Raw genomic sequence first — 72,089 nt, forward strand, 5'->3', positions numbered from 1 at the left:
TTACTCTCAGCAAAATTCTTTGTGTAGCTGTAATTAAGTCATCGCGTCGAGATATAAAGCGAATATTAATACGAAATAAACGCTAGTTACTTTCTTGCTTATATGACAGGAAAGAGAGCGGCATTATAAAAATGATACAAGCAATAAACGGTATAAAAAGGCGAAAAATACTTGTCTCGGCATTGACGTCGCCATCTTGATAAACAATGTGAGGCACTCGATAATTGATGAAGGGATCACAGTAAGAACACAAAAACGTCTTCTTTATTCATTCTCGGATTATGGTGTGTATCACTTGAGAATTAACTGTATGATGTAAATTACTTTATTTGATTTCTTATAACAATTAGGTATTCGTTCATTAGTGTCGAAAATTCACATTTCAATGATATACAGCATCATGTATATGTCCCTGCTTAAGTGGCACAAATTGGCACACATTTAACAGTGCAAACTTTGAATATTTAAGACAAATAAATTGGCACAGTTTTTTTGATGCGAATTAAACAGTTTTGAAACAGTATTCAAAATACTAATAATTGTGCAATGTGGTCAATCTACAACTTTGGAATATAGTTTTGTTAAACAAATTCAAACTTAATCAAATTATGTACAATTTTGTGCAAACATTTCCTTAAAAATCGAATATTAAATTGTTTTGTACATATAATTACACGACATTATAAATAGAGTCGTGTTCTGAAACTGGGAATAATGCATGTGCGTAAAGTGTCGTCCCAGATTAGCCTGTGCAGTCCGCACAGGCCAGTCAGGGACGGCACTTTTCGCTTTTATGTTATTTTTCGTTTAAATGAAGACTGCACAGGCTAATCTGGGACGACACTTTACGCACATGCATTATGCCCAGTTTTCTAAGAACAAGGCTCATATAAAGTGTAATTAAACACGAAGCATACACTAGACATATTTACAGTGCAGACATACTCCCATATGCTAAGCCTAAGAAAACAAAGCGGGATGTGTGAAAAGATATATTAATACATTATATATATATATAACACTTTATCGAAACAACATTTTATTGTATAATACAAATTTGGCAGACCTTCTTTTAAAATGGGCGGGCTGTAACGCTTTATTTGTTATCGTCGAATCGGGTATTCTTAAGCATACTACAATTTACCCCGGGGAGGAAAAATATGCTTTATGGAAAGCAGCCACAGTCTGGGGTTCTTTTAAGTTTAAATTCCGTACCTCTGGTACTAGGTTGTATAGTATATGAGAGTTCCCGATACACACTTAAGTATAACCTCAGCCGAAAATGACCAATCGCAGCGGCAATTATACATTAACGCCTATATGTTTCACGTATTAACGACTAGATGTTGTTACCATGACGTCTGCTTAATGTAGAAGAGGAAGAAGACTTGGACGGCCAGCATGATGATAATATGCAGGATCAGCGACAACACGGGGGCCACACTCGTCAACTTCACTAGTGGGGCCACTTTGTGCAGCTTGCCGTAGGCGAGTGTTCGTCCGACTGTCCACAGACAGACGGTCATAACAACGTATACATTAACCCCATTATGCCGAGTGGACTCTTCCATCCTTCTAAATTGGGTCAATTTATTTCCAAAATTAGGGATTTCTAGTATATTTATTTCTATATTTAGAATATTTCTTACAGAAATTTCTTTAAGCAAACAGCGCAGACTCTGATGAGACGCCGCATCATGCGGCGTCTCATCTGGGTCTACGCTGTTTGCCAAGGCATTTTTTTCTAGACGCTAGGCATAAATGGGTTAAAGACTTGTAAAATAATTTAAAAATAATATGTTATTTCAACAGTTTAAACAAACTTAAAAGAACCCCAGACTGTGGCTGCTTTCCATAAAGCATATTTTTCCTCCCCGGGGTAAATTGTAGTATGCTTAAGAATACCCGATTCGACGATAACAAATAAAGCGTTACAGCCCGCCCATTTTAAAAGAAGGTCTGCCAAATTTGTATTATACAATAAAATGTTGTTTCGATAAAGTGTTATATATATATACAATGTATTAATATATCTTTTCACACATCCCGCTTTGTTTTCTTAGGCTTAGCATATGGGAGTATGTCTGCACTGTAAATATGTCTAGTGTATGCTTCGTGTTTTATTACACTTTATATGAGCCTTGTTCTGAGAAAACTGGGCATAATGCATGTGCGTAAAGTGTCGTCCCAGATTAGCCTGTGCAGTCTTCATTTAAACGAAAAATAACATAAAAGCGAAAAGTGCCGTCCATGATTAGCCTGTGCGGACTGCACAGGCTAATCTGGGGCGACACTTTACGCACATGCATTATGCCCAGTTTCAGAACACGACTCTATTTATAATGTCGTGTAATTATATGTACCAAACAATTTAGTATTCGATTTTTAAGGAAATGTTTGCACACAATTGTACATAATTTGATTAAGTTTGCATTTGTTTAACAAAACTATATTCCAAAGTTGTAGATTGACCACATTGCACAGTTATTAGCATTTTGAATACTGTTTCAAAAATGTTTAATTCGCATCAAACAAACTGTGCCAATTTATTTGTCTTAAATATTCAAAGTTTGCACTGTAAAATGTGTGCCAATTTGTGCCACTTAAGCAGGGACATATACATGATGCTGTATATACAGACACATTTAACATAAACGTCGATAATAAGTTAACATAAATAGTAATCTTTACAGACAAGAATTGGTTCGCAGACAAAAAGACGATGACAGATGATTATTGGTTTACAGGCCCGGTGGCCTTAACAGACCTCAACAGACTGGAATTTGGTTTACATACAAAGTGACCTTTACAGACGATTATTGGTTCAAATACATAGTGACCATTACATACGACTATTGGTTTACAGATATAGTGACATTCGCAGACGATTATTGGTTTAAAGACACAATGACCTTTACCGACGAGTATTGGTTTACTCACACATTGACCATAACAGACCATTTTAGTTTCCGGACACAGGCGAATAGTGTTTACAGACGAGTATTGGTTTCCGATCGCAGTGACATTAACACCTGAGAATGGGCTTACAAACACATTGACAATAACTGATGATTGTTGGTTTTTAGACAAGTTGACATTAACTTAACGGAAAATAAAGAGATCATTATTATTATTATTATTATTATTATTATTATTATTATTATTATTATTATTATTATTATTATTATTATTATTATTATTATTATTATAACAGATAAGAAATTTAATTCCAGACATATTGAAAATTCCTGACGATTTATTGCTGACACACACACATTGTCCCTAACAGAAGAATATTGGTAAAGAAACACTGTGAATTTAGCTATCAATATTTTACAGAGAAAATGATCTAAACAGATTAGAATTTGTTTACAGACAAGTAAACAATTACAGACGAGCATTGGTTTACAGGCAGGTAAACAATTACAGACGATGATTGGTTTACAGACAGGTAAACAATTACAGACGATGATTGGCTTACAGACTGGTAAAAAATTACAGACGATGATTGGTTTACAGACTTGTTAACAAGTACAGACGATCATTGGTACCAGAGAGGTAAACAGTTAAAGACGATTATTGGTTTACAGACAAGTAAACAATTACAGACGAGCATTGGTTACAGAATGGTAAACAATTACATACGATGGTTGGTTTACAGACAGGTTAACAAGTACAGACGATCATTGGTTTACAAACACAGTAAAGAATTACAGACGATCATTGGTTACAGACAGGTTAACAATTACAGACGATCATTGGTTTACAGACATGTTTATAATTACAGACGATCATTGGTGTACATACATGTAAACAATTACAGACGATCATTGGTGTACATACAGGTAAGCAATTACAGACGACCATTGACTTACAGACAGGTAAACAATTAAAGACGATCATTTGTTTACAGACAGGTTAACCCTTACAGACGATCATTGGTCTACAGACGCAGTGACCTTTACAGATTATAATTGGCCTAAAGATTTGCGGATAATTTGAATACATACATATGTACCCAAACAAAAGGAAATTGGGCTACAGAAGAATGACCTGAACATGCAAGAATTGGATTAGAAACATAACGACCATAACAGACAATACTTTGGTTATAGACTGAAAGGTAACAAGCCACATCCGGCGATGAAAAATATTTTTTACGATAAGATAAAGCTCTGATAAACAACGACAAATATTTACAAATATTTTTTTGTTATCGAACCAAAAACCGATATACCCTGTATGAATGTATGCTATATTTTGCTTTGGATTAAATATGTGATGGGGATGGATTATGACAAAGTTATGAATACTTATAACACAAAATATTTCCGTTCTATGACTACGTTGTATTCTGTAGGTTTGTGCCCTTTGTAATCGACCCAGAGGACGAATATAATTACATTAGCTACGAGAACGTGGCCATCTACGTTAGTTCAACCTACCAGTACATCATCCTCGCCATAATCTTCTCCAAGGGCAAACCCTACCGAAAATCCATGTTCACCAACTGTAAGTCGCACACAGAATGAGTAACAGGTAAGCTTGGCGCATTCATAGAAGAACACTAGTTACAACTTTCGCCGGACAAATGAAATATACATGCACTCATTCGAGGAATACAGATTAGGCAGAGTAGGGAACTGTCCATGGGCTCACGAGTTTAAGGGCCCCATAAGACCATATCGAAAGAATCTTTACATGAAATCAGATGTTCAAATAGTACAGGGAACACATTTTATTGGCGCTATGCCCGTTCTATGGAATCACGCGTGCTTGTAGGACGCCATATACTGGGAATTAATTTTAGCTCACCTCACAGGTTGTTAGCGTGTGGCTATGATGTTTTTTCATAACGTGTCATTCATCGAGCCATGTTGATGGCATGAGTATAAAGTGTTGTCGGATTTTTATTACATTGCTCAAGCAAATGAATTGAAACGTAATATATGTACTCACCATAGCGTGAAGCTGTTTTACACACATATAGCATACACCTTGATCCACATATTGGAGAATAATCTGCTATTGAACTAGCTATTTTAATGGCAGAATGAATACACATTTATAAATTTGCAGAACAATTTGCTATTGATACATTTCTGAAGCTATTGAAAGACACTATAATATGACATTTTCGTGAATTGCAAATGTGTAGGACTTCCTGCTCATGCCCAGTAATGAGAGTTGCTGAGTTATATGCCGTTGATCTTAGTGATATTTTGTATAGCATAAGCATATATGTTTAATTTTGTGCAACCAGCATCGTCTACATTTCTCGGGTAAAATAGTTCAGCTACGTGTAGGATATGGAAACAGGAAACTCTTTTTCTCATTATTTATTTTTTCTCATTATTTAATGCTAAATACGGTATTAATTTGTGGCGCAAAACGATAAATATATAATACAACAACAACAACAACAACATTTATTCAGCAATAAAGCTTACAATAAAGCTTCTAGCCTTCATTAGTGAATACAAATATACTTCTGGTTCAGATGATTGCATTTAGTATCTGATAGAGGAGGAAGAAAAATTTTAATCGATTGCTTTGGTGTTTCATTCATTGAAGTATAAAGGTGAAAAGATTGTTAAGGGAGGAAAATCAGTAAGTCCCGATGTGTTCATATATCGCGATTGCTTTCCCTAGACTGTTAGTTCGTATTTAATAAATATCATTTGTATAAATGAGCGCAGGAAGCGTAAACAATGTTTATAAAATTGTCTTTTCTTCCATTTTAATATAGTATGAAATCTGAAAAATGTCAGTGTTTATGTATTAATTGATTGGATGTAAAACCTGTAATGTGGATATTATTCTGACATATTGAAAAAAAGCTTAGAGATTTAAATAAACAATTTTAACAAAGTAAGAGATAGTATGATAAAGTTCTCATTGAATAATACATGCGTGAAACAAATAATGTACATGTTCTTTTTACTATATATATATATATATATATATATATATATATATATATATATATATATATATATATATATATATATATATATATCAGATACCTGTATGACAACACGTCAATATGAATCATAACATGTATACTTTAGACAGACATAAGTATGCATATACAAAGGATTTTAATAATAAACAAGGTATATATAATATTAGGTATATGAACAAAACCGGTAGTGTGTGATGAGTGAATTCATTGACCGATTAATCACTTACAAGTTCTTCTCTTAATTTGTTTGCGTGATATATGTATTTTGATATGTTTATCAGTTCACTTTTATTGTTTGTGGACATAAGGATGTTAAATTTTGTTATCGTTGGCCATCTGCAATATGGTTTTAAGTATTTTCTTCTTATGTGAGAGTATAAGGGACACGTTAGGATAAAATAATATTCGTTTTCAACTTAATGTGAATTACATATTTTGCATTTTCTGTCTTCTCTGTTTATATTATAATAACGCCACTGTTCAATTTCCAGTTTGTGTGAAGATAGTCTGAATCTACTTAATGCTATTCTATATTTATTTTGTTTTATGATTTTTAGGTATGGTTCGAATTCAAAATTACTTTTGAATGTACAATACGCGCTAAGCTTTCCAGATTGATTAATATTACTTTTCCAGTTCTGTTTGAATTGATCTAGTATCCTGAGTTTGATGGAATCTAGTGATGGTTTAGCAATGCTTTGGTTTATCCATAACTCCGCAAGGCCCATATGTTCCAACATTGCTTTTATTTGTGATGCCCAGTTATTTTTATTGTAATTGACTCCATTTTCTGCGTCCATTTTTAGCATGAGATAAACCTTTTTTATCATGTTATTTTCCTGTAAGTTAAGAATTTTTATCCAGTATCGAAACATAATAATTTTTCAGTGTTCATTCATTGGGATTCTTCCAAGTTCGCCATACAGACCCATTAGATTAGTTAATGTTTTTACGCATAGTAATTTCTTAAAAAATTTCGAATGGATTTGTTCAATGTCTTTAGCTTTATGTTGACCCCATACTTCAGCTGAGTAATTTAAAATTGGACTTATTAAGACGTCAAATAATTTAATTTTTCTTGTGTTTGAAATTCATACTGATTGAAAACGGAAAATAGTGCATGCATTTCCCTTGACGCCTGCTCTGATATGCACTTTTGAGTTCTTTTCTAGTTTCCGTTTTTGAAAAAATAAACTCCTAAATATTTAAAGGATGAGACTACTTCAAGTTTTTCGCCATATAGGAATATGTCAATATTTGCGTGTCTTGTACTTTTTTCAAATATCATTATTTTTGTTTTTGTTGTATTTATCTTTAGTTTCTATGTGTTACAGTATACCTCGAAATCGTTTAGCATGGATTGTAAAGGGTGGGTGATGTTGCGAATAGAACCTGATCATCCGCGTAAAGAATTAAAAATAATTTAAGTTCATTGATTGAAAATATATCGTTAATATTCGAGTTATTATTATCTAAAATATCGTTTACGAATACCATAAACAATAAGGATGATCCACAATCGCCCTGTTTTACTCCTTGGTAAGAGTATATGATGTCCGATATCGTGTTATTATTTTTTATTGCTGATTTGACAATGGAATACATCGCTTTAATAGCATTAATCATTTTGGTGCTTATGTTATGTGAGACAAGTTTTTGCCATAAGAATGCAAGATTAATTTTATCATAGCATTTTTCATAATCTATGAATGCGCTGTACACCTTTTGTCCGCTGTGAATTAATTTTGATATGATTGCCTGTAATAAGAAAATGCAATAAGTAGTGCTTTGCCTTTTTGATATACAAACTGATTTTTTATTATTGTTTCATTCTGTTCTGTCCATATTGAGAGCCGAATGATAAGAATTTGTGAATATATCTTAGCTAGTATATTATTTAGTGTTATTCCTCGGTAATTTTGTGCTAGGTTAGGATCACCTCCTTTAAAAATTGGTAAAATGAAGCCCAATCCCCAGCATTCAGGATATATTGAGTTGTGAAATTGGTTGTTATATAGTGTGTGTAGGTAAGGTGATATGATATCAAACGCACTTTTTATGAATTCTGTTGAAATCTCATCATGGCCACATGCTTTATTATTCTTTTGTTTAAAAACTGCCTTCTGTATTTCGTTTACTGTTATTTCGCAATCTAAATGTTGATCGTTTATTGCATAGTTTTCAGTATTTTCATGTTCAGTGTGCTCATTTGAAGTTTGAGTTTCTCCTAGAAGGGAACTGAAGTGTTCAAATAGCTGATTCGTTTGTTAATTGTTTATTTCTTTGATTTTATTATTAAAGTGTTTTTTGACAGGTTTCCAAAATTGTCTAGGTTGTGATTTTGCGATATTTTAAGTTTGGTACCTTGGATTATTTTGTATTTATTTTTGCAGACTTTCTTATTTTGTAATAAACGGTTCTCCGTTTCGAAAAATATACTCTGTTTTCATTTGATTTATTGCGGTTGAAGGCGTTACGTGCATTTTTAAATTCGTGTTTTGCTTCGTGACAGTCTTTGTTAAACCACGGGGGTTTTGATTGCGGATTAGCGTTGTGACTGCGAAAGAAAGTTTTACTGAAAACCCCTTTTGCTTGTTCATGCATGAAGGTTGTGAGCAGTTTTACCTGATCTGTTGCATTGCTGCTATTAAAATCCGTTAGTTTATTTATATTATTGATTAATGATTCACGAAATATATGCGCTAATTCTTGGTTAAATATCAATTTAGTTTCTGTGTGATCTTCTGTATTGCAATTTTTATTATTTATTGTGTATTCATTTAATTTGAATGAAAAATGTATGGCGGCGTGATCTGAACAGTTATTCTAATTCAGTATACTGAAATCATGTACAAGTTGAACACAGTTTATAGCTACTAGCAAATAGTCTGTGACGCTGAGACCGCGTAGTGATGTAAAAGTCTATTTACCGATTTATCATTTTTTTCAATCGTTCGTTTGCTATAACGTGATTTGTTGATTTACATAGTGAAATTAATTTGTGCCCGTGGTTATCTATTACTTTATCGAGATTATTGCGTGAAGGCAAATTGTCAATATTTTCGTTATCATGATTTACACAGTCTCCCGTCACATTTAGGTACATATCATAGCTTATAACATCTGAGAGAGTTCCAGTTCTAGCATTAAAGTCGCCAACAATACAAGTAATGCCAAGAGGTTCATAGCGTTCTATTCCTTTTTCGATTTCTTAAAAAAAGTCAAAATCTTTGCCTATATCAACCTTAGAGTTAGTTGGTGGTATGTAACACAAACAAATGAATAGATGTTGGTTATTAGATAATATTTCATTCTTTATTTTGATCCACAATATGCAATTGCTATTTTGTTCTACAATAGATATGTAATTTTTAAATTCCTCATGGTAATAAATACTAAGAATAAATACTAAGTAATACAATTACAACGCATTTGGTTTCTCATACTTGAATGTTAACTCTAGAATTCTTTGGTGATAATAACACACGATAAAATGTTATATAAACTGTTATAAGTGTAAATTAAATGATATTGAACGATATGATATGAATTATTCTTTTGTTCAACACGTTTTATTTCACGATTAGATCAGATAATTTTAGATATTTCAATATGAATTAAAACAAAAATGTTTTGTAATCAGACACAGGACAACATGCAATGCATCCAACAAATGTCTAAGGTTAAATATAATAGTAGTACATAGTGTGTGTGTATATATATATATATATATATATATATATATATATATATATATATATATATATATATATATATATATATATATATATATATATATATATTCCAATTCACTCTCAAAAGATTCTAAAATATTTTTTTTTAAATTGAAATTTTTCTCAAGTTAACATATTCGTATTTAATGTATTTCGTTGCTCCTGTTATGCCTGGAATGCATTTATGACATTTTTCGTTGAAATGAAGTCTCTTCTTTGCTTAAATCCAATTTAGGCGGAAATTGTCGTCCCTGATTAGCCTGTGCAGACTGCACATACTTATCTGGGACGACACTTTACGCCCATGCATTATGCCCAGTTTTTTTAGAACACGACTCAAATATATACTTTTTGACGTTCTTGTACTCAAGATGCATTCCTCGTGAATTTGATAATCGTGTTTGGGGTTACCGCCTGGCTGAATATTTATCCTACTGATGCAGTTGCGGAATTCTTTGAGGTGGGTCTTTCTAAATACCATCCTCTTTCAAAATACTATCCTTTTTCAAAATACCTTCCTATTTCAAAACACCATACTGTTTCAAAATACAGCCCTTTTTCAAAATACAGTCCACAACGAAATTCTGTCTTCTATCATCTGTAATTGACATTAAGTGCATGATATTTTCAATGAATCTTATTTCATTTGCAGGTCATACGTGTCTTAAAATAAACTGTATGATTATGCACTTTATATTATACAAGGGCATACTGACATATACTTGTAGGGTTTCCTTACCTGGGTAACTGGTATACGTCTTACAAATATTTTATTTTTATTTTTTGAAGGTGACACATTAGCCATATAACTGCCATTAAGCATATCGGATACTTCGTTTCCTTATGGTCTATATTCATATGAATATATAAACATGCTATCGTTTGACGTAAAATATAGAAAGTATTTTTTATATGTTATTAAAAGGCCATTGTATTTTTCAGTTGCAAATGCCTCCCGATGTTCCATATCGTTTTATATTCCTGGGAGTTGGCTTTATTAACCTGTTACTATGCCTTCTTCTTGAGGTAGGATTCTTCTAACGAGAATATTGTTAATATTAAAATTTCGGTTTAAATTTTAAATATTATGGTTTAAAATAGTTCTCTAACATTTTGAGTTAAACCGTTTTGTGTTGTACTCTTTTTGTGTTTAATCAACTCGAGTTACAGATTTGAGCGTTTTCAGCCAATTGCGTCCTTTTGTTAAAGGTTGAACAAGTAATTGTATGTTTAAGCCGCTAGTTTGTATTTCTGTATTTGTTGCAGACGTTTGTCCTGGACAGCCATTTTATGACTGTTACGGTACAAAATAAGCTGGAAAGAATTCTACCCGGGGCACGCCCAAGGTGGGTTAATACTTAACACCTACTTCATTTTAATTCACCATATCGCAACCGGTTGCTATGGTTACAGTTATAAAAATAAATTCAATATAAAAAAAGCTAGAACGCTGAAACTTGGCTTGTGGATAGCAGCAATGTCTGGAATATCCCTGTTATGTTAGCTATTTCTTCCGCTCAAACAGCAAGATTGCGATAAATACTGAAGTACGTGAAAACTAAAGAAAAGGTCTTGCAATAACTCAACAAGTAGTAAAGGTTGGTTTATGAAACTCGGTAAGTAGATACAAACAGAATAAAATTCATTGTATGAGGGGTTTCTGCACGTTAATACAAATTTTTTCCGCGGATTTTTTTTTCAAGAATTTTACGAAAACCAAAATCTATTATGCGCCAGCTGAAAAAGTACATAAGGAAGGTTTATGAAACTCCGTGTTTGGATAGAAGGCCATATAGAGAAATATGCTCTCTATTTCAGTCTATACGGTGTACAAAATTTGTATTTGTTATGGTAAGATAAATCGTGGTTTATCCGTTTACATAAATAAGTGAAAACTAAAATATTGACCCTGCAATAACTCACAAAGTACTTGAGCTAGTTAAATGAAACTAGGTAAGAGCTCGGTAGTCCGGGACAACCAAAATATTTGTTCGGACTAGTAAAAATTACTTTTCTTGTCCGTTCGATGAGACAAGTGAAAAAATGTTTTCATTTTCTCTATAAAAAAATAAGGACAATTGGTTAATTTCCAGTAAATTGGCTGGAATTTTTGTTCCAAAATATAATGTTGAAATTTAAACAATCAGGGTGTTCTTTATACTATGAAGGCAATATTTAAACAAGATATTCTCATACTTCTCTGTTCTTATCACATGGATAAAAATCATATATAGTTTAGTAAGGGCCAACGTGGTTACACATTAAAATCCAGATTGCGACAATGCGATAGTGCGATAGTACGATGGCGACAATGCGATAGTACGATGGCGACAACGCGATAGTACGATGGCGACACTGCGATTGTACGATGGCGACAATGCGACAACGCCATAGTACGATGGCGACAATGCGATAGTACGATGGCGACAAGTCGACAATACGATGGCGACAGTGCGATAGTTCGATGGCGACAAAGCGATAGTGCGATGATACGATGACACCAGTGCGGCAATATGATGGCGACAGTGCGATAGTGCGATGGCGACAATGTGAAAATGCGATAGTGCGATAATACGATGACGACAGTGCGACAATACGATGGCGACAGTGCGATAGTACGATGGCGACAATGCGATAATACGATGACGACAGTACGACAACGCGATATTACAATGGCAACATTGCGATAGTTCGATGGCGACAATGCGATAGTACGATGGCGACAGTACGATATGACTATCGCATTGTCGCCATCGTACTATCGCTTTGTCGCATTGTCGCCATCGTACTATTGTCGCCGTCTTACTATCGCTACTATCGCGTTGTCGCATTGTCGCCATCGTACTATCGCATTGTCGCCATCGTACTATCGCAATGTCGCCGTCGTTCTTTCGTACTATCGCATTGTCGCCCGCTGGATTTACATGTGTAACCTCGATGGCACCAACGGTATTCCGTATTTGATCCGTCTTTTTGCAATATCAATTTATGATTAAAAAGATACGAAGAGGTTGAAAGCTTGCTCCAAGCCAATAGTACGTGGCCGCCTGTGACGTCCGAGGACCTCGCCAGCACATTCCAGCGTCTGGACAGCGCGTATCAGTCTAGAAGCACCCTCAACGAGATGGACAATCTTTCATTGTCGGGCAGCGAGTCGGGCAGTATTCGCCTTACAGGTAGCAATAATATGAAGCGTTTACATATGTGTCGCGTTCTGAGAAAACTGGGCATAATGCAAGTGTGTAAAGTGTCGTTCCAGATTAGTCTGTGCAGTCCGCACAGGCTAATCAGGGACGACACTTTCCGCCTTAATTGGCTTTTTGCTAAGAAGAGACTTCATTTTAGCGAAAAATGTAATGAAAGCGGAAAGTGTCGTCCCTTATTAGCCTGTGCGGACTGCACAGGCTAATCTGGGACGACACTTTACGCACATGCATTATGCCAAGTTTTCTCAGAACACGACTCATATACAAGCAAAGTCACGAATTATCATGTGTATGCAACCAAACAAATGCATACACGGATATGCATGCAATGACTGAATACTTAAATATGACGACGTGCAACGCATTACAGTTTTCGTTGCTTAAATGCTCGATTAGTCAAACAGAAGCTATACTTATAACCGCCTGCATATCTTTTGTGCGCCCAACGGTTCAATGTTCAATCGATTATATTATGCAACCACTTTATGGTACCTGTCATGCATTTTTTTTATTGATTTTGGGAAAGTGCCTTGTCTTCCATTTTGTAAGAAAACTATCAACACGACAGAGAAATGTTCCATGAAAACTTGCAATTTGGGAAATGATGCATCATTTTAAAGCACGTTCGGCGCTTTATTAATAAACAATCTTATTAATTCTTATGTTTATATACATTACTATAGTGTGCCTTTTATAGCATACTCGCGGTTTCATATGAAGCATTGGAAAAGCACCGCATAAACGTGGTCGTTCACAATAATGCAACTATGTGCATATGTGACATAACATGTATAGCAATCACTTGGGAAACGGCTCGGAAATAATATTTATGGAAATATTTATAAACATGTCAAACATATCGATTTGTACAGACCATCGTGTTTTGAGGCATCTTACCACCTGAATAAGGCAGTTAGTTACTGCTAACTATACTAACAAGTCGCCGTGGTGCAGTGTATATGCTGTCCGCCTAGCGGCCGGGAGGTCACGGGTTCGTTCCTCACTGTGTACTGGTTCTTAGTCACAGGAAACTGACTGGAGAGCTTTTCAATAAGCCAAAGGTTTTCGATGCAATCGAGCTTAAATAAATAGGTTTAAACTAACTATGCTGCAAAATATGTTCCGTCATGTATGATCCAAAGTATAATCGATTGATTGTTCACCCTCAAGTATTGAATCGTTTGTTTAAATTATCTTTTTATGTTTAGCGTCGACCGGAAAACAAAGAACTAGATTGGACAACGGGATTCTATCTGGAGTGGACAATCCGACATATCGCGGGGACGAACACAGCAACGAATCGACCCGGCTGTAATCCCTGACGTGTAGGTGACGAACACAACAAGAAGTCAAAGCATCTGTTATCACGGACGATAGCTAGTCAACAAATTCAAGAGTGTTTTCAAACTTTTGAACAGTCGGTATCTTGTTAATCAAAGTATGCCATGATACAGCTTCCATTTCATTTTGACAACGTACAGTTTTGTTTACCCGTCCATTTATAACCACGTGCAAATCGTATAGAGATTGGTATTGGTGTATTTTGTATTCATTCACATCCCACCACCGTGGAACTATTGCCATATTTAGTTATTACTGTTTCTAGTCAACAAATGTCTCACAAGTTTTATTAGTGAATGAGTATTTTAATATATTTGATTTGTTATTATTTTTTAAACTCGAACAAACGATACATTTTTTAATGAGCTAAGTATTATATTGTGCGACGAGGAAAAGTAAAATAACCTTAAATCTGTTATTGTGCTTGTCAAAGGACAGCGATTTTACTTGTATCGATCCTCGGGAATCTATTTATATTGATATCTATACATCGGTATAACATTGTTGAATTTACAACCTTGGCCAAATTTTTACATTTACATGTTTAGAGTTTTTCTGCTACAGACCCAAATCAAACATAGAATTTTCGTATCAATTAATGTATTATACTAAAGGATGAATAACAACTGCTCACTAAACTAACGGAATAGGGATTTCGTATGAATACCAGCTCACATATTATCACTTTTTATTTTCAATTGATTGTACAAAATAAGGGCTATTCCTTCCGTACTTATATTTCATTTTTTAACAATCTCTACTTCTTCTTTAACGTGTAATTAGTACAACTTCCGTGTAAACTAAATGTACAAACAACTAGAGTCGCCTGTTCATTTTTGCAAAAGATGACAATTATTGATTATAAATGTATATAAACATTATTATGCGGTTTAGTCATAATACACATGCACAGCATTTGTGTGTCCTTTTCCTTTCAAATTACCGACATAAAGCACTCGACATATTTCTTAAAATCAAAATTTGTTCCAGTCATCGATCTTGTGTGATACGCAGACAAGGTTTACGAAGCCTGCTCTGTAAACCATGTCTTTTTCTAACCTTTAGTACATATTGAATATGCAGGATCCAATGTAACGGCCTTTTGCAGATTCATTTACAACAAAAGCAGCGTCTCATATATTCTTGCACCGTCCACGACAGTAAGGTTTGACGTATAACGCAGCGAGAACTTCGAGAGATGTCTTTTCAAGACAAACAAACGCGGCCTGAGAGGATAAGTGTCCACTATAATATTATTGTGCACATCAATTGTCAACATAAAAATCACTTGCAGTACATTGAAAACTCACCCTTTGTAGTGTCGACGGTGAACGCATTAAAATGTCTTGCCTGAAAAAAATGTCTCATCCCCAATCGACTAACATCTGTGTTAATAAGGCAATGATAGTTTGGTTTTATATCCTTTTTAAAGATGCCTCTTATAATTATATAAATTAAGCCAAAGGACGAAAAACAACAAGTCTTAACTATGAAAGGCAATATTTATGACCGCGTTCACTTAAGAAGATCTGATTGCATTTTCAGTTGTTTATTGTTTAAGACATAACACCGGTGAAGATGGATAGAATATCGTCTTGTATACCAAAATAAACGTCTAAAAAAGTTAGAAAATTAGATTTGTTGATATGCATAAACATGTTTAGCTTTGTGAGTTTACAGTCAGCGACACACATTCTGTTCGCCCGATTGGTTAACAAAAACAACATCTTTAGCTTATTATCTTATACGAAACCGCAAAACATTGAGTCTAAGATATTTTACCATAAAAAGCATGAAACACGAGTGTCTACCAGGATAAACGTGTTCAGTTTTTGTCGAATAAAAAACAGCAAACCTTGATTTTTAGCTTGTCTGTGGTAAAACAAGAAATACAAAAACACATGTAAAACGAACACATCATTTATAATAAAACTTTCTTGTGCCTGATAAAGCGTGTATGAAAAGTTTAAAAGCTATCGTGTTTATGTATTCAATGAACACTATGCATTTTCTTTTTGTAACTTAAGAACGTTTTCAAGAACGTTCGAAAAAAAATATCGAAAGTTAATAAAAGCAATCTAATGTATTCGCTTTTCGACATAACCCTCAAGCATTCCGTTTGCCCGATCGGCCACCGAGATCAACATGTTGACGTTGTTTTCTAATATAAAACAGAACAACTTTGATATAAGCTTTTGCAGACAAATATAAAAACATGTGGAAACCTAACATTTTAAAATAATTAAAAATCTATAACGCTTATTAAAACAGAGGACTTTAAAATCCAGTTTAATAAGAGATACGTAAATAAGTTTAAAACCTTTAAATCAAACTTGACATCCGAAATCACATTCAGGGAGTAGATCGTACGCAAGTTACTGGTTCAGTGTGAATGAGAACAATGTTAAGTGGTGTTCAAAATGGCGGCCACCGGTTGATTGTTCGTTCGATGTTTTCTTCCGAACGTTTGAACGGTTTTTACATTAACCTTACTTATTCGAAAGTATTCTGAAGCGCTTGATGATCTACTGACATCCTTTTAACTTCGGTATAAATTGTGTAGATGCATTTTCAATATTTCTCAGCAGTTTTCATGGAAAGGTGTACTCAATATCATCATAGTTTACATTGCATGAGCAACAGGATGCTTCAAGCAGGCAATCGCAATATACATGTATGCATGAAAATTCGATAATTAACCCACATGTTCATAACTGGTGAGCACATGAAACCCACTTTCCGTAACTGGTGTTTTCTATCCCAATCGGGCACTAGCTCACTTCTCATTTCAACAAGGGTGTTGCGTTGTCGATAGACAGTGTGACATGTCCTCAAAGTGTATTTTTGGATCCGAAACGACCCATACATTTGTAAGGCTGTTTAATATATCAAGAGGTTTTTTTCTGAAGACAAGCATATCAAGAGATCACACTTTGCAATAACATTTGCACAACATTTTCAGTTTTGAGAATAAAAAAATGGACAACTACTTAAAATAAGCATTTTATGTAATTCATTCTGTATTATAAATGTAATCAATATATAGAAATAATATAAACATTTTTAAGTTCTATTTTCATATACATCGCGAGAGAAATGCTTATGAGTAAACATTTAAAATATGTGACAAGGTCTCTAAAGTACAAAAATGGTCCCACATATCAAATGTGTGTCAAACTCCATGCAGTACAAGTATGGTCCTACATATCAAATGCGTGTCAATCTCCCTACAGTACAAGTATGATCTCATATATCAAATGTGTGTCAAACTCCATGCAGTACAAGTATGGTTTCTTATATCAAATGTGTGTCAAGCTCCCTGCAGTTCAAGTATGTTCTCACATATAATATGTGTATCTAGCTCCCCGCAATACAAGTATGGTCCAGCAGATAAAAAATGCGTGTCAAGTTCCCTACTTTTATTTTCATATACAAATATGTATCAATCTCCCTGCAGTACATGTATAATCTCATATATCAAATGTGTGTCAATCTTCTTACAGTAAAAGAATGACCCCACTTATCAAATGTGTCTCAATCTCCCTACAGTACAAGTATGGTCCCACTTATCAAATGGGTGTCAATCTCCCTACAGTACAAATATAGTCCAACTTATCAAATGGGTGTCAATCTCCCTACAGTACAAGTATGGTCCCACTTATCAAATGGGTGTCAATCTCCCTACAGTACAAGTATGGTCCCACTTATCAAATGTGTGTCAATCTCCCTACAGTACAAATATAGTCCAACTTATCAAATGGGTGTCAATCTCCCTACAATACAAGTATGGTCCCACTTATCAAATGGGTGTCAATCTCCCTAAAGTACATGTATGATCTTATATCTCAAATGTGTGTCAAGCTTCATGCAGTACACGTATGATCCCACTAATCAAATGTGTGTCAATTTTTCTACAGTACAAGTATGGTCCCACTTATCAAATCGCTGTCAATCTTTCTTCCCTACAGTACAAGTATGATCTCATATATCAAATGTATGTCAAGCTTAAGGCTGTACAAGTATGATCTCATATATCATATGTGTTTCAAGCTTCATGAAGTACAAGTATGGACCCACTTATCAAATGTGCGTCAATCTCCCCTCAGTACATGTATGATCTCATATATGACACATGTGTGTCAAGCGCCCTGCATTACAATTATAGCCCCACATATCTAATGTGTGTCAAACACTCTGCAGTACAAGTATGGTCCCATATATCCAACTCTCTGAACAATCAACGTTTATAACCTTATCGCTCACAGCGTGCTGTCAGCCAAGCCTGTCGCTATCGATCTACATTTTTCGGCGATTGTGCTAAAATTACCGAACTTTAAACGAAATGTTGTATAGCTTGATCATAACAAAATATTGATTTTTATGAAGATAATTTACAGACTTAAACGACATGCCTATTTCTTCACCTAAATAAAAGAAGAAATACTAACATGATCAAGATTTGTAGGTTGTATGATGCAATGCACCAAACGCCCTTTACATGTTAGGAATTCTCATAGCGAACAGGTCTAATATACATGATTGAGTTTTAAACCATTTTTAAACCTTGCTCGCAGACGTTTTTCAAACGCCTCAATTTTGAATAGTTTTATTTTACACTTTAATTGTTTTAATATATGTCAATGAAGTAGTGATAATTAAGTACTAAGCTATTTAACAGGGTACAGGATCATGTGACTTTGTGGGTTTCCACTTTCATGGATGTTTACACACGGTAAGTAGTGCTTTATTTCAATATAACTTTTTTACAATTATTTGTCGAAAGAATTTCATTTAACTAGTGCATTAAATACAGATTTTTTTTGTGCTGCTTATGGCAATATGAAATACATCGGAATTACTTTATTTAATACGTATGTGTTCTTGTTCAAACATTTGGTATCTACTGCATTCATAGTACACGGCTATGCTTCACGAAACGTGAAATTGTGTCAATAATTTCAGACAAATTCAATGATTAATTAATATACCTTAAGATATTGGAACAAACTGCAAGCAAAACTGTCTTTTATGCACTGAAGGTTTTTGCAAATGTATTTCAATTATTTGAGGTATCTGCAAAAATAAAGTGTATACCGGTGTGTTTACATTCTGTCCAGCCCGTGTGTAAAACACGGGAAACCCCGTTGATTCTGCACCCTGTTAAAGATGGAGTAACGTGAAATCGATGTTATACATTAGGTTTGTGATATTTCTAAAACAGATATTTCAGTCATCTTAAGCAGTTTCCATAAGAAAATTATGTTTTTGAGAAATATTTATGTTTTTTTAAATCATATGTGATACATGTAACCAATCCACAAGAAAGTGGAAGAAAAAAAAGTTTAATTGAATTACACATTTTTAGAGGGGGGGGGGGCGTAACTATGTTTTCATACTTATTAATAGTTATGTCATTTGTAAAATAATGTGGCTTGTTTTGTGTATATGCAACTCGTAACAGATTTCGATCACAAGTATCAACTTTAATGTAACAATGACTTCGATGTTTCATAATGTGTGCATTTTTGTTTCATTAAAAACCAACTTTAAAACAAAATCAGCCATACATAATGTACATTAATCAGTTATCTTATTGAAACTTGACCACAAATTATGAAGGGAACTTTTACCAAGTATCTGTCTATTGAAATGCTAAGAGTTGGTGGTATATCAAAGCACATGGTCGAGTTGAGAATAGCAATTATTGACAATGTAACAATTTCACATGTCCGCTTGAAGAGCTCAATACAGCAAACATCGATTTTTGGTTTAAGTTTGTGATTTTTGTGTCGTTATGATTTTTAATAATACTTACAATTTGCCAGAGAGAGGCTTATAGCACTGATTCTTTCACTAAAAAAATTGTTCATAATTATTAAAATGGACTGTTTTTGCAATCGTAAATTGTGTTGTGTTTTCAACATTCTTTAGAGCGAAAGAAAGTACAAGTGGTAGTTGTTGACATTTCTCATTCTTTTGAATAGCACATGTTCATTTTTTTTAAGCAGAGTCTAGACAAAACGAACTAAAAGTTAAAAACACATCGCTGCTTGCAACTTCTCTTAAACACGTTCTACATTACACACACATGATTTCACGTGAAAGATTTTGTATCGTTATAAAGAATATGCCGTTAACGTTCGGGTAAAAAATGTTGCTTATTGGTTCAATAAAGAAATGAAAAGGAACCTTTTGTAAAGTTAGATATACGTTAACTACATTTTCAGACAAATAACATTAAACTTTAAATATATCAAGAATTCAAACAGAAGAGTACCATTAATTATTCACATGAAAATAATACATATTCAAAACAATAGTGATTGTTTATAAAATATAAAACACATGTTCTTTTATTTTTCATATCTGAAATGAAGGTTTGACTTACAGGTATTTGAATGCTCGTTATTTAACAGCCCTTACCAAATTCATGTTTGTTAAATTTCAGAGTTATACTATTTAATTTTATCTTCTCTGAGCTTTATTCCAGGAAACCAATTTTTGCATGCATGTGATATGCCATCTGGTGATGATGATCTTTTTAGATTAATTCATATCATGTACAACACCGTTTTGAGCTCAATATGAAAATGCCCACAAAACACTTGGTTAACGATTGGCATAATATGAACAAGTTTAGGAATTTCTAATTATGGATATAAACCAGCCATCAGTATCATACCAATTACCAACATAGCTCTCTCCCAAATACCACATGTCCCATCGATTGTGTCTTTTAATATATATTACTTGCGGGTCATTTTTATTACGATATTGATGAAAATCCAAATTAAAAAATCATGCACAATGTGATTAAACATTCTCAAGGCCTAATCATATATGCTTATAAAGGCTATTGTTCTAAGATTGATGAACGCAAAAGTCACCGTTTATTTATCAAATACACACAACCATGCCTGTCACCAATTTAATGTTATGTATCTCACAAAAGAAGATGCAATGTACCAGGCTCGACACATTTCCTGATTTTCGATTATTTTGCCAAAAATAATTGTTTTGACTTTGCTCACATTATAACAATAAAAAAAAAATACATCTGATTAGCACATTGTTAGGATTTTTTTATTCTTTTACAAACACATAGTTTGAAAGGAACATGTGTGTTTCCATAAGATTCCAAAAATTAAAAATAAACAACAAATAAAAACAAAACAGAGTACACAGTGGGGAAAGACTATACAGACAAAGACTAAAAACGTACGTTGTTTAATTAATACACATTGTCTTCATTGGATAAATCACTTAGCGTTATAGACAATTACATATTCTGGAGTATAAATTTGTTTTTTTTTCGTCAACATTTGAATTGCCTCCATAAAGTACAATATCCATGATAATAACTGCTCTGTATGAAAGTGTAAAATTGCAACAGTTGTCATAAGGCCTTGCTTGTGGATTGGCGATTGTACCTTTTTCTTTTCCTGCATTTGACACAATTTGCATTTGTGAAGTGTAATAACGGGACAGATTATATAACCCTTGATCAAACCTAAAAATGACGTTTTTTCCCCAAGTATTAGACCAGAATTCTCATCTTAGTAACATATATAGAAAATAATGAGTTTTATCCAATAATATAATTGATTTAAACTTTTAGGATGAAACAATGATTGTTACTTACACGTTAGGATAATAACTACAATTATTTACGCAGTATTTATTTACCCAGAGCGAAAAACGTCTGAACACGAAATTATGCATTTTAGCTTTACACGTTTTAGAACTTACATGTTAAATTCGTAACATGGCTTTACCTAAGGTAAGTATCCAAGTTCATTGTGTCTTTCTGGTTTATGATATTTGCATCATGTAACTGACATAAAAAAGTTTTATACACAGATCCATTAAAATGTTAAGTGTTTATAACCCCGCATACGATTTTCTGTTAGTATGGTCGCCAACATATTGTATTGTAGGTATCGATTTATTTATTTATTGTAATTCCTTATACTTCTAAATCTACATTATATATCGAGGGGTAAGAGCCAGAACGTAAAAAGTCCATTTTTCAAATAGTGGAGAAAAACGCAAAAGAAGGTTTGACAGACTACAACTTTTATTTGAATACGAATTTTAGAATAATATTATATTACAATATAGGTAATAGAATTGTTATGGCATTATAAACATATTATAAAATTGCATCTAATATTTAATGCTTTTGAATTCAAATTAGCACTAACATCATTATGGCATAAAGGTAAAACATATATATTTTCAGTGTGCCACTGTGTTAAGTGCACTGAGTGCTATTTAGCATAAGAATAGTACGCTGCTTTTCCTATGCCATACAGGTCTTCGTGCCGTTAAGGCAAAACAGCCCTTTGCTATGCATCTATTTTGAGGGACTGAACGAAACACGTGCACTTAGCACAAGTTCATATTAATAATCATAATAGGAGATTTTATTTGTTCAGAAGTACATCATTATTTCCCTTTGCATTCTAGATTTTAACAGGAAATACACATGTAACAATACATATATTTCAATCAGTATGAACTTGTTTGTCTCCAACATTCACAATGGAAAAAAGTGAAGATTCAGATTTTCTATTTCACATTTGAATCTTCACTTTCGTCCAATGTATCTGGTTCTGGAAGACTGTCCCTAGTTCTCTTATCAGATGGAATATCCTTGAAATACTGGTCATATTCTGAAGGAATTATTCCATCAGAGCAAAGTGATAGCAGTTCTTTCTTCTTTGCTGCTGTAATTGGAAGTTTTGCATCCTACAAGGGTTTAATTTACATTTTTTTGAAGATCCTTTCCTTGAGGATTTAAGTCGCACACACTGAAAACTGGTGTCATCGAAACTGCACTTAAAAAACACACGCCGCGGATTACTTTTTTGCAGTTTTATCCATTTTTTTTTGTCCATAAAACGTTTTGTCCACTTACATTTACAACGTTTGGCGGTTGACCATGTTTGGCTACATGCTTGATATCTAAATAGTCATTATATTTCATCGGCACTACAACATACGGATTTCTTTTTCGTGCAACCCTAACAATTGTTTCTTACTGGCATGGAATATATAACGATGTAAGTTTCTTTGCTCGTTCTATCGAAGCATGTACACAATCACACTCCATCTGGGTATGTCCACTTTCTAAATACTTTTATTCAATGGTGTCTATGTTTTTTTCATTTTTCTAAAGCATGCATCAATGCAACAGTAACAACCATATTGCGATTTTGATCACAACAACAGTCAGACTAAAAAGAGACATTCTCTACTGTGATAGGCAGAGATTTCATGTAAGTCAAAAGACAAGTTCCCACTTCACAAGAGCCCCGTTTTCCTTCAGTTTCATTCCACAAAAACTGTGTCGAACTTGCGTTTTGTATAGAATAAAAGGAAAGCTTTCTTTTAAAATAAGCTTTATTCACAAGAGAACATGGAATCGGTAAAACAGCCTCTAGATCAAATGTTGCAACATGGTATGACTTGTCTTGTTTTGCACGAGACTTATCCGACTTCTTATTATCTCTAGCTCTGTTTATTCTTTCGATATGGTCTTCAAAAGCAATATTCAAATCGGTGGTCAGCTCGCCTGCTATCTCCTTATTTCTATACACAGCGCACGTCTGACACTGGTCCTTCTTGGTTATATGGCATGAATAGTTAAACTCCTACAGGAAATTGTACGATACATTGAACTTGATATGTATTGCCTGCCCGTTTCTTTACACTTTTCTTTGTATATCTAATACATTTTACTAATATTTAATTCAGATCCTAGAAAACGCCATTTAGTGTCTTGGCGTGTGTAGGAAATAATTCTATTTGATTACGAACATCTTCTATGATTGCATCTGGGGTTTTGTTATGGGGAGTGTGCTTTCCACGCCTGTCAAAGGAAGTAAATGTTCCTGAAGATAGTGATTTCAGTGCTGTATCTATCATTTTGCCACCAATAGCTAACGTCTTCTGGAAGAAAGCTTTGCAAACACGTTTCTTATCTAAGCGATATACTCTAGAAATAGCTCTGCGCTTTGATGAGTGTGTCCTTACACGACTCGGCACATCCTCCGTTAATGGCAATTGTAAAATATTGAAGGTTGGGTTAACATATATCCCGATCAGACTAGAATATTTAATACATATACCAATTGTCTGGTATATAAAATAGTAACATAGGTTTTTACTCAAATATCCTTATGCATAATACTTGTATGCTTACTTTGTTTAAACTTATTATAATATGTGTATTTTAAACTGGCAGGAGGAAAAATCATATTTGTTCTCCCTTTTATGTGCGTGAATTACATTTTGAACTTGAGTAAAATACTTTGTAGTTATTTTCTAAAAAGAAATACTAGCAGTTTCTGTCACAGAATATTATTTTATTTGTATACCTTCTTGTTATACCATTCGACCCTAACATATTGACTGATTGTATTCATAAATGTAGCAGTATTTGTGTTAAACACTATTTGTATGAGTCTTATTGGCTTTTGTGGTCATGTGCTTCTTTAAAATATAAAAAGCCTATGTGGGAACAGTGATACATGCGTAGTTAAATATAAAAAACCTGATGTACGTGATGCTATTCGAGACTAAAGGTAGACGTAAATATTACTTTAAGAGGGATTGGCAGGATGCCACATGCTGACAAACATGCTGATAATCATTCATTGCTTAATCACTCAAAAGTGATGTACTTAAATTGATGTGGAGTGTTACCAAAATAAAGATTATAATCATTGATAATGTTCGAAGTTTATAAGGTCCTTCCGGAACAGGGCCTGCATTATGTGAAGACCTATAGTGTGTCCCACCACTCCTACCCAATTTAATTACAAGACTCCTGAAAGTTGAAACGAATTTTAAATTAAAGCTTCACTTTCCAGCTACGTGTACATTTAGGTTTTACTGACAGTTATTCAATTTAGGTGTGGTCTTATGCGGTGGCGGGGGGGGGGGAACCGAATTGCCCAGAGGAAACCCACCTGTCCGGTATGGGGACCACCTACCAAACTCACATGCCCTGGGAATGGGGATTGAACCCCGGCTGCAGAAGTGAGAAGTGCATGTAACCACCACTGCGTTAACCGGATAGCCTTATAGATAATGAATTAACATAAGCCTATTTAAATTGAGATTTTGAAAATCTGGTCAAAGCCTTTGCTGCATAATACAACTAAATCTGGTCATTGTGTTTGCTGCATAAAACAATTAAAACCAGGTCAATGTGTTCGCTGCACAATAAAAATAAGTCAGGTCAATGTGTTTGCTGCATAATACAACTACACCAGGTCAATTTGTTCGCTGCGTAAAACAACTAAATCACCTCAATGTGTTCGCTGCGTAAAACAACTAAATCACATAAATATGTTTGCTGCAGAATACAACTAAATCAGGTGGATGTGATTTCTGCATTAACAACCAAATCAGGTCAATGTGTTCACTGCATAATACACCTTAATCAGGTAAATGTGTTCGCTGCATAATACAAATAAATCAGGTAAATGTGTTTGCTGCATAATACAACAATCAGGTAAATGTGTTCACTGCATAAAGAAACTAAATCAGGTAAATGTGTTCACCGCATAAACAACTAAATCGTGTCAAATTGTGTTTGCTGCATAATGCAACAACGAGGTCACTGTGTTTGCTGCATAATGCAACAAGCAAGTCAATGTGTTCACTGCATAATACAATCAGGACAATGTGTTCGCTGCATAATGCAACAAACAGGTCAATGTGTTCGCTGCATAATGCAACAAACAGGTCAATGTGTTAGCTGCATATTACAACAAACAGGTCAATGTGTTCGCTGCATCATATAACTTAATCAGATCAATGTTTTGCTGCATAATAAAACTAAATCAGGTTAATGTGTTTGCTGCATAATGCAACAATCAGGGTACTGTGTTCACTGCATAAAACAACTAAATCAGTTGAATGTGTTTGGTGCATAATACAACAATCAGATCAAATTGTGTTCGCTGCATAATGCAACGTTTGTGTTAATGTGTTTGCTGCGTAATGCAACAAACAGGTCAATATGTTCACTGCATAACAGGGGCGGATCCAGGTTTTCTGGTTGGGGGGATATTGAAAGAGTTGCTTTGTGCCCAGGGGGCCGAAAGGGAAGCTCCACAATTTTAGTGATGTTGAAGGCTTTGACAACCATTTCTCGAGCATGTTACGCCTTATATACTTTTATCAAAGTACCTTCTTATATTGCCAAACAGTGCATAGTTTACACGTAAAACGGATGGATATAGCCAGAAGAAATGCTATAAACAAGAACACACTGACGGTTATAAGGCTAGTGGCGAATACAGCAGGCAGGGGAGAGCATGAAAACAATTTTTGTACCTGCAGCAAGATAATGACCAAGATGAAGACGAGATTTTATTAAACTGGTTCGTTATAGATCTATCACTCAATTGCACAGTGTATAATACATAGTCCGAGACTCTCTTACAGTCTAACAGTAAGCTAAAACTTGCTTTGATTTCATTTTAATCTCACTTAGATCTCCATCAATGGGTTTATCAACAGCATCTTACGAGGGTGTCTTCTCGCATATATGTTTATAACCTCATTGATATCTATTGATAACCGGGTGACAGAGAGTCTGAAGATAAAACATTTAGCGATTTTCAGTGATTAGTTGGAAATGCTGTGAACAAAAAAGAAGAAAAATGAGTTAAAATAGGTGATTTAGATCTAGTTAAGTGTGAAATATCAAATGAATTGAGTTTACTTTGGCGATTTTAGGGGGGCGTACGCCGCGACCGACCCCTTGGTTCCGCCTATGTAATACAACAATCAGGTAAATGTGTTCACTGCATAATGCAACAAACAGGTCAATGTGTTCACTGCATAATTCAAAAATCAGGTCAATATGTTCACTGCACAATGCAACAAAAAGGTCAATGGATTCACTGCAAAATACAACAATCAGGTCAATGTGTTGTTTTGCATTTAACAATTAAATCACCTGAATGTGAATGCTGCATAATTAAACACTCACTTCAATGTGTTCGAAGCAAAATGCAACTAAATCAGGTCAAAGTGTTTGCTGCATAATACTACTAAATCAGGTCAATAAGTCCATTGCATAATACAACTAAATCATGTGAATGTGTTTGCTTCATAATGCAACACACAGGTCAATGCGTTGGCTACAAAATGCAACTCAATCAGGTCAATCTTTTTGCTGCATAATACAACAATCAGATAAATGTGTTCGCAGAGTAATGCAATCAGGTTAATGTGTTTGCTGCAAATACAAAAAATCAGGTCAATGTGTTATCTGTATCATGCAACAATGAGGCCAATGTGTTTCCTGCTTTATACAACTATCAGGTCAATGTGTTCTCTGCATATTACAACTTAATCATGGCCATTCATTCCTTGTCAAAGAAATTAGTTTTTACAGTGATGTATGCATTTGATTGTGCGTTCATTTGCTGTTCTTATTGATATCCGAGTTTTTTAAATTGCAGCGTTATATCTTCGTCTGATATGTTGCTTAAGTGCTAGAAGGTAACAAAATTACAGGGCATATACCTTATTTTGTAAGTTAATACATGTCATTTACCCACAATCTATTATATTACATTTCTGTTTGGTTTATTGTTTTTTAACAACAACACAAAATACATCTGGAGCAGTAAGGCAAAACTTCCGTGTCATACAAATATTAACAATCAATAAAAAAACATCCTTTAGGGTATGGCAATTTAAAAAAAGTGTTATGTTGCAGAAAATATTATAACATGTATGTTGCCTTTCTAAGTTTTGCTTGTCAGCATGATTGTGGCAGTCTATCTAGTGTTTTCCAGTCAAAATTAGCAATGTTTGTATGAATCCGGAGCGATATATACATAGGACAATTTGTAAGTGACTCTGTGATATATATGTAAAGTTGTTAACTCTTATCGTGTTTAATTTGGTTGCTATTGTATCTATGAACTAGGATGCTCATTATAGCAATACTTAACTATCGATCCATCAAAGTCAACATTTAAGTATGCCCTTTCGTTTACCAAATCTGCTTTGCGCTCCTCACAAGTGGTTATTTCCGTTGATCTTGATTGTGACACCAAACTGTGTGTTGTACTCACATAAATATATTTAAAAGTAGACCAAATCCAAATATACTGTGTATGCCCCGGCATTGACTGACTGGGAGGTATATATTGATTGGCCCATCCTTCCATCTCTATATGGTTAACACAAAATGACTCATTCCATAGAATATCAATTATGTTTTCTACAAAGCTTTCATACTTGCATGGATGTTGTCCTTGAACACTATCAACACACCCACTCTAACATTACCTCCTGTTGCTGTTGACGCTGACCTACATTTGGCTCAGACTAATGCAGAGTCCAATCAATTGGTTAACCCTTTACCACTTAGATACATATTTTGTACGCATTTGTAGTCCCTTAGAAAATAATATTAAATTAAATACCTATCTAACAAGATGCAAGTTTTAAAGGCCTCATTTCCAACCCTTAGATACTGATTAGCAGCAAACAGCATGAAAACCTCAACCGTCTTACCCAGGCTGTTCTGGTTTTATGCTGTTTGTGCATAGCCATTTGCACTTTGCTTTGAATGGGAAAGGGTTAGCTAAATTACATGCATTCCATCTAACATCATTTACGCTTCCTACAATGCTTAAATACTTACATGGATGTTATCTATGAACACTCTCAATACACGAAAATCACCTGCCTCATCTTGACTATGACATTTACCAACTTCAACTCAGTCAGAAGGTTTAAATTATTGTTACACCAAATTTTTCTATCTTTATTTTCACCCTGACATTTACCTCATTTTTGTTCTTGAATTTTTCACTCAGGCCAATTTCTTTTTAATTATGATTGTCATTATCCATGCTCCTGTCATTGCCTTATGTTTTATTTTCATTCGCTGTCCATTCATTGTCTGTCTGTTTGAGAGTAACCATCAATGATACACCTTCACCTCTACACCTTCATTTTTACTTTAACATTGATCTGATACTTCACACATTTGTTTGGTGTCAAGCTGTGATATCACTGACCAAGTCATATTATCCTAATTTTTGATAACACGGAATAACTTCTGGGGCATGCATTACCGTCTGTGAGAAACACAACGCTCTTATTCAATACAGCATTATAACAAAAAGAACAAACAAATAATGTTTATCGCTTATTAAAAGTAGAATTTATTTCAGATCAAGCATATAGATCTTTTAAGGGGCTTTTTTTTACAGATTTTGGCAGATATTGTAGTTTGTCATTAAATGTTTTATAGTGATAAATTTAAACATTGGATCTAGAAGGTCATCGGCCATCCGTGCTGATATATTGACTGAAGTATTTCATACTTTATATAGGCAATCCTCGTTGTGTTACAAAATATAACGACAACAACAGAACTCTCTAAATCATATAATAGTGTCGCGTTGCAACGCTTTATAATTTTCAGGTTTTTAAATCGTCAAAAGATGCATATAATAGATATTTTAGAGCATGGTAAATGTTGAGTATTACTGTTTCCTCACAAATATAATTACTACAACGAACATTTGCGAATCTGAAACATTTGTTTTAAATTGTGTCAATTTACCAAAACGTAAATAAGCCCCTTTAAGAATAAAATGCAACCACTTCTGTCATATAAAAAATAGCAGTATTTTAAGGTTGTTAATATATACTCAATACTATGATTTTACAGAAAACCATTTATTGGATTTTGGGGAAACTAAAATTGCATTAGGGTGTTGTTAGTTAATTATCTAGATGAAATATAATTTTTTATTGGCTGAGTAAAATTCGGTTCCTGTCTGTTAAAAAAAACAAGACTGCAATGAGGCGCAGTAGTTTTTTTGTGGCTATAGGAAATTAATATGACGACTCTAGCAGTCACATTTGTTTACCGTAACACACTCATTCTAAAAGTTTATAAACACATGAACACAAATTGTGTTATTATTATTTCTTTACATGATTATGTTTGTTGTTTTTGTCAACACAAAATGGCTGCCAGGTGCTGGGGCAGTTTTCTTTAAACGTTTCTTTTGTAAAGCCTTGCGAAAACCACCTGCTCATAATTCTTTAGTTCCATAAAATCTTAGATTGCGACTTAGGACCTTTGGCGTTCTTGTGTCTTTTCTTGTATACCTTCATTTCCAGTCAGGCCTTGGCCTAAAATAATCAGGTCTTTAGTTTAACAGCACTTCCCATTGCTGATCTTAAATTATGACAACAGCAACATATTTAATAAAATAAGAAGCAATCTGGACACAGTGCACATGATATATGTCTAGGTGTTTACATTAAATTATACAATTGACATTGTAACCAAACTTGTGTATTTTATTTAAAGCTAGTGACTTATTACGGACTTCACAATACCGGGGACCGTTTTAATAAACATCGTAATACACATTTACGATACGATACATTTTTCTAAGATGCATAATTGCTAAAGTCCATATCATATGTTAACTAATTTTCAGTACTTAATTACTTACATTGACATCTCTAGCGCCGTATATATTTGACGGGCATAGCGAGCTTGTTCGTCTACTTATTAAGATTACAAAATGTTCTCGTAAGTTAATATTGTCGTACGATCGTTTATGAAACGGCCCCCCCCGATCTATACATCGTATCTTAAAAGCTGTTTATTGTACAAAGTATGCTGACTCATCATTGACCGAGATTGTTTCCGGTTCCGGTATAAACAGTAGAAAACAAAATGTAAAAGTTAATTTCAAAATAGCGTGTGTAATCAGTGTGATGTAAAGTGAAAACAGTGCACAATAAGTGAATATAAAGGACTGAACTTCAATAAAATGTATGTATAATTGAAAATATATAAAACAAAACAAGAATTTTGATCGAACTCTAATTTTGTCAAAGCAAATGTGTTGGGTGGGGAATAGATTCTCGTTAATAATGTTATGTTTTTGAGCGGTTGTCAAGTACCGTTCATTCGTCACGCTCTGCTTACGCGGATCATCGTCACGCTTGAAGGGGTAATAATTGTGAATTCAATAGTGTACTTGTATTGGTGTATTGGTATATTGGCATAAGCTGCGCATTTACCGTATAATCGATTTTCACGCATAAAAAGACGCTCATGCCAGCGAAAATGAATACAGGCAAGCGGACACTGTCGTCTACCGCAAGTGAAACCTCTACCAACAACAGTATACTAGAAACGTCGGTGTTTGAAAACAGCGACCATAAACAGAGCAAAACCAAATTAAAACAAAATAAACCTGACCCCAAAAAACAGAAAACTATGACTACTTTTGTTACTAGCACGCCAAACGAAAATTGTGACATAAGTGGATTATCGATCGAAAAACGATTAGATGAAATATGCAATAAATTATCACACGTACTAACAAAGGATGATTCAGCGTTTATTAAAGATATTATAAAAGAAACTGTAGAACAATTAAAAGATAAGCTGCTGGGAAATGTAATCCGACGAATTGAAATTCTAGAGAGTGATGTGTTTGAACACAAACGTGAAATTGACCTACTGAAACAGGAAAGTGCCGCCAAAAACAAACAAATCGAAGTGCTCAAAACAGAAAATGAAACCCTACAACGCGCGAAAAACGGTGATTCAATAAGCCACGACGAGTTCGCTAACAACACCGAACAATATAGTAGAAGGAATAACCTCAGAATAGCCGGTGTTCCGGAGGATCAAGACCGACAATCCTCGGTGTCTGTGACAAACAAAATCGTCTCGCTCGTCAACACACACCTGGGAATCTCGATTGAGCCTCACGATATTGACATTGCTCACAGGCTAGGAAAATTCAGTCCTAACAAAAATCGGCCTGTAATAGTGCGATTCGTAAGACGCCAGATAAAAATTGACATCCTTCGCAAAGCAATGTTATTCAAAGGATCCGGTATCTTCGTGAACGAGGACCTCACGAAACTAAATGCCGAGGTGCTAGCGTCCGTGCGCCTGAAGCAGCCCAGTGCCGTTGATAAGACATGGTCCTTTGAAGGGAAAATTTTCGCTTTGTTCAAAGGGAACGAACATGCTATCCAAATAAAATTCGCTGATTTCAAGGACTGGCTTGAAAAGCCTTGGCCCAAAAAATCATACTCAGAGTGTGTTGAAACCCCAGCTTGTGCAACAAACCGAAAATCATCAAACAAGTCATGAAACGTTTTTTTTTTGACAACCTTTTATTTTACTGTTATGAATAGCTAAAATACGTCACCTGTGTTTTCAATAATAGCACTCCATCAGGCTACGCAAATGCATTATAGTTGTTCTTTAGGCATAGTTATCTCCCTGTTAAGAAATATTTAATTAATGAGCATTTAAGCACACGTGTGTATTTAGACGCACGTGTAAATTGTTTAATACCTTTATTTTTCATGGGGAATATAAAACACATATAAACATGGCGTCATGTATAATTAAATTAACTTTCTTAGCGGAACGTTTGTTTGTTCTTTTCAACAAAATGGTCTATTTATTTCAGTAAAGATATATTTGATCTTGTAAAACCCGGTTCAAAACATGTCTCAATTTAATTAAATTGATTTCGCATAATAACATTTTCGTGTATTAATAAAAGTGTTTTCAATAATAATACATTATGCTACCAGTCCACTGTTGGAAAAATTGTGTCAGAAAACAAAACATTAATCCTGGATATATCTTATTTAAGCTTGTATAAATTGAATATCTGTTTGGAACAGCTATTGTGCGTGTTAATCTTCTTTGCATTTCTAAACCTATTTAACTTGCTAATGTTTCATGTACATGAATGTGTTGTGTTTATATTTTATTTTTGCTTGTAAAGATTGGCTGTCGGTTTGTTTATAAATTTTTTTTGCTTGTATAGACTGTCTGTTTGCATGTTAAATGTATTGGTCTTACTACCCTATTAGTCATCCCTGTCACTCGACAAAAATACTTACTAATATCCATATACATGAATTTTGAATTCGATTTTCTTGTCAGCAGCTTTAAGATAGTTTAATATATTTTATAATGTTCATAATGAGACATAAGCTTTAATACTTAAATAAAATAGTGTAAATTTTAAACCTTATTTCAATACTGATCTTGCAGTATTACCACTTACTTAATCAGGTTTGCATGTAGGCACCTTCAATGCCAATTATAACATTTAAATTTTATCTGTGAAAATTAAAAATGGTTTTGAAAGAACTAGGATACTAATCTTTCAGTATTACAACTTACTTAATAATTTATGCACTTATGAACCTTCAATGCGGATTAATACATTACGTTTTTTAACTGTGAACATTAAAAATGTTTTGAAGGTACAAGAAGTGATGAACATAAGATCATCTGCTTGTTTTCATTTAACACTTATAGTTTAGCCTTTCATGCTATATAGTTGTAAACCTTGCTTCATTTTCGCTTTCATCTGAAGCTTTTTTAAGTGTTAAGTGAACTTTAGATGTTGAATGAAATAAGTATCTGATTTAATATAATTGCCTCCTTAATAATTATACTTTTTTGTCTTGTTTTAATTTGTTACAACATAACATACTAGACACACTTTAGTTTGTGTTTTTTTTCTGATGCTTATTAGCAACCGCATTACATGCTTGACACTTTTTGGTCTTTATACCTGTAGTTGTAGTTTTTGTTTAGTTGTTTATAACAACACTTATAACCAAAATCAACGTGTCTGTTCATGTTGTCATAATTCTGTTTCTTGTTGGTTATTCATTTCTTAATAACATTGTATGAGCTTATAACTGCATTAAAAATGGGGGGGGGGGAATGAGACAACAAAAATATAAATGTTGTTAGTAAAAATTAAATCAAGTTAATAAATTTGTAATAACATTATATTGATTGATGTAACAAATATTACGAAAAATACTTTATTTAAACATAACTGTTCGAAAAATAATTCTGAAATTAACTATTTACTGATTGTAAATGACTGTTAATCTATTTTTAATTGAATACACGGTCATTCAGTGTTACACATCTCTAAATAATGTATCCACTAAGATACCTTCATTACATGATTTTTCTTTCTAATCTGTGAATGTTAAACAAGCTATAAATACATTTGAATAAATTATATTGTTGAAGGTATTAGACGCACTGAACTTAGGATTATTTGTTTGTCTTCATTAACATTCTGAAGCTGTATTGTTTTTTGTTTTTTTATGAAGGTGTAAACAGTGGAGGACTAAAATCATCCTTTTATTTTTCACTTTACACTTTATAAGTAACAACTCTTCAATAATATATTAACTCTTACTTCATTTTCGCTTTCATATGAAGTTTTTTTTAAGTGTTGAGTGAAATTTGGATGTAAAATACAACTAGACTGTCGTATTCAATATCACTGTCTTTGTATTCTCTTTCTCATATAGATCAGTTACAATATTATTAAAAAATGTGCTTGTCAAATATATACCTCCCCTACATGCCGATTAAAATAAACTGATACTACAAATAAAAAAGGATTGAAGGTGATTATTTAAATATACTTTTTTATTCCAAAATTAACATGCTTGTTAAAAATCTAGTTTTCACTAGTATGAATAAATGATAATATAACAATATTTATTCTACAAATTACTAATTTATGTTTGAGCAATTGATTATATAACTGTATTCATTCTACAAAACACTATCTTATGTGCTATCATTATGGCATTTAGACAAACATGAATATTTACATTTACTAATCCAAATTAAATTGTGTCAAGTATTAGGTTTGATGTGAACATGCAAAATAAATACAAATTGTTACTTCTGCATTTTTAGTTATTGATTAAAAAACTATTTATAACACTGTTTATTACAGCAACTGGCATATCTTACTTATACCTCAACTATGTGTATGTTATGAGTTTATGAAACATAAGCAAAACTGTTATAGTATTCTCCTGATAAAGCATCTGTAATTCAATTATAGATATTAATCCTTAAAAGAAGGTGTCATTAATATGTTAAGGCTTTGATCCATGAAACGTATGTGTATTTTTCCATGTTTAATCTGAAAATATCTGGATTTTTTTTTATATTTGTTACCGCTTCAGATCGACATCTCTTGTTGCCTGCTTACTTGTACATAACTTGAACCATTGACATCGCTTGTTACCTACTTATTGGTACATTACTTAAACCATTGACATCTCTTGTTGCCGACTTAATTGTACATAACTTAAACCATTGACATCTCCTGTTGCCTACCTTATTGTACATAACTTAAACCAACAGTCGCATAACCACTGTTATCGATTTTTGTTTAATGCTACTATTACATGTATAATTTGTAAATAGTCAATTGTTAATGGCAATTATACGTTAATTTTATTGATCTTATGATTACATGAAATTAACAATAATCTTCCATAAGAATTCAAAAAGTGTTTCATTACGTGTGTTTTTTGTTTGTTATATATAAAAACACAGTTATTCATATCTTATTAACTTTATATTGTTTCAATTCTGCATTTAAAAAAATGCGTCCAATGAAATAGCATAATTTTAATACATTTTTGTTATTTTAAAACTAAATCAACTTAATAAATTTAAATAACATTATATTGATTGATATCTGCACTTAAAAATATAACAAAATTCTTAATTTCAACATAACTGTTTGAAAGATAATGAAAAAATTTACTATCCACTGATTGCATATGCTCTTTTATTCTCTTTATCTTTGTAATGTTTAGCCAAGCTACCATTACACTCATTGCCATTTTCATTTTTATGTTTTTCTCTGTCTATTATGTTTGTTTCCTAGTTGGGACCAGTGGTTCATTGTGTGTTTTTCTCACTTTTGTGATTATTTCCTTTCACTTCTTCATATCTAAGGAATATTCATCTTTCTGTATCCATAACTTTTGTTTTCTATTTTTGTTTGTATGTATGGACATCCTATGTCTTATAATAGAAACAAACTGGACATGTTTTAAGATAGAAACTAACTGGACAAGCACATACAAATTACCATTCACATCACCCTCCACCCACTTAAATGATTAAATTATGTACTTTAAATGTTAAAGGATTAAACAATAAAAACAAACGAATAAAAATCTTCAAATGGTTAGACGAAAAAAAATATAGTATATGCCTTTTACAAGAATGTCATTGGACACCTACTTTAGCACAAACCTTAAAAGATGAATGGGACGGAGAAATCTATCTCAGTGGAGAACATACTAATAAACAAGGCATTGCCTTTCTGATAAAAAATAATATAGGGGTCACAGTCGATAACTTTAAGGAAATAATAATTGGTAGACAAGCAAGTATAGATATCAAAATACACGAAACACAAATAACACTAATCAACGTCTACGGCCCTAACATAGACGATTCCACATTTTACGAAACATTACAATCCTTTATAATTAATAACCAGGATAAAAATATTATAATCGGTGGTGATTTCAATACTGCCCTGAACCCATTATTGGATAAAAAGAATGGAAACCTTTATACTCATACTAAAAATAGAAACATTTTAAATAACATAATTGTAACCTACAATATGATAGATATCTGGCGTACAGTATACCCAAACGAAAGCAAATTCACATGGCACTCAAACACAAAACCAACAATATTTTGTAGATTATACTATTTTTTAATATCTGAATCTCTTTGCAACATTATTGACACATGTAACATAAAACCAGGATTTATGACTGACCACTCTCTAGTTGAACTTAAACTCCACAATATACAACCTGAAAGAGGCCAGGGATACTTTAAAATTAACAACAGCATTTTATTAGATACACAATATCAAACACAAATAAAACAGGAAATATTAAATACAGTTCAAAATAATAAAGATGCAAACCCAAACACCTTATGGGAAGTAATTAAAGGAAATATACGTAACACAACAATTAGATACACATCATTTAAACAAAAAGAAACACACAAACTTGAAACTGACACCATCAAAACCATTGAAACACTTGAAAAACAATTGCATCAAACAAACACAAATGATACCACCGACATTGAAAATGAAATAACATTAAAAAAACAAATATTAGATGGAATCTATCATACACATCTCAATGGAATAATACTAAGAGCGCGTGCACAGCATGTTGAACACAATGAAAAAAATACAAAATATTTCGCAAACATTGAAAAACGTAGAAGTGAACAAAAAACTGTACACAAATTAGTAGTCAATGGCAAAGATATAACAAACAGAACTCAAATACTAGAAGAACAACGTTTATTTTTCGAAACCCTCTATAAAAGAAAAAATGTTGAAAATAACACCCTTTTTAAAAATACACATCACGCTTTAAACCAGGAGGAAAAACAACTGTGCGACGGATTGCTTAATGAATATGAATGTGGATTAGCCCTAAAAGAAATGCAAAATAACAAAAGCCCAGGATCTGATGGCATCACAATCGAATTTTATAAAATATTCTGGAATGATATAAAAACACATCTAATTAATTCACTTAACTATTCATTCAACAACGAAAACTTAACTACGCTACAAAAACAAGGTATTATATCACTTATTCCAAAACCTGGAAAAAACTTAGAATCATTATCAAACTGGCGCCCGATAAGTTTACTTAACAATGATTATAAAATTGCAACTTAAAGTATAGCAAACAGAATAAAAAAAATATTACCATCAATCATTTCAAAATCTCAATCTGGTTTCATAAAAGGACGTTACATTGGTGAAAACGTTCGTCTTATCCAAGAATGCATAAACTATTTCAACAATTCAAATAATCCTGGTCTAATATTCTTTGCAGACTTTGAAAAGGCATTCGATTCGCTTGATCATTCATTTATTTTCTCTTGCTTAGAAAATATGAACTTTGGTGAAAGTCTCATTCAATGGGTCAAACTATTCTATACCGATATTAACAGTATAATCATTAACAATGGATTCTTTTCAAACAGTTTTAACATCGAACGAGGGGTTCGACAAGGATGTCCACTCTCATCATCCCTATTTATTATTTGCATCGAGTATCTATCACATCACATCCAATCAAATAAACACATAAAAGGCATATCACTAGAACCTGACGAAGAAATCAAACAATCCCTATTTGCTGACGATGCAACTTATTTTTTAAATGACAATTACGATTCTTTCCATAACCTTATAGAGTCGCTAACCCTTTACGGAATGACATCGGGTCTTAAACTAAACAAAAGTAAATGTACTGTGCTACGAGTAGGTAAATTAAAACAAAGTAATGTTCAATATAATAAAGAAATGAAATTTAATTGGACATCCGATGAAGCCACAACGTTAGGAATTACTTTCACAAATAATGAAAAGGATACAGTTCTAAAAAACATACTACCTAAATTACAGAATTTTAAAAACTGCTTAAAATCATGGCATCATCGTAAACTTACACTTATTGGAAAAAACACAGTATTGAAAACGTTTGCACTTCCTAAGTTAATATATGTATTTACAGTTCTCCCAAATCCACCAATTGATGTTATTAACGATATAAAATCAGCAATATTTAATTTCATATGGGACGGTAAGCCTGATAAAATAAAAAGAACTCAGCTAATTCAATCTGTAGAAAATGGAGGTATCCAATTAACGAACATTGACTCATTCTTGAATGCAATCAAATGCAGCTGGGTTAAAAAATACCTAGATAGTACCAATACGAGTAAATGGAAATTATTCTACCAGAAAATCCTAAAAAAATATGGTGACACCTTACTCTTTGAATGTAACATCAGCAATACTATCTTACATGAAATTGCAAACGAAAACATATTTCTGTCTGATGTTCTATCAGCGTGGAGTGATGTCACTCATAATTTAGAAACCCAAACCAGCAGTAAAACAATAATATGGAATAATAAAGACATAACGTCAAACAATAAGACGTTTTTCTATAAAGACTGGTTTGAACGAAGCATTAAATATGTCGACCAATTATATGATTACAGAATTAAGGATTTCTACTCTTTTGATAATATATGCTACATATACGGAATACCTTCAAATAATTTTCTGAAGTACTACACACTAATCAAAAGCATACCCATACATATTAAATCTGAAATCAATACAAATAATACACCATGTACTCAAACAACATTTGTAGAAAACATACTTGGAAGAAAAAACAAAACAAATAAAATATTTTACACACTACAAATTAAGAACCCTACAGAAAACTCCAAAATCAAAAATAAATGGCAAGTCCTTTTTGGAGAAAATGAACTAAATTGGAAACACATATTTACCATGCCATATAAAGCAACAATTGAAAGCACACTGAGTAATTTTCAATATAAATACATCCATAGAATTATAGCTACAAATAAATATCTCTATAAATGCAAATTATCTAACTCAAATCTGTGTGACTTCTGCAGTGAAAACATTGAAACTATAGAACATCTTTTTTGGGAGTGCAAACACATCCAGCCTATTTGGAATCAATTAATATCTTTTCTTGAACAACATCAACTAGACATTAAACTATCTTTCTTAGATGTAAGTTTCGGAATTAACTCATTGAAATCAATAGACTGTAATAATATTGTGAATTTTATGGTTATATTGATGAAATATCTTATCTTAAACATGAAGTACAAAAAACAAGTACCAAATTTTAATTGTTTTGTCCATAGTCTTAAACTAAAAATCCAGATTGAGAAAGAAATAGCCCTCAGTAATGACACATTACAAATCTTTGAACAAAAATGAAATCGGATTAAATTCTCATAATGTTTTGTCCACTAATATACATTTCACTCTAATGTTAGTTTATCCCTCTAAAATAGTTTTGTTTATTTTTTTTCTCAATCGGACAAGATCATTGTGAATATACAACAAAACACACAAGTCCAGTATGCTTTCTTCAGACTTTATACAACTCATCATTGTTCATAACTATTTCTCTGTTGTTCTTTTCTTTTCTCTCTAAAAAATATATATATATATTAGCATATCTTGTATAACATGTCTGAACTTTATTGCTTTGTACAACCACTGTGTTGTATGCTCATATACATGTTTACATTGTATGTATGATATTGAATAAAAAAAAAAAAAAAATGCTGACTCATCATGTGTTTTTAAAAGTTCTGCTTTAGACAGAATTTAACTACCAACACCCTACCAGCTCACATGGAAATATGTATAATAGGTGCCCAATATACATAATTATCTATCTTTATCATGACATGGCAGTGATGGAGAAAAATGTGTGCTTAATATCATTCAACATGTATTTCTATGAAGTCAGTCAAGAGCCACTAATTCAGAAAACGGATGCAATTTTAATTAACTGCTATTTCCAGCTATCCACTATTTAAGTACTCACAGTCAACAAAGATGTGTGTTGACCCTCTTGTTTTACTGTAGCTGTCTTATCCAGAGGTTTTGACCTAGATTCCTTTCCATACTTGTATGCAGCGAGAAAATTGATGGCAGATATAATTGCGCACATGTTCATGTTATTTGCATGTTCATTTTATTTGCCTCTGCCTGCCATGTCAACATAAGTAGATTTCTCGCAAACAATCTGAAAAATTAAAGCTAGACATTGTTTATTCTATAAAAAAAATTCTAGTTGGAAATTTTGTTAGCTCTCTTCCAAAAAACACTGTCAATAATTTAACATTCAGGCTGGAGGAGGATCAATGGTAGATTGTTCTCAAGTGGTTCAACACAGAGTCATGAATGCATACTTCAACCACTAGTTAATAACTAGGAGTGTTCTCCTTAACCAGGAAGATTTTTTTCATAATGAGAAATGTTTAATTGAAACTTACAGTGATTTCTGAAAGACACACTAAACTAAACAATACCATCATTGCGACTATATACTACGAAACAGTATTTTGAGTATGAAAACCTATCAATGGTTAAAGAGGTTTGTTTTTAGAAGATTCAGTTCGTACAATTATTATACAATTTTAAGCATGCTCCACAAGATTCTTTGCAAATTATTTGTTATTGATTGACATGTTTAGTTTAATCACATATGATACCTAAATGTGCTATGGTATTCCTATACCATCTATGGCAGTATAGTACTTGCATATTTCTGCATATAAAATTGTTATCATTCGTTTTCAATGGTTTTTATACCTCAATATAAGCGATAATTTCCTTTTGTCTTATTAAAATGGCATGAGCAAACATTTTGGTTCAAATTGCAGTATAAAGTGGATTTTAACGAGTTTACAACTCCACTTTAATTTACAGAATAATTTTTAACTTTGCTTTAATTAATTATTATATTACCACCTTTCTTACCTATTTCCTGTAGTCAGAGTTTCAAATTAAAGGTCTTTTTGCGATAAATCATGTGGTTATACCGCAATAAATTATGGAGTTATTCTGCAATCAAAACCTGTAAATGTTGTAGTGCTTTTTTCCTTCTTTGCGTGTGGCCTGGGTCAGCCATCTCACAATGTTGAGGCAAGCATTTAAAAAATCTAATATATCCATACTATTTTACAAAAACAACCTTTGTAAATTGTTTGACATTTAACAGACATTTTATATTTAAAAGTACAATCCATCCGTCTGTCTGTCACAAACTTTTTTGGGCTATTTCTTAGAAACTATTTAAGTTTTTACTTCATAGGTGTCTATATATAAATGAGGAGAAGGGGGGATATCAATTCAAAATTTGCTTGTTGTTAAGGAATTAAAAGTATGAAACTGGTGAAACGAGTGTTGTAACGTAAGCTCGGCTAATAAACCACACCAGTGCATTAGACCATTAGTAAATTGTATAGTAAAACTTGAGATCCTTTGTTAAAAATGTCAGCATGGGGCGGAGATCCAGATTTGTTCGAATGTGCAGTCACTTTAAAGAAATCACAGAAAGATTTAAGCATGCACTTTTACAACCAAAATACCTCGAATCAGAAAGATAATGTAACGAAAACACTTGAGTAATGTAGTACTTGCAGAGAGCGAGGCAAAGGCAGCAATTTGGAGTAGATTTTCGTATTCTTATCCGTTTATATGTGTAAATATTGTTTAAAGTTTGAATAATTTCTTTTAAAATTGATTAAATTGCATGTTCATGAAAAGTAATATTTTCTTAACATTTTGATTAAGAAAAATCAATAGATTTGCGACGCATACATAAACCTGCGAAGGTTTGAAGAATGTGAGAAACAATTTAAAGCAAGATAGACTTTGAACAGGCACATAAAAGACAGACATGAAATTCAACATATTCATTGTTGTGTACAAGATTGCGATAGAAAATGTCTGAGACGCTACTATTTAGTCAACCATTTAACCTCAAAACATAACTTTTTCAAAACAGATGCAAGAAGATTGGCTATAAAAGAGCATGTTCAGCCATCTCATAAGTCATTCCAATTAGGATGACATGTACATAATTGACTACAGTGAAGTTGATTCATTACTATATTTGTTAGGAGAGCAGAATGAGGAGGAGAAATAAGGGTATAGATTTTCACTGATTTGTTAGGTTATTTTACCGTAACTTCTTCATTTCTACATTGAATTACTTCAAATTTATCCTGAACATCTCTTATGACAATACGGTCAATCTCAACTATGCATGGTCCCATTACCAACCGTGGGGCGCCCCTGTGTCAAACATGCGGCGTGGGGATACGCGTCGGCCTCTGCCGCGCCATTTCTAGTTATTATTTTTATTCCATTCTAACATAGTGACTAAAAATAACTGCAAGATTAAAAAAATGGTTATCATAATAACCACAAGTTTGTAATCCTTGTCATGAAACTAACTCTTTAACATTTATAATTCCTGAATTTATTGTTGTTATCCCCACGTTTTTCGGAGAAAAAGTGGGGATTCTGTGGTAATCTCCGCCGTCCGTCCTGGCCACTATCTTCTCCTACACTATTAGCACTAGAACCTTGAAACTAACACACATGGTAGCTATGAGCATATGTGCGACAGTGACAGCGACGGAATTTTGATCTGACCCCTGGGTCAAAAGTTATGGGGTTTGGGTTGGGGCCAGGTCAGAGATTTTCCTGCGACCGCGATAACTACTGTTTCCCTTCAGATATTGCTTTTATATTTGGTATGCATGTGTATCTGGATAACAACTTTCCATGCGCATACATTTTTATACCCCTGTGACCTTGACCTTGAACTTGAGGTCAACTTGTAGGTTTCAAAAACTGCGACCGCGATTCGAAAAAAGGCTCCTAACTATTGTGTACCTTCAGATATTGCTTTTATATGTGGTATGCATGTGTATCTGGACAACACCTTTCCATGCGCATATTTTTTTTTACCCATGTGACCTTGACCTTGAACTTAAGATCAGCGTTCAGTTTTCCAAATCTGCGACCGCAATATGAAAAAGACTCATAACTACTGTGTTCCTTCAGATATTGCTTTCATATTTGGTTTGCATGTGTATCTAGACAACACCTTTCCATGCGCATAATAGTGTTGACCACTGTGACCTTGACCTTGAATTTGAAGTCAGCGTTCAGGTTTCGAAATCTGCGACCGCGATTCGAACAAGACTCATACCGACTGTGTCCCGTCAGATATTGCTTTCATATTTGGTACGCATGTGTATCTGGACAACACCTTTCAACGCGCAAGAAATATTTGAACTTGGAGTTCGTGTTCAGGTTTCGAAATCTGCGACCGCGATTCGAAAAAAGATCATACCGTCTGTGTCCCTTCAGATATTGCTTTCATATTTTGTACGCATGTGTATCTGCACAAGACCGTTCCCTGCGCATAACATTTTTGACCCCTGTGACCTTGACCTTGAACTTAGGGTCCACGTTTAGATGTTGAAATCTATTATGTGGTTATCTCTGCCGTCTTTCGTCCGTCCTGGCCTCTATCTCCTCCTACACTATACGTACTAGAACCTTGAAACTAACACACATGGTAGCTATGAGAATATGTACAACAGTGCACTATTTGGAATTTTGATCTGACCCCTTCGTCAAAAGTTATGGGGGTTGGGTGGGGCCGGGTCAGAGACTTTTACTCATTTTGTTAGGTTTTTTTACATTTGCCTCTTGTGTACTTTTGTTTGCAAGATTTGATAAAAAAAATATTTAATATTCACAACTTTTAAATATTTTTTATATTTTCACCTCTTTTAAATACATTATTTTGTGTATGGACATTGGTTTTCGTGGTTACAGTGCAATTACAACCTTGATATACCTTGTAAACAATCACTGATTATATTTGGAAAACACAAACACAGTAAAGAGTAGATGCAAACTTTGGAATACATTTGTACATAAATTGCACTGTAATTACATTTGTTAAAATTTCCTTATTGGTTGTTATTTTATCTGATCCAAATATACTGCAAACTTATTTAACAAATTATAACATCAGCTTATATCTATTTAGATACAAACGTTGACGTTGTATCTGGATATGGTATGGAAGAATGTTTTTTCCTTATATCAGTTATTAAACAAACAACAGTTAAAAATTAAAATGCATACACGGAATTTCAATAATTTAATTATTTATGGTTTTCCATGGTAACCAATAGAAATTTTATTATGTTGAGAATGTTTTCTTATTCTTGAATAGTATTAACTATATCATATTATAAAACAATATGTTATACATTTGTTCCTGCAGTTTAATAATCATGAAAATAGTATTTACTTATTTTATTGACATTAAATACAACACATATGTTTATTTTTGTGTTTAAATATGCCTTTCTAAATGACCCGTTTCCACCTGAAATTGAGAAACTTTGGAAACATCTTAATAATTCCGTGTTCAATATACATGGAGTTTTCGTAATTACTCAATTTCTTCCACGTACCCCGTTATGACCAAAAAACTCAGAACAGGCCACCAATACTTTAATGAATCGTAATTAATAACCGAACCCATGATTACGCCAATTTTATTTAGCCCTAATTTTTCTCTCTATATTTCAATATTTACCTTAGGGTGCACCTTAAAAAATAATACAGCTGACTATTTAAGCTAATACGACTTTGTTAAGCAGATATTGATAATCAATTGAGTGTACAGTGTTGTTTTTTCCGTTCTTATTTTTTATTTTCTTACAATGTCTAGAACTACGTTGTAGCATAATTACTACCACTTTTGTGATCGAATTGTAGAAACAACGAGAGTCGCATGTACATCTTTGCAAAATATTTTTTAACTTAATATAATTTAGTATAAATGCATATAAACATCAGTACGCGTTTAAGTCATATTATAACTGCAAAACGTGTGTGTGTTCATTTCCTGTCAAGTTACCGACATAAAGCATTCGCCATATTTCTTGCATCTAAATTGTGTGAATAATCATGTGATACGCTTAATTTGTTGACGAAGCCCGCTCTGTAACCCATGTCCTTTGCTAACCGTAAGAACACCTCGAATGTGCAGGATCGAATGTCACGTTCTTTTAAATATTCATTGAAAACAAAGCTGCGTTGCAGATATTTTTGCACCGACCAGGAAAATAAGGTTTGATTGTACAACGCAACGAGAACCTCGAGAGATGTATTTTCAAGAAAATTGCGTAACAAGAGAATTTCTATATACGATAATATTATGTAATCTAGCGCAAAGCTATCGCAAACATAAAAATAATTGCAGTACATTGTAAACTCACCCTTTGTAGTGTTAACGGTGAACGCATTAAAATGTCGTGCCTGAAAAACTATCCCACCCTAAAGCGGCTTATATCTGTGCTATAAAGCAATTATTATTTGGTTTCATATGATTTTTCAAGATGCCTCTTATAGTTATATAAATTAAGCCAAACGACGACGAACAATATGTCTTAACTATAAAAGGCAATATTTTTTACCGCGTTCACTTAAGAAGATATGTTCGACTATAACATTTTAACTTGATAATGGTTTAAGTATGTCCCGGGGTGCAGAACACCTCTTTCCAGTTCAAGTAAATCCCCTTACAACTATGTTGCGGGTATATACAATATTAAGGATAGAATATCGTTTTAGTGCTAAAACTTACTGACAATATTAGCATAGCACGAAGTCAGATCAGCATAAACAACAATGTTAACACTGAATATCAATACAATTAACAAAGCCGGTATCGATATTCTTCGTTTAATTATATTTTCACAGGGTCCCATTTGTGTCAAGACCAGCTGAAGGACTTGATTTTTTGCGAGTCGTTTAAGGATACTGTTGTCAGCATCAAAATTTGTTATTTTATCGTATTATGTACCAAAATAAACGTCTATAAAGTTAGAAAAATAGATTTGTATGTATGCACACAAATTGTTTAGCTTTGTTACTTTACAGTCATCGACAAGCATTCTGTTAGACCGATTGGTTAACAAGGGCAACAACTTCAGCTTATTATCTTCTACGAAACCGCAAAACATCGAATCTGATATATTTTTACTACGAAACGCGAGAAACACAAGTGTCTACCGAGATGAACAAGTTTTTACCTTTTATTTGAAGGAGAAACATCTAAACCTTGATTTAAAAGCTTGTTTGCAGTAAAACACACGCGTAATACTAATACGTCGTTTAAAAATAACACTTACCTAGGCCTGATACAAAGTTAAAATGCTTTCGTTTTTATGTATTTATTGACAAAAATGCATTCAATCCGATCTTCTTGTAACTAAAGATCGTTTGAAAGCTCGAATAAAAATAATCTAAAGTATGTTAAAGCAAGCTATTTTCTTCGCTTTTAAACATAACCTACAAGAATTCCGTCTGGCCGACTCGCCAACGAGATGAACATGTTGATCTTTTTTTATAAACACCGAAACATTGTTTTTAGCTTTTTTGCTGATCATTACAAAAAATCACTTGTAGTACTAACACACTGTTAACACGAGTGCCTGAAAGGCTCGAAGTCGCTCACCTGATATACAAAGGAACGGGCTTGTTCTCTATGCAGCCCAAGCGATCATTAGAACAAGTGTTCTGACCAAGATTCTTGAAGATTGACCTTTAAATTTGTCTTTTAGAGGATTAACAAGGTTTAACATATAAGGAAAAATGCCCTGCAACCTGGCGACCATGCCTTTCAACAGACCGGAACCATTTTCAAACTAGTCCAAGATGTCATTACAAAAAATGTCATGACGAAGTTCAATAATCATTACAAAAAATGTTCAATAAAGACTGGACTATAAACGTGACTGTTAGAGGGTTAACAAGGTTTTACAAAATCCATAGAAGGAAAAATGCCCCTAACCCTAGCGGTTTTTCAACGAACCTAAACCGTTTTCGACCTAATCCAAGATGTCATTAGAACACACGTTCTGACCAAGTTTCATACAGATTAGACAATAACTGTGGTTCTAGAGTTATATCAATGTTTTCCTAGAGCTTTATCAGGAAAAATGCTCCGCTTCCTGGCGGTCATGGTTTTCATTAACCGGAACCGTTATCAAACTCGTCAGACATATCATTAGGGCAAATCTTCTGACTAAGTTTCATGAAGATCGGACAATAAATGTGGCCTCTAGAGTGTTCACAAGATTTTTCTTTAGCCATAAAAGGAAAATATGCCCCGCCCCTGACGGCTATGTTTTTCAATCAACTGGAACCATATATTCGAACTCGTCCAAGATATTAATGGGACATTGTTGACGTCGCACGACGTACGACTACAAATGTTAATCAAAACAGCATACCATGAGCACATTGTGCTTAGGTGAGCTAAATAATTTTTTTATAACGCATGCTAAAGTCTATTTAAAGAGAAGACTATACAATCCCGTTTAATAAGAATTAAGTAAATTGGTTTGAAGCGAATCAAATCAAACTTGACCTCGGCCAATCACATAGTTACAATATGTTAACCGACTTTTCCTTGTAAAGTCTTCCGTACGAAATCTCCATTCGTACCAAGCTCTTGTTCTTGGCTATAATAATTGAGCGTTTTCAAAATGTTTACCGATATTTGCCGAGCTAATTTTGAAATTGGATTGGACAAATGAGAGTGTAAACTGAGCTTATATTGAATTGTCATTAATTTTGGTAGATTATTGTATTGACCGCGGTTTTCACGTAGTTTCCGAGTTTTTAACCGTCTTTGCCGAGTTTTCTTAACATTGCCATTAAATCCTTGAGTAATTAGTTCATTCTTTTTTATACTTACTCTCTTTTATTCTCGTTGATTGATTCTTTAGATGAGTGAAACTGTTATGAGGATAATATTATTTGCGTGTGTTGTGACCAATGATGGACACAGGTTGACATATCTGTTTAAAGTTTTGAGCAGCATCAGTATGGCATCATTAAATGTCTCTCTGGTTTAGTAAAAAAAACTAAACAAAACCATGTAGAACATATAATATGTTTTCATAATTAAAAAAAAATATTTAATGATGCACGTGATGTTTTATAATTGATATAAGTTCACGTGTCATTGAACGAGTTAAGGGAAAGATGCGAATTAAATTACACATAATTAAAAACTGATACTATACTGTCAGCTTGATTTATAAATTGTGTTCCATCGCGCCAATATATTCATTGTTCCATGAAATTGTGTATAAAAGCAAAACGATTGAAATTATGTCAGAAATCCTGCTTTTCACATGAAATGATCTTTAACACTTTATTTATTCCAATCAGGTAAATAACAAATAAAATAATAGGGGAAGTCTATACTGTGTATAAGAAACCTGTTGTGGTGATCCCTATCTTATCCGCTCAATACACATCCACCTGGCTACTGTACAGAAAAAAATAGATTTAATTCCAAAATAACTGATTTCATTAATTGCTAACTTGTTGTCTACATTTTAAATTAACAACGATAATGGATCAACATCACCGTTGCGCAAGTATTAAGTTCACAGTAATCTGTACTTTAAATAGAGATAGCCTAATTAAAGACGGTGCTAATAAAGAACAAAGCGTGAATGTGGATATTAAGAAATAAGATCCTTTTTTGCATGACACTGGCAGTATATCATTTTATCTTATATAAATAAGCCACACTTAAGACATGGATAAAATTAAAATAAGACACATTTGCTTCTTTCATTTCTTGAAAAGAAAATAAGTACGCAGTCACATATAAATAAGATACATTGAAGACACAGAAAAAAATAAATAAGACACATTTGCATCTTTCTTTAAATTTTCTTAAAAAAACATGTGAAACTGAAGAAAAACATTTATTACTGACACATTATTCTAAAAGTCGACTGACAACTTAAGTTCAAAGAGGGATTTACAATAAAATAAGATCCATTTTCGCATGATGCTGGTTGTAGAGCGAGCAATACATTTCTTACTGACACATTATTCTAAAAGTCGACAGGCAACATAAATTCAAAGAGGGAACCACAATTAAATAAGATTAATTTTCGCATGATACTGGTTGTATAGCAAGTAGTCACATATTAATTACAGCTTGCATTAGTTGCAATAATTTTGTTAAGTGCGCGTGCTTCTGAACGTTGCGTTAAGCGAGAGTGTTGTCATTTTGTTAGTTTTATATTTTGGTATTATGTATGATTATTGCTTGTTTTGAATTTGAAATAAACGCTTTCTGGCAAATAAGCATCGTCTTAATTTTAATACAAATAATGAACATTTGACATACAAAATGTCCAATAACATACCGGCAATAACATTATATATATGTTAATTTCTTTGCATGTTTATACCGAAATTATAGCCGACATCGGCAGTTAGGGAAATTGTGTGACACACTTTAACACATCAAACATGCATGATAGTTCTTTTTTCATATGATATTCCCCTGGTTGCTTACCGGTGTATTGATGCAGTTGATAACGAGCACCCCGCCGGGACTACAGTAGGGTGCTAATACACACGTGTATCGTGTTCAATACCCGATCCATGCTACAACGTGTAAGAACGGGAATTTCGGTAATTCTACCTTTTTAAGCTTGCGCACCTCTAATGGGCACATATCCAAATATAATTTAATTAATTATTTTCCTAATCAGCATCATTTCACTAAACTACATGCAAATTTGTAGGTAGGCTTTCCATGCTTAAAAAAAAATAAACCGATTTTTTCAAAACCACCCTCACGCTCGGCTTTTGTCCAGTTTATTTTCACCCCTGGGGTATATAAAAGTTCCATAATTCATTCAAATTTCCAAATATGGGCATGCAGTTGGTGTGTACAGATGCAGTAAAGGTTTTTAAAGTTTAAACAAGATGAAATAAGTATTATTTTACAGACATTTATTTTTTGCAAATTTTAATCTATGGAATAGCGCCATGAAATGTAAGTGATTTCAGCCAAGTAAAAATTGGGTCGGTTAAAAACAAAGTGTCATAAAATTCAAAATAGTATCATTTAAGTTATATTTTAAACTTAGTTTTTATAGAAACACTATATACAGCAAAAATACCAAAAAAAATAGACAGATTTACCGTTTACTTTTTGAAATAAAAATAAAAATGCAACATGCATCATTCGTATTTTCAGCAGTAAATTAATCAATTTAGCCATAACGTTGTTTTAATTTTAAAATTGAAGGATGTGCATACAATTTTCAACATATTTAACAATAAACATAGCTTATGTGCTATATTAAATCAAATTACGTTAGAAAAGAAATAAAACGCGTCGCAAAAAGTATGCGATGTCGGCAGGAATCGAACCTGCGCGGGGAAATCCCAAAATATTTCCAATCCATCGCCTTACCCACTCGGCCACGACAACTTCACATCTGTGTAACCTTAAATTAGATATATATAAGTAAACAGGTAAAAAAGCTCGCTCGATCTTTGAAGAAATCGCGAAATCGTATTTTTCAGATGATAATTGGATCAAAGTCAATATTTATAGTGAAAATAATGTATTCTAAATGAATAAGTTAAACATATATCAAAATTCGAAGTATGAAAAAAATAAAATGCATCTCTCGGAAATAAGCGATCATTGAAGATCGGCAATGATCGTAAAATAAATCGCGGGAAATCATTAGAGGTGCGCTACCTTAAGGCTCGGATATAGAAATCAACGTTACTCCGATAAACGATCATAATTAGGCTTATGTATGAAGTGAAAAGACAGTTGAAAGTTTCTATTTTGCACGTTAATGATTCTTATAATATGATGACAAAGGCAGCAGTCCTATGTAGTATTGTGTTTGACCGGAGAGTAGCGTGATCTGTGTCGGTATTGGGCGCTCTGAGGGCGCAATCCGGCTACATAGGTACATAGGAACCTCTTGTGGCTATAGTCCATGGATCGGGTTCGGCAGACAGGGAACATGTAAATTTTTATATGTATGTTTTATACCTTAATTACCTAAACGTATATTTATCCTGGTTACTTATTTACTGAGGTTTGAGTTAGTCGCAATGATTGTAGATACGTTGCACTATATTTAGTAAGTATGTGGAGGACGAGTGGCACGGGCACGCGCTTTATTATCACTTATGCAAGGAACGCGTTTTGTTTATATACGTATTTTTGATATTCTGATAGGCTTAAGGGAGGTAATTTATTCAAGTAAAACGCGATATTTTTTGCGATGCCTTTTTATAACTCTTGTTTAATTAATTACATACGAATATACAGCTAAATTTAAGATGATTTTTACCAGAATTTTTTTTCGGAGAAAGATATATTGAGATTTTGATATTCCATAGAATGCGAGTCTCCATATATATTTTCTATTGCAGGGGAGGTAATTTAAAATGTTAAAGTCTCCGAATTGGTCTTTGTTGTATCTATTTACGTTTATTTTCAAGCTAATGGCGATTAAAAAATTAATTATTATTAGTATGTGCTCACATGGATATTGGTACGGATATATCGTGTTCATATAATTGTTACTACATCCATTTCATTCATCATTCAGGTCGGGCTACACAAATCTAGTGAAGAGGCCAGAAGGACCAGTAAACAAACTCTGATACACACACTCTTCACTCATCATGGCGCTCTCGCATGTCTGAGGCGATATATAAGACCGATGTCATATATAATACTGTATTCGCTGGTATTTTCGGTTAATATGTTAGATTGCTTAGGACACAATGAATATAGTGTATTTATATTTAATCGAAGTGAGCTCATTGTTGTTTCTGGCGGTATTCAATTTCTGGTAATAGTTTCGCGATTAAAGACGTCGGTTCTCGGTTAGGTGTGGAATGTTCTTATTTGTTAATGTGCCAAGCGCTTAAAGGCGGTTTATCGCACTTTATTAGTCGGCGTTTCAAGAGAATGGGTAATAAATGCAAATCAGTAGGTGCTTAGAAGACTTAAGTACGGCAAGAACCACAACTCACTCTGCTAGGAACGATTACCACTGCCTGTCTGCAGCAGACGACAAATAATTCTGCTCTAGCAGTGAATGTATATACCAGCTTGTAAACGCCATTGGCCAGTCTAGTGTTTATCATTAAAATATGCACATATTGGCTGCTTTCATGGAAAACGGGGCTTAATGCATGTCAAATAAGATTAGCCTGTGCACAATGATAAGCATATGCAATGCGAACAAGCTAATCAAGGACGACAACAGCGAACAACTTCAGTGCCTTCAGCGCTTTGATTTATAATATACATTATGTCCTATGGTATACGGCGTACAGCTAAATATATGTGTGTATAAAATATATTAACCGTCTTTATTTTTTAAATAAATGAAATCATACTGAAACTCTACGAATTGAGGATTTACATGTTTTTATGAGCTGTCAAAGATTATTACAAACAACAAGTATTATCTTTTTTAATGCAGACACTTTAAAAGACTGTGGGTGCGGACCCAGGATCCTGCGATAAATCAAACGGAAAGGTACTTTAGGTACTTAAGCTACGTTGATACAACTCGGACATTGTTGACGCCCTGTCTTCAATAAATACTGTTTTTGAGTGAGGTAAAACTTACAAATGTATTTGTTAGCCAATTGACGTGTATCGTGGTATTTTGAAATTATTTTTAAAATAACTGGGCTAAGCATTGGTTTCGGTAGAAAAGTACTGCAACAATTTCGCTAGATTTCAACACATTTTAACACTCCGCATTATGATATTTTGATTCAATTTTTCATATTTATACCAAGTGAGTTTTCATTTGACCGCCTTGCGGATACAGATCCATTAGCATGTGCTTGTGTATTATAATAACAATTAATAAGTCAATTTACTACTTACAGTATCGTTATTTTCATCAACATCATCGTTTTCATCGTTATCATCATCATCATCATCAACATCATCATCATCATCTCATCATCATCATCATCATCATCATCATCATCATCATCATCATCATCATCATCATCATCATCATCATCATCATCATCATCATCATCATCATCATCATCATCATCATCATCATCATCATCATCATCATCATCATCATCATCATCATCATCATCATCATCATCATCATCATCGTCATCATCATCGTCATCATCATCGTCATCATCATCATCATCATCGTCGTTGTCGTCGTCGTCGTCGTCGCCCTCGTCCTCGTCCTGCTCCTCCGCCTCCACCGCATCATCAGCAGCAGCATCGTCATCAGCAACAGCAGCATTATCGTCACTATCACCAACAACATCGTTATGGTCGTTATAGTCGTGATCATCATCATCAGTGTCATCATCATCATCATCGTCATTGTTATCGTCGTTGTTCTCCTCCTCGTCGTCGTCATCGTCATCATCGTCGTCATCGTCATCATCGTTATCATCATGAACAATTTCAACAACCGTAAAACCTATCGCTCAGCTCATTTTTGCAGTGAATTCGGATGTTATATCAAATCTTTTTGATTAATAGAGTTTGCTGCTTAATGTATTAATAACTAAATAATAATGTTGATAATATTGAAAATAAATGGTTTCAATTGTATTTATCCGTTTAAGATGCAGTATTTGACCAAGTCAATTTGTCGCTAAAAGTATTCATTACACATTCAATCCAAAAAGCGGTACGAGTTGCTTTTGAAACTATAATCGCATTCCGATAAAAATGGTGTCTGAATTAGGGCCTGTTTAATTTCTACGCTTTATTGCAATTCATAAAAATATTGATAAGGGTACCGGTATATCTAGTCACACTCTGTTATCCAAACAATCCTTGTGATCATAAACAAATAAACAATGAAATATAAATAAAATTAGATGATAAAAAATTGTATCTTCCTTTTTGCTGTTGCTAGTTATCAACAGAGTAGCAAAACTTTTAAATATAAATTATATTCAATTCATAGCACGCTTAAAGATTTGAAGTTTATCTAAATCTATAAGCACAAACATATTTATGTTTGTTAATACAAAGCTGTAGCAGTTTTCTGATTGCGCTTGAAAAGATGTGATTGTTGTTGTTGCATTAATAGTATCATTAGTTTGTATTTCCAGATTAGGTATTCCACCATACATTTTGTTTTTAATCAGATGTCTTATAATTGGCATTGCAATATTTCAATAACGAGTAATCAACACAATTGACTTTATGTATTTTTAATTGTTTATCCATATTATCATTAACACTTGAGGGAAAAATAAGCTGTGTCATTTTTTATTTTTTATTTTACTTATGGTTCAGACAACTCTGCTTTTACTATATGCCGTAATAATTATAAGTTTCCGGTCACTTAAAGAAATTGTTTTTCGTGTTGGAAAATTTAAATACGAAAAATATTTAGAGACAAGTGTGTTATGTTTGTTTGTCAATTATTTAATTGAAGTAGAAATAATACATCAATGTACATAATTTTATTGTGTTGTTCCCTTCGTTCTTTACTTTAAAAATACAACTTAACAGCTTTGCAATCAACTGAAATAATATATAAAAAGTAAAAACAATAAACGTTTGGCTTTCTTAATACGATATCATTTCGAACGCTGTTGGAAGGAACCATTGCTTATTAGAGGTTTACAAGGTAATTTACCCAAGTACGCAAATGTACTGTTCGATTGCCCTTAGGCATGATTCTGTTTTATTACTTTAATCCGGTTGTAAAAATGCATGATCGAAGGGTCATCAGATAAGCAAAAACAGGGCCAAAATCTGATAAAATAGCGCTGTTTAACTGACTGTACGAAAATCCGTATGTCCGAAAATTTAGAATCATGAAAACATAAATATTTTGGCTTAAAAAGGAAATGTAAGAAAATTTAGAATGTAAGCGAAAATACGGTGGTTTTATGGTGTTTAAATCGATTAGAAATAGCAAACCTAAAGACATTATCTCAAGTGTGATTTTCAAAAGATTTTATATGAATGTACACACACGGTAAAACTAGTCTATTAAAATGCAATACCTTCATTGGTTCTCATGTTTTTAATATTTATTAAACATAGGTATTTGTGAACACTTGTTGTTATATAATATTGAAATGTACACGCATACTGAACATAAAATCATTAGCATAACGGCTAAGTTGGTTTTTAGTAAGATTGCAATAGTGTTTATTTTATTATTATGAATCTTATGAGGATAATTTTGATAGTATGACACAGAGTATCTGAAGAAGATATATACATAATCACACATGTTGTTGTTGTTGTGGTTATTGTTTCAATATTTTTATGAGTATCATACATTCAATGACGAATAGCTATTAATTTGTCATACAAACACCATAATTATTATTGGATTGCGGAGATTAAACAAATCGATTCCCTAGTAACTGATATAACTGATACATTTTTTGAGCGACAATTTGAAACTAAATCTAGTATTATTTAAATTTGATTATTTTAATTGCAGACTTTTTTTATTAACCCCAATTAATGTGTACGCAACGTTTCTTTTATTTAAATCGCTGAGTACGAAGCATCAAGCTATTTTTTAATTAATTGACAGTGATCTTTAATGTATGTCATAATATAAATTGAAATCAATCTTAAGTAAAGCTTGAGTGGTTGGTTTGTAATAAGTTTTGTAAATGTTGCTGTAGGATTAGTATGCACAATAAATACTAACGCTCTGGCATATTGTGATGGTGATATAATTATATATTGCACAATGGATATGTGATGATGTTCTTGTGATAATAATGAGGCTATAATTAGTTTTTGAATAAACTAGCTAATTTCAAATAAGATACAAACACATCCCAATACTAAAATTATCAGTAAGTTATAGTATTGTTTGCCTCTAGGCGCATAATTAATTGAAGGCCTAGTTTATCTGTTAATCCTCGTCCCATGTGGTGTCCCAGTGGGTACACTGATATTAATACACGATGTATTGGTCCACAATTAAATCTCTTATAAAAACATGTCTCTCAGGTGACTGAAAAATGGCTGTGTAGATACAACAAATACTACTACAACGGAGACTAAGATAACACATGTTACAATTAATTTGTCTTCCTTGCGTTCTTCTTATACGACAAACACTTCTAAAACAAAAAAACAAAAAGCCGCTACTGCTACTGCTTCGGCTACTCTTACTGTTACAACTATTGTACTCCTCGTTGAGAAAACAACTACTTCAGCTACATGTATTAAAATATCATAAAACATAATTTTCAATCAAGTTGGAAAAAATCAATAAATAAATGTCATATAAACAGGTTTGTCATGAACGTTGACGTCGCTCTTGGTTACCAGAAAGATTCACACGCACGGATTTCAACCGTCATTGTTTACAATCAATTAAGTGCATAAGTACTTGAATTTGTATAGTGTTTTTTAAAGATGTATGTCCAGCCACAGGTGGTTAGCGTGTGGCTATAATACTAATTAGTGAAAACATATTTTGGAATGATAAGTAATCATATTATAACGAAAAATCAACTTTTCTTTAAAAAAAATAAGTTAAATATATATTCAACAAGGTATCCAACTCGAAATCATCCGAAAACGGGATGCATCGTTTTAAACAGCCATTACTTCATCAATTTTGCAGCGATTTTCACGATCTTGGTCTTATTCAACGCAGAAATAAATTTCCTTTCTGGAAATGTATATGTCTTGCAATATTTTTACAAATACTGGATCAACTTTTAAGAAATAACACGATACACAACTCGCGTGACCCAGCTGTGATCGATCAGACAGTATTCATGACTGAAATCTTCACGAGGAAAAGGGCATTTTCCCTGCAAAGTTCACGGACCTCGATACCATAATTCAATAGAACGTATGAAAAAACATTCTTACCGTGCTTGCCGTTGCATTATGCATCAAAACTAACTGTATAGCGCATTTTGAAACCTTTTTTTACATACATTTCAACCAACTGACATTTTAAACACAAGAGTGATTTCATTGCTCCAATGCGGAGTTGTGTCTTTACAACTGGAGATTTCATTCATAAATACGGTCTGAACGATCACAACTGGGTCAAGCGAATTATGTATAGCTTTATTTCTTAAAATTTTACCCAGCATGTGTAGAAATATAACAAGATATATACATTTCCTTAAAGGAAATTCATTGCTGCGTTGAATAAGACCGGGTAATGAAAATCGCTGCAAAATTAATTTAGTAATGGCTGCTCAAAACGATGCACCCCCGTTTTCGGATGATTTCGAGTTGGATACCTTGTTATATATAAAACGATAGTGAATTTTTTTATAGAAAATTTGATTTTTCGTTTTAATATGATTATTTATCATTCAAAAAGATGTTTTCACTAATTATTATCATAGCCACACGCTAACCACCTGTGTGTCCAGCACGTGTGCCGGGAGAACAGGGCTTAATGTATTTTTTTGTTAAGCTCTATAATATTTATATCCAATATAAATCATCAGAACAGATATACATGTATACATGGCGACAGTGAGATAGTACGATGGCGACAATACTACAGTTCGATAGTGCGATAATACGATGACGACAGTGCGAAAATACGATGACGACAGTGCGACAATACGATGGCGATAGCCGACAGTGCGATAGTACGATGGTGCCGATGCGATAACGCGATAGTATGATGGCGGCAATTCGAAAATGCGATGGCGACAGTGCGACAATACGATGGCGACAATGCGATAGAACGATGGCGACATTGCGATGATACCATGGCGACAGTACGATATGACTATTGCATTGACGCCCCCGTACTATCGCTCTGCCGCCATTGTATTGTCGCACTGTCGCATTGTCGTCATCGTACTAGCGCGTTTTCGCAATCGTACGAACGCATTGTCGCCATCGTATTGTCGCACTGTCGTCATCGTTCTTTCGCGTTCTCGCATTCTTGCCCTCTTGATTTTAATGAGTAACCACGGTGGCCCTAACGGTATTTTGTACAGTAAAGTGCGTAAAATCTGGTTTGGAATAACAATTTATATGCCGAAAACAGATGTTGAAAACCCGACTTTGTTTTATAAGTAGTAGTCTAAATATACAATGAGTTTTCCGAGCGTTAAATAAACATATTAAAATAAAATTCATGTTCGTATCGGTTGAAGTTCTTGTTAATAGTAGAAGCAAAGAACACAATAAAACGCTGATTGGGCTTACTAATTTGAGGCAAGAAAAAACACATCGCGCTATTATATATAACATATAACGCGCATCCGCAAAGTTCGAGCGCCCATCTCGGTGCCGTCGTTTCCGGTGAAAGTTTCGCACAGGAGCTACCGAGTTTGGATATGAGATCACGAATCGTGGCTTGACTTTATATATCAGTCAGCGTAGAACCTGACCAGACTGCGCGGTTGGACAAGCTAGGATGGACCAACTTTGGCCGCATATGACATAAGACCCATTTTCGCATGACGCGGGTCATCTGACCTTTATAATATGTATATAGTTTTGAATGGAATTTGCACATAGTTTTTGGCATGGACTTATTGTTATGTTAATGTGTTGCACGCTTTCAAAAGCAGAGGGCATATATAAGATCAATTATACTACGGAGTTCATTTTCTGTTGCAAAATGAAATGCAATAAAGATTGTTACTCAGCGGTGTGTACAGTATGACAGCGTTGTCTGTCTGCGATGCATTTATAATGGTTCTAAGCTGGCATACTCACCAATTGGACTCAACCATCTGCTCGAACAAGAAATAATAAGTTCTACTAGCATAAACCTTTAATTGTAACTTATTTTAAAAATATTCATGTTATTTATATTATTCAATTTATTATTCATAATTATAATTATTTTTTCCTTTATTGTTGTTTTTCGCATTAAGAAACTAATTCGGCTTACGAAACTGAAAAATCCCATTGGAAAAAATCCCATTGGGGAAATTTTTTTTAAATCCCATGGGAATAAAAAATCCCATGGGAATTTTTTGTTTTTTTTTAAACACGACTAAACGCATTAAAATATCGTAGTTGTTCATCATTTCATAAAATATGATGTTTCTGAAAGTTTCATGAATAATTCTCTCAAAATAAGAAAAAAATCCCATGGGATTTTTTTCTCCCATTTTTAAATGGGATTTTTTTATTACTATATATTTATATATATAATTGGCATAAAACCAATATACAGTCCTTAAATAACGTTAAAATACTTGCAAACGCAAATAAAACACGTTTTTTAAAATGTTCAAAATCCCATGGGATTTTTCTCCCATTTGCAAATTATGGGGAAAAAAAATCCATGGGAGAAAAAATCCCATGGGAAAATCGAAAATCCCATGGGAAAATGCAAAAATCCCATGGGAACCCCAACTTTGCTTATAAATTTCATAGTGAAGAAAACGCGTTTTTTGAGTGAAAATAACCAATTATTAATCAACGATAAGACTTTTATCGCATACTATGTCTCAAAGTAGCAAATCTTTAAGAAAAAGGGTACTTAAGTTTGCGAAATTTCGGTTTCGCAAAGTTTTTCCGGTGGCCGTTAATAGTTAAATTTGAATCGTTAGAGTGTCTCTTTATTCGAGAGTCCGTCATATTGAGACGTTAACGAATGTGAAATACACGGAAGCAATTAAAATAAGATTTGAGAACATTATAGATAACAATTAAACAATAGAACAAATGGAAGTTAAATGATAAGAAACAATATGGTTGGAATTAAACATGACTTATTGAAATAAAACAACTTTCATATCGTCAAAGGCAATTGTTGAAACGACGAGTTTTAGCCAAACACATTAAGCCTTAAAGACACTAACAGTCACCGTGGTGAGATGAATATGGTGTCCGCCTAGCAACCGAGAGGTCCCTGGTTCGAACCCACTGGTTCAAGGCCCAAGTAACCGACTCAACATCGTTTTAATAAGCACGAGGCTTTAGATGCAATCGAGCTAAAATATTTAGGTTTAAACTAAACTAATAATTGAAATCAAATAATAATTGAAACTTCTTATCACGTATTAATATGTCGAAAACATTCATACCAACATAGTATGTATATAAAAAGATTGTATAACAGGAAGCTAATATGACAGCATTGTCAGTTAACTATCCAATCACTAAAAAACAATAATCATTAATATATAAACGTTGATATTTTATGACAATAACAAATCAAAATATTTATAATTGTGTTCAACCCTGCATGTATATGCTCCTCAGATTATTCTGTGCTAGTCATATCAGACAGATGCATTTTCATGCGCTTACATTGTAAAATTGTGTAATTTGCTATACGCTTGCTATGTTTTAAGCACTAATTGAAAAATGAGCATTTTAATTTTAACCTGAATGCGACTAAGATGATTGATCATTTGAATCGATTGACGCCAACTATTTCATTTTCAAAGTTGTGTTATCTGAATAATATGTCAAATAAACATATGTCGACCGAATATTGAGACTCTACTTTTCTAAAATGTGTATATACATGCTAATTAAAAACAATTTCTCATTTTGTTCTTGCTAAGTGCAAAAAGGTATGTTATATGGTACATATAGATCTACGTAATACTTTAAAATAATAACACATTATTTACTTGGATCCTTTTACATTTGGTAGGATTGTCATTATGTTCACAAAACATCTGGTAGACATCCGTTTAACAATCTGTTTGAATTCTCTGTCTAGTACAAAATAAACAAACGGATTGATGACATGGTTTATGAAAAAGATTCGGAGCCCGAAGAAATAGGCCGCTCTGGCGTCGTCGGACATATCATGAAGAAACCGTTTATTGTGACCTTGTACGGCTAATAACGCTAAATACAGTACCACTGTCACTGTGAAAATAATACTCAGTACAATAGGACCTTTTGTTGCTTGCAGACGTTTAGTTTGTTTCATCTCTTTAGTATTCCGTTTTTGTTTTGTTACTTTTGTTTTCCAAGTTTCGGCAGTGGTTTTGCCATCTGTATCAATGGTGTCTTCGGACGACTCTCGTGTGCTTCCACTGCTCTGAGATAACACATTTTCGCAGATATAGATGTCCGTTGCATGACATACGGAGCTGTCGTCTGTGTGAGGACATATTTCAGCCATGGTTACTGAGCTCGTGATTCTGTGATCAATTTTAGGAAGGTTTTCATGCGATATATATGAAGAAGAACTGTCTGCTTCAGACGACTTTGTGTCGTTTTTCTTAAGCGTTCGAATCTTGGGTGGTCTCTGCTGCAGAAGTACACTAGTTATCGGTACATATAACCCGATCGTAGCGACGAGGACAACACCCAGTATAGCTCCAATTGTTAAAACATACCGTTTGTGACCGTTTATGTTGTCAACATAATCTTCGTCCTTTTCACAGACGGTAATCGATACGTTTAATTCATTATCTTGATAGGTGCGTATACCCCCAACCATTGAGCCTGGGATAGATATGAGCCCAGATATCAGAATAGTACCTAAGCATGAAAGCATAGCATTGCGTGCATGTATTTGCCAGCCATGGGGTCTGCACACTTTTCTATACCTGTCGACAGCAATAATCAGAAGACAGAATGCTTCTCCACATACGGTGAAAATGTTACAGAATGACTTAAACTTGCAAAACGTTTCGATCGGCGGAAAGACGTACCAATATATCTGCGTAATCATTTCTCCCGGCAGAGTTGTTAACACACTCAAAAGGTCCAAAAACGCTACACACATCACAAAATATCTGAAGCTGCATTTGTGATAGCGAAAGGCAAACACTAAGATTACGAGAACATTTCCGATCAAGCCAACAATTATCTCAAGTCCTGTAAACACCAGCACCCAGATAATTTTCGGAAGCATGTCCTCATTAAGTTTTTCTGCTGTTCGATTTTCCATGTTTTTTAATTATAAAGGTGTCCACATTTACAAATGTGCTCAGCCGGTAAATATCAATGTGTCTGAAGATTTATAGCCAACGAATAAAATCATCCAATGGTAACACTCAATATTAACGGAGCTCACATATTTCCTGCACTCGCTGAAACAAAACAGTTGAAGCGATACTTGCAACCCAAAATGTACGTTTTGCAGGTTTTATTAATTAATGTCACTTGCTGATGTAAAAGTTAATCAAACCTAGCATTTTCTGAGACCTGATCAATTCGAACCTTAACATAACATAATAAATACAAAATATTGACACGTACTTCAAACATATAACTAATACCACTCTGTAGATCTTAAAAAAATCCAACTAGTAAAATCGTTTTGTTCGTTGTTGAAATCAACATATGAACACACAATTTAAAACTGTCGCTCATACCACTTTGACAAGTATCAATATATATTTAAAGTAAATCTTAAAATTTTGCGAATTCGTGTTCTTCCTTGTTGGTGTTCGCGTTTCAATTCAAAGTTTAACCAATGGTTTTGGTGTTTGTTAATTGTTTCCTATAGCTCCCAACGAATAGAATGTCACTTATAATTCTGTATCACGTGTTCTTCATGTTTAATTCGGTCCGTTCCCGTGATACGTTATCTATGTTTCGGAATCTGCAACAGCAATAATGTGTGCTGCTTAGGCATTTATTTCTTCCTATAGCAAGCCTGGTTTATATTATCTCCCATATCAAAGATAAACCAGCATCTAAGAACAGTCTATTTCATAAACACTTTAACTATCAAAAGTTGCACTAAAATTTATGGACGTTATATCCTGGACCTCGCAGATATTATCGAATAGCTTTTGAGAACGACTGCATTTTACATGGAAATCAGATTCAACAGAATAACCATTGTATTTGTTATCAGACAATTTCAAAAGTAGATACATATCTGCTCATCACGTCATTAGCGGATAGAGCATCCGCATAGGATGGTACCACTTTGCTTATTCATAGTATGCGCTACGTAGGCACGATACTTGTTACAGTCCCAATTAAATTGTCAAATTGAAAAACAAATGTATCAACACAATTATTAAATTTCGTTTCACATACAAATAATTTAAGATTTTCTCATAAAGAAAGCAATTAAACACCCACACTCAGAATAGAAGCTTGTTCGATAACTGGTATCTTATGAAACTTGAAAAGCAATAGAATCTTCCGGTTTACACTCCTTTTAAAGGGACTGTCAATCACGACGACGAAGAAAAGAAAAGTTGTAACATACCGTATTTTTTAACAATTATTAGTTTATATTGATTAAAATATCACGACTGTTATATTACATAACTTGCAAAAAGTTGTTAAGGTTTCATATTTTCAATATATTTGGTAATAAATGTTGCTGGGTATGTCTACCAGGTAACTTCCAGTTAACTATAAAAAATCAAAGTACTGACAGTACTGGTGTGACGATGCTTTTGAAGAGGATGGATATTAAAGCATCGATTTAAGTTTATCTACATCACAACAATTGTGTTTGCGGGTACGAAAAAAAATGGTTACTAAAAAATTATGCCAAAAATAATTTGGGTACGAAAAAAAATTGGGGAAAAAAATTTGGGTACGAAAAAAAAAATTGGTTACGAAAAAAACATTGGGTACGAAAAAAAATTTGTGTACGAAAAAAATTGGGTACAAAAAGTTTGGGTACGGAAAAAATTGGGGGTACGGGGAAGTAGTACCCGTGGGGAACTTGACCCACAATCGCACATTCTCGGCCCTTTCCGTCAAACATCGGATGAGTACCTCGAAGGCAATAGTATGAATACACATTTTGGAAGTGGTAATGAGTTCCTACCTACGCGCGTCAAAATGTTAGCAAAATATGTAAACAAAGCGGTAGCCTGTCAGGAATGTTTGAAATAACGAAGAAAATCGTGTATTGATGTTAGTTAATTGAAGAAATGTACAGAAAATATGTTAAATAAGCAACGGCGATATTTTTGTCAGCCACATTATTGTAAATAGTTTGATATCACAAAATGAAAGTGAAAGTAGAACTGTCAAAAATGACAACCTGTAAACGTGTTGTTTTTGCTGGCAAGAGAGGGCGATAACACTCAGTGTGTTCACATTTTTACCATAGGCTTTGCCAATGACCTTTATAGTATGGGTGGCTTTGTTATTATTTATTGCTATCATGTAACTGCATGATTGTGTATATATTTACAATACACAAAGCATAAATAATGATATGAATTACTGATTGACCTTATTATAATCTGATAACTATAGCCAGGTCAACTAAGGACTTAAAATACAATTGCTTGTCCTGATTTCATGAAGACTTGAGCTATTTATGCACATAGAATATTAAGATATGTTGTGATCGACAAATAAAAAGTATTTTTGATCTGTGTTGTGCAGGCTCGTTTTCCATGACTCTGAAAGTTAAATTTTCTTGTGAAAAGGATGTCAATTTTTTTCTGAAGCATTTCATTCAACCATTGCATATAATGAACTGTTCTGCATATAATTTGCCATTTTGATAGGTGTTTATTAGGTGATCTACAGGAGATGACCAGGGTGCCAGAGAAAAGGGATATACATTTGAGATCAGGTCAGGGCTCCATATAAAAGTGGTTTAATGGTATACACTTTATATATGACCAGAGCTGAACAGAAAATGGGCATATATTTCCGAAAATTTAACCATTTAAAAATGTTTAAACACCGCTTGACTAAGGCTATTAATTCATCAAGCATTACAATTTGTACTATATCTTTTTAACACTAAACAAGAGGGCCATGAAGGCCCTGTATCGCTCCACTGCTGAAAAAAAGGCTGAAACAAATATTCTCGGCATGTGCAAAAACTTAAATATAGGCCCTATTTAAGCACATGTACACTTTTGTGACCCCCTGGGCTGGGTCAAATTTAACCCCAGGGGCATAATTTGAGCAAACTTTGTCGAGGACTACTATATCTCACTACAAACAAAATGTGGTAGCCCTAGGTCCTAGAGTTAAGGACAAGTTTTCACAAAATAAGCAAGATATAAGCGTATATAATGTTCAATTTTGTGACCCGCGGGTCAGGGTCAAATTTGACCCAAAGGGCATAATTTGAACAAACTTGGTAGAGGACTAAAAGATGTTACTGCATACCAAATTTGGTAGCCATAGTCCGAATGGTTTTCGACACGAAGATTTTTAAAAGATTTCACAAAATAGGCGCTTTATAAGCGTTTATTCCAGGGTTGGCATATTGACCGGTCAATTGAGTATTGACCGGGCCGGCGGTCTATACCCGGTTAAAACCGGTCAATACTGGTCATTAGTGGTCATTTATGGTCAATACTGGTCGATTGAAAATTGTAGCATTTAAACATCACAAAGGAGCAATTTTTATTAAATCAATAATTATTCTGTAATTGATACATCTTTTTTAAGTTATTTATTGTAAAAAAAAATCTTTAAATCTGTAAAAATTACTCCTTTATTATTTATGGAAACGGCCTCAAATACATAAGGACTAAGGCAATATCTTTATCTCAGTGTATCACATCTATTACTAAAGACTAAAGTATTCTTACTATTGTAGTTACCATAGTATTTCACTTATCTATTTGATAAGCAGATGGACAAACAGAACTCTTGTGTTTTCTAGGGTTATAAATATGGCCCCTAAGCCTTAATTGGTAATAAAATGCATGCAGTGATATGTCTCCGATATTGACAATGAAGCAAATCTGCCCTTCGGCTATTTCATATCACTCACACAAAAGGAGATTACTTGCTATTAATTAAATAGTTGTTTCTAACTTGTCTCCTTCTGTATTAAGAGGTTTTTTCCCCTTTCATATTTAAAAGTTCAATTGGTATTCAAATGAATAAGCAATCAAAGTTCTTCATTTTGACAACTCATGATGTTTCCGATTTTGGGTCTACTCTAGACTCTTCTTTTCAAATATTTTTTTCTTTTAATAATTATTTTTTATTTTTATATCAATGGAAAATAAAAGATTTTTTGACTATTTTGTTTAAAAAGTATTTAAAGAAATCTATGCAAGAATACATGACAGGTAAGGGTTGTGTCAAAAAGGTGCCATTTAAGGCCCTATTATCAGTTTTGGGTGCCCCAACCTGTATAGGTGAGAAGACTGTAAGAAGACTGTGGGGACAGTGGGGCATGAGGAATAACTCGTACACAGTAATTGACAGGTTCTTGTTGAATCAAGCACAGAATTATCTGAGCATTCATAATTCATTTGAATTGAAAAGAAATTCAATCGACAAGAAAAATCTAATTGAAGAACTTTAAATAATTTGAAACATTTTGAGAGATTGGCCTACAAATTGCATGAACAGGTATAAAATAGTGGGTATTAATAGCTTAAGACATTATAAGCAACATGTCTGTTTAATTTATATTATCAATATTGTTTAATAAGGCATGGAATATTAATCAAACTTGGGGGTAAAGTTCAATCGACCAGTATTGACCAGTAATGACCACTTCGGCAGTATTAACCGGGGCGGTTTTAACCGGTAAAAACCGCCGGTTAAAACCGGGGGCGGTCGGTTGGTGCCAACCCTGGTTTATTCAATTGTGTGACCCCCGGGGCAGGGTCAAAGTTGACCCTAGAGGTATTATTTGAACAAATTTGGTAGGAAGTTTATTACATGTCACAACATACCAAATTTGGTAGCCCTAGGCCCAATTGTTATGGATCATTAGATTTTTTAAGTTTTCACCAAATAGGCCCCACATAAGCGTATGTTCAGTTTTGTGACCCCCCGGGCAGGGTCAAATTTGACCCCAGGGGCATAATTTGAACAAACTTGGTAGAGAACTATAAGATGTCACTACATACCAATTTTGGTAGCCCTATGCCTTATGGATAAGGACAAGAAGCTTTTTAAAATTTTCACAAAATAGGCACTATATAAGCGTATAATTGATTTTCCGGCCCCCAGGGCAGGGTCAAATATGACCCCTGGGGCATAATTTGAACAAACTAAGTAGAGGACTATACAATGTCAGTACATACCAAATTGTATAGCCCTAGGCCTAATGGTTATGGACAAGAAATGTTTTAAAGTTTTCACAAATAGGCATTATGTAAGCATATGTTCAATTTTGTGACCCCCGGGGCACGGTCAAATTTGACCCCAGGGATAAAATTTGAACAAATTTGGTAGAGGACTATTATATGTCACTACATACCAAATTTGATAGCCATAGGCCGGATGGTTATGGACAAATTTTTTTTTGATGTTTTCACAAAATAGGCCTTATATAAGCTTATGTTCAATTTTGTGACCCCCCTGGGCAGGGTCACATTTGACCCCAGGGATAAAATTTTAACAAATTTGGGAGAGGACTATTAGATGTCACTACATACCAAATGTGCTAGTCCTAGGCCCGATGGTTATAGACAAGAAGATTTTTAAAGTTTTCACAAAATAGACCTAATATAAGCTTATGTTCAATTTGGTGACCCCCGGGGCAGGATCAAATTTGACCCCAGGGGCATAATTTGAACAAACTTGGTAGAGAACTATAAGATGTCACTACATACCAAATTTGATAGCCCTAGGCTCAATGGTAATGGACAAGCAGATTTTTGAAGTTTTCACAAAATAAGCCCTTTATAAGCATATGTTCAATTTTGTGACCCCAAGGGCATAATTTGAACAAACTTGGTAGAGGACTAAAAGATGTCACTATATACCAAATTTGGTAGCCATAGGCCATAAGGTTATGGACAAAAAGATTTATAAAGTTTTCACAAAATAAGCCCTTTATAAGCATATATTCAATTTTGTGACCCCCAGGGCAGTTTCAAATTTGATCCCAGGGGCATAATTCTAACAAACTAAGAAGAGCTATTACATGTCAATAGATACCAAATTTGGTAGCCCTATGCCATACGGTTATGGACAGAAAGATTTTTAGAGTTTTCACAAAAAAGGCCTTATATAAGCATATGTTCAATTTTGTGACCCTCGGGGCAGTTTCAAATTTGACCCCAGGGGCATAATTTGAACAAACTAAGAAGAGCTATTACATGTCACTAGATACCAAATTTGGTAGCCCTATGCCATACGGTTATGGACAGAAAGATTTATAAAGTTTTTACAAAAAAGGCCTTATATAAGCATATGTTCAATTTTGTGACCCCCAGGGCAGTTTCAAATTTGACCCCAGGGGCATAATTTGAACAAAATAAGAAGAGCTATTACATGTCACTAGATACAAAATTTGGTAGCCCTATGCCATACGGTTATGGACAGAAAGATTTTTAAAGTTTTCACAAAATAGACCTATATAAGCATATGTTCAATTTTGTGACCCTCGGGGCAGGGTCAAACTTGACCCCAGGGGCATAATTTGAACAAACTTGGTAGAGGACTATAAGATGCCACTACATACCAAATTTGGTAGCCCTAGACCCAATGGTTATGGACGAGAAGATTTGTAAAGTTTTCACAAAATAAACCTATATAAGCATATGTTCAATTTTGTGACCCCCGGGCAGGGTCAAACTTGACCCCAGGGGCATATTGTGAACACATTTGGTAGAGGACTATTTGATGTCTCTACATACAAAATTTGATAGCCCTAGGCCTAATGGTTATGGACGAGTAGATTTTGAAAGTTTTCACAAATTAGGCCTTATATGAGCAAATTTTCAATTTTGTGACCCCCGGGGCAGGGTCAAATTTGACCCCAGAGGCGTAATTGGAACAAATTTGAAAGAGGTTTACCGCAGAAACATTCCTGAGAAATTTCATCAGAATTGGACCAGTAGTTTAGGAGAAGAAGAAGTTTAAAGGAAAAGTTAATGCACGCACGGACGGACAAACGCACGCACGACACACACAGGACCATGACATAAGCGTGGAGCTAAAAATAATATTTAAAGTACAACTTTAATCTACCAATGTTTACAGATACTACTTAACATATATTTGACTGTATTAAATGTAGGAACTAGTTAAAATATCCATTAGAAAAAAAAGATCAGGGGGTGAAATATTCATTGCCTGAAGCTCTGACCCTGGAGTTATGTTTATATATCTTTAAACATACTGATTAAAGAAGTTAAACAAAACATTGGAACAACAGAGGGAAAATCATCCCCTCTTAACAACATATTACATAGTTATGTTTAATATTTTTGGATCTGTATCTGGATCTGGATAGGTACACACCTTAAGGTATGTGCGCTGTGGGAGAGAGATGGAAGTGACTTACATTTTGGATTTAATTTAAAACGGCCACCGGAAAAACTTTGCGAAACCGAAATTTCGCAAACTTAAGTACCCTTTTTCTTAAAGATTTGCTACTTTGAGACATAGTATGCGATAAAAGTCTTATCGTTGATTAATAATTGGTTATTTTCACTCAAAAAACGCGTTTTCTGCACTATGAAATTTATAAGCAAAGTTGGGGTTCCCATGGGATTTTGCATTTTCCCATGGGATTTTCGATTTTCCCATGGGATTTTTTCTCCCATGGGATTTTTTTTCTCCCATAATTTGCAAATGGGAGAAAAATCCCATGGGATTTTGAACATTTTAAAAAACGTGTTTTATTTGCGTTTGCAAGTATTTTAACGTTATTTAAGGACTGTATATTGGTTTCATGCCAATTATATATAAAAATATATAGTAATAAAAAAATCCCATTTTAAAATGGGAGAAAAAAAATCACATGGGATTTTTTTCTTATTTTGAGAGATTTATTCATGAAACTTTCAGAAACATCATATTTTATGAAATGATGAACAACTACGATATTTTAATGCGTTTAGTCGTGTTTTAATTTAAAAAAAAATCCCATGGGATTTTTTAAATCCCATGGGATTTTAAATCCCATGGGATTTTAAATCCCATGGGATTTTTTTCTCCCATGGGATTTTTTTCAAATGGGATTTTTCAGTTTCGTAAGCCGAATTAGTTTCTTAATGCGAAAAACAACAATAAAGGAAATAATAATCATTATTTTGAATAATAAATTGAATAATATAAATAACATGAATATTTTTAAAATGAGTTACAATTAAAGGTTTATGCTAGTAGAACTTATCATTTCTTGTTCGAGCAGAAGGTTGAGTCCAATTGGTGAGTATGCCAGCTTAGAACCAGTATAAATGCATCGCAGACAGACAACGCTGTCATACTGTACACACCGCTGAGTAACAATCTTTATTGCATTTCATTTTGCAACAGAAAATGAACTCCGTAGTATAATTGATCTTATATATGCCCTCTGCTTTTGAAAGCGTGCAACACATTAACATAACAATAAGTCCATGCCAAAAACTATGTGCAAATTCCATTCAAAGCTATATACACATTATAAAGGTCAGATGACCCGCGTCATGCGAAAATGGGTCTTATGTCATATGCGGCCAAAGTTGGTCCATCCTAGCTTGTCAAACCGCGCAGTCTGGTCAGGTTCTACGCTGACTGATATATAAAGTCAAGCCATGATTCGTGGTCTCATATCCAAACTCGGTAGCTCCTGTGCGAAACTTTCACCGGAAACGACGGCACCGAGACGGGCGCTCGAACTTTGCGGATGCGCGTTATATGTTATATATAATAGCGCGATGTGTTTGTTCTTGCCTCAAATTAGTAAGCCCAATCAGCGTTTTATTGTGTTCTTTGCTTCTACTATTAACAAGAACTTCAACCGATACGAACATGAATTTTATTTTAATATGTTTATTTAATGCTCGGAAAACTCATTGTATATTTAGACTACTACTTATAAAACAAAGTCGGGTTTTCAACATCTGTTTTCGGCATATAAATTGTTATTCCAAACCAGATTTTACGCACTTTACTGTACAAAATACCGTTAGGGCCACCGTGGTTACTCATTAAAATTCAGAGGGCGAGAATGCGAGAACGCGAAAGTACGATGACGACAGTGCGACAATACGATGGCGACAATGCGTTCGTACGATTGCGAAAACGCGCTAGTACGATGACGACAATGCGACAGTGCGACAATACAATGGCGGCAGTGCGATAGTACGGGGGCGACAATGCGATAGTCATATCGTACTGTCGCCGTGGTATCATCGCAATGTCGCCATCGTTCTATCGCATTGTCGCCATCGTATTGTCGCACTGTCGCCATCGCATTTTCGAATTGCCGCCATCATACTATCGCGTAATCGCATTGGCACCATCGTACTATCGCACTGTCGGCTCTCGCCATCGTATTGTCGCACTGTCGTCATCGTATTTTCGCACTGTCGTCATCGTATTATCGCACTATCGAACTGTAGTATTGTCGCCATCGCACTATCTCACTGTCGCCATCGTATTTTCGCACTGTCGTCATCGCACTGTCTGATTGTCGTCATCGTATTATCGCGTTCTCGCATTGTCGCCATCGTACTATCGCATTGTCGCCATCGTATTGTCACCCTGTCATCATCGTATTGTCACGTTGTCGCCATCGTACTATCGCGTTCTCGCGTTCTCGCCCTCTGGATTTTAATGTGTAACCACGATGGCACTAACGGTATTCCGTAATACTGCTAAAGCACAGTATGATTAGGTCACTCCCAATGCAGAAATCTCTATGTCTATTTTAGTAACAACACATGTCTATGGAAGGATATTTAGGTAAAAGTTACATCATTCGTGGTGAATATTTACATTATGACTGATGCTTATTCTAATTTGCTTTATGACAATTCCAACATGCTTGTTGTCTATTCGTTTATACTTGATGATTGCTGCAACATT

General features: G+C 33.8%; 1 protein-coding gene across 1 annotated transcript; it reads left to right on the top strand.

Moving 5' to 3' along the window:
• Nucleotides 1–10,636: 10,636 nt before the first annotated feature.
• LOC127842600 (uncharacterized) lies at nucleotides 10,637–14,254 on the top strand. Its single transcript, XM_052372190.1, has 4 exons — nucleotides 10,637–10,725; nucleotides 10,966–11,045; nucleotides 12,700–12,875; nucleotides 14,114–14,254. Exons 1-4 carry the CDS (start codon nucleotides 10,648–10,650, stop codon nucleotides 14,218–14,220), a joined length of 441 nt encoding a protein of 146 aa, XP_052228150.1. The 5' UTR covers nucleotides 10,637–10,647; the 3' UTR covers nucleotides 14,221–14,254.
• The last annotated feature ends 57,835 nt before the right edge of the window (nucleotides 14,255–72,089 follow it).

This window comes from Dreissena polymorpha, chromosome 8, assembly GCF_020536995.1.
Source record: "Dreissena polymorpha isolate Duluth1 chromosome 8, UMN_Dpol_1.0, whole genome shotgun sequence".
NCBI classification, from domain to species: Eukaryota; Metazoa; Mollusca; class Bivalvia; order Myida; family Dreissenidae; genus Dreissena; species Dreissena polymorpha.

What these genes read in the sequence shown, in the direction of transcription:
- LOC127842600 (XM_052372190.1), top strand. Translation starts at nt 10,648, where the DNA reads ATGCCTCCCGATGTTCCATATCGTTTTATATTCCTGGGAGTTGGCTTT. An exon ending in CTACCCGGGGCACGCCCAAG is followed by an intron (nt 11,046 to 12,699) that starts GTGGGTTAATAC and finishes ATGATTAAAAAG; the next exon opens with ATACGAAGAGGTTGAAAGCT. An exon ending in GGGCAGTATTCGCCTTACAG is followed by an intron (nt 12,876 to 14,113) that starts GTAGCAATAATA and finishes TTTTATGTTTAG; the next exon opens with CGTCGACCGGAAAACAAAGA.